General features: G+C 42.3%; 3 protein-coding genes across 3 annotated transcripts in view; 1 reads left to right on the top strand and 2 right to left on the bottom strand.

Moving 5' to 3' along the window:
• hsd17b12b (hydroxysteroid (17-beta) dehydrogenase 12b) overlaps positions 1–14,341 on the bottom strand; it is a 24,953-nt gene extending 10,612 nt beyond the window's left edge. The window contains exons 1-6 of the mRNA XM_008295543.1: positions 14,021–14,341; positions 4,468–4,514; positions 2,796–2,871; positions 2,060–2,167; positions 1,705–1,769; positions 249–293 (exon numbers count right to left, since the gene is read on the bottom strand). Of these exons, the coding sequence (XP_008293765.1) occupies positions 249–293; positions 1,705–1,769; positions 2,060–2,167; positions 2,796–2,871; positions 4,468–4,514; positions 14,021–14,198 (519 nt within the window). The 5' untranslated portion in view covers positions 14,199–14,341. The remainder of the gene's footprint in view (positions 1–248; positions 294–1,704; positions 1,770–2,059; positions 2,168–2,795; positions 2,872–4,467; positions 4,515–14,020) is intronic.
• A 17,206-nt stretch (positions 14,342–31,547) lies between these two features.
• Positions 31,548–49,800, bottom strand: LOC103367508 (tetratricopeptide repeat protein 17-like). The gene is made up of 25 exons (XM_008295542.1): positions 49,630–49,800; positions 48,954–49,043; positions 48,596–48,765; positions 48,328–48,439; positions 46,540–46,671; positions 46,031–46,140; positions 45,792–45,939; positions 43,686–43,825; positions 43,038–43,198; positions 42,451–42,572; positions 42,166–42,318; positions 41,397–41,512; positions 41,094–41,250; positions 40,853–40,924; positions 40,434–40,658; positions 39,258–39,477; positions 36,566–36,685; positions 35,940–36,235; positions 35,032–35,179; positions 34,818–34,938; positions 34,421–34,580; positions 33,915–33,998; positions 33,091–33,210; positions 32,644–32,787; positions 31,548–32,546 (listed from the first exon to the last, which is right to left on the bottom strand). The coding sequence occupies exons 1-25, from the start codon at positions 49,798–49,800 to the stop codon at positions 32,415–32,417; spliced, it is 3,624 nt and encodes a 1,207-aa protein (XP_008293764.1). The 3' UTR covers positions 31,548–32,414.
• A 115-nt stretch (positions 49,801–49,915) lies between these two features.
• On the top strand, positions 49,916–59,425 carry LOC103367507 (TNF receptor-associated factor 6-like). The gene is made up of 8 exons (XM_008295541.1): positions 49,916–49,966; positions 51,817–52,133; positions 52,366–52,516; positions 53,105–53,263; positions 54,085–54,156; positions 54,437–54,514; positions 54,637–54,963; positions 56,570–59,425. The coding sequence occupies exons 1-8, from the start codon at positions 49,943–49,945 to the stop codon at positions 57,173–57,175; spliced, it is 1,734 nt and encodes a 577-aa protein (XP_008293763.1). The 5' UTR covers positions 49,916–49,942; the 3' UTR covers positions 57,176–59,425.
• The last annotated feature ends 2,028 nt before the right edge of the window (positions 59,426–61,453 follow it).

Here is a 61,453-nt window from a genome sequence, read left to right as displayed (position 1 = left end):
ACAACACCCTCTGTTACCTGAACAGCTCCTGCAGTTTGGCATTTTGTATTCGTTTGAACTTTTTGAAAGGAGGACCGGTGGAAACCACGGCAGATCTTTTGCTCACAGGACTGTAGTTACAGCTAAAGGTGTCGCCGCTAAATATCACCTTGGGAGCGGAAATACATTTTTTACTATTTGGAGTCTTGTTAATCTGTGGGGGGAAAAAAATAAAAAAAGTCTCATTATATGAAGGCTGCAGCACTCACCTGGCACACCGATGTTATGTTGATGTTGACCATGGTGTCGATGAACTGCGACAAGGAGAAGAACAGCAGCGTTAGTATGACTTTTGCATTTGTGCATCTACTTGTAAATATTACTGTAAGTACTCCTGATCAGGGTGTGCAAGCATGCATTTGTACTGAATGAATACAGCTGATTTACATGCAGAACTCAGTTTGAAACTCTCTCGTAGTTTTAGCGAACGCAGACCAACCAGAGCTTCAACTCCTGCCAACACAATGAAATTCTGCTGTTTTTGAACACTGCAGTTACGATAATGGGGGACAAGGACACCAAACTTCAGTGGTACAGGAATAAAACCCAGCTCCTCGTGGCTTTTAAGAAGCCTCTCGCCGACAATTCAGACAATTCAAACTCCACAGGTGCTTTAATAGAAGTGAATATGCAATCGCTGTCCAGCTCCGTTACCGAGTTCCCTCTCGTCCACGTTTTTCCAGCACGTCTTTGCAGCCTTTTACCAGAAACACCAGCTACATCTGTCCACAGCCTCCCCAACATCTGCTGCGGCAGCTGAGGCTTACCTGACAGCACTAATGCAGTTCAGCCACTTCATTTCCTGAACTTGATGTGAAGCTGATAAACCAATTACAAGCACAGTTTATTTTCTAAAGCATTTTGATTCTTCCCATATTTCATTTATTTAGTCTGATTTATTTGTGTACATTTGACTTTTTTGTTGGCGGCTTGCAGCCTGTTGCATCAGACGTTTTAAAGGAAGACGCAGCCGCAGTCTGTTGAGTAAACCAGCGTTTCATTTAAAAAGAGAAAGAATGGCTTTTGTGCTTCTTGTTTCCTTAGCGTGTGTGTGACCTGACACACTAATCACTGAGAAACGAATATAATTTTATCAATTTTAAACTTAAAGCACAGGTACTCTGGATGACGACTCGCTCGGTTTGGATAATAGAAATTATATTCGGAAAGGCCGAAAGGTTCTGTTCGTCTTCGAGCAACGGTTTGGAGGTCGAGGAGGAAAACGCAGACACGTTCTTTCATAAATGAAAAAAAAATTAAACTCGATAGATATCGCCGCGTAATAGACTTTCCTGACTTCGTGACTTACAAAGCCGAACGACTTCATGAATTACACTTTCAGGGTCCTTTCTTCCATTCAAGAGGCAGAAAAAGTGATCTGAGTGCAAAGCAGTCCACTTATATTGATCCAGTCTGTAGTGGAGCCGCATTGATCCAACCTGGACCGCTGTCGAACACAAGCGAACTGAGCTAATGCATTAAACAGCAGCGCGGAATTTAGACGTTCACGGATGTCGAAACGGGCGAACGGGGGCGGAATGAAATGTGGCGCGAAGCACTCCGCGATCGCTGCTCAGTTCAATTTGTATAACCTTGTTAAATGCCTGATATGAATGCGTGTTGTGCTCGGAAACATCACAAAAATCATAAAAAGTTTGAACTCACCGAGTCCAGATTGGGGACGTTGAGGAAGAATTCAGGGTAAGAATAAGATATTCCAACATTGTTCACTGTTAAAATAGAGAAATAAAAGCTCTGTGAGATTTAAAGTGTTGAGAAAGCAGTTAATTTAAAGATTTAATTCAACATATACAACAAAAAAAAGCAGCGTGTCATTCCCGTATTCGGTCTTAGGAGGGCAGCAAAGGGCTAATAAATTAACCTTTATGCATACATGAAAAACTTGCATCTATCACAGTGGATTATGCAGCATCCCTGCTGCCTGCAGGCCTTTATTCAGATTGATTTTGCCATCTCATGTGAGCGACTAATTAAATTCGATGAAAAACGGCAGCCGTACCCAGTACTCCGATCTCCAGTCCTGCCAGTCCATCTTCAATCTTGGAGTAGATGTCCACGGCGCTGAAGTCTGCCGCGATGGTTTTGGTCTCGACGCCACATTTGCTGGCTGAGGACACAGACGTGAGTTTTAATTAAGTGCATGCGAGCAGCAGTGGAAGGAAGATTCGTCGACAACTACGTTACTATGAAATCGTCACGGGGAGAGGGAAAGAGGAGAGCAGAGGAAAAATTATTAAACGCTGAAATAATCATCAATGAGGAAATCCCTCCCTTAAGAGGAGGCTTTCATTTAATTGGACAGATTCACTTTCTGCTCCAGCAGGAGGCTTTACTGCCTCATAACCCAAAGCATAAGAGTCCTGCTGAATCTCCACTCAATAAAGGATCACTTGTGCAAAACTCATAATTCAGCGCGATATCGTTCGGTCGTTGGGCTATCATACAGTCCAATAGGACGGCGACGTTTCAGGTTCAGGATAAATGAGGCCGTATAGCTGCACGGGCCATTTACACTCCACTGCAGTCCGGCGCCTGTCATATTTAACACATGAACTATATTAGTCTTGCGCCTGTGGACCCCAGACAGTGTTGATTTCCCTCGACTCGGAGACGGCGGATCACTTAGACTGATGGATTAAACAGAGTAATATGCAGCTACATCCTGTAACTCACGCGGATGTTGCATGTTGGAAATAATACACGGGAATAAAACAAGTGCGCGGCGCGTATCTCACCGATCGACTTGGACACGTCGTCCAGCTTCTCCTGAGAGCGGCTGATCAGCACGATGGAGAAGCCTCGGCGGGCGAGCTGCAAACAAACACAAAAAAACAACACGTCAACAACGGCAGGCGCAGCGACGCAAGTCATTAGTCTGGTCTGTAGTGATTATCAACCTGTGATTGGTCTGAAATCTTACTGAAATAACTTTTACATTGAACAAGTTGTTACCCTCAGAAACCCAAAATGTGCCAACGGGTTTGAACGGCATGTTATATTAGAAGAAATAACTAAATAAAAATGTTTAAAAAGCCAAAATTATACCATTTATCAAAGCCAAAATCTGGAAAAACAGAAAAAATATTGGATTTTCCATCTTTAGTTTATTAAAATTGTCATAATTTGTCCAAATTACTTCATTCTGCATGTGTCATTTTAAAAAATTGCCAAAAATAAACCGTTTACAAAAGCCAGAATTTGTAAAAAAACTAAAAGTTCTGCACTCTTTGGCGCAACTAAGAGACTATGAGTGACTCAGCTACGAATTACAATCAGTAGACTAAAACTCTGGGATTTTTAACTGAACTCCAGAGAGGCGACAATTATAGAAACAAATTTAAAAATCTAGGAGTAAAGTAGTGAAATACTAGAATATTGGTGAACAGTATTTTCATTCTACTTGTTTTCAGACATCATTTTAGGTTCTGATTTTTGTTATTTATTAGTTTTTTCCCATTTTATGTGCTATTCTTTCTTGTTTTTGCAGTTGCAACACTGTTGGCATGTTTGAAATAAATCAAATAAATAAACCGTATGCAGAGCAATATTTTTTTTTCCCAGTTTTGGCAACACCTGCGACCATCTTGCAAAAATGTTGGACTCACTGAAGCCATTTTTACAATTTTTTGTAAAATAAAAAAAATAGAAATTCAACTTTTTTTCCTCATTTTTAATGATTTATGGCATTATGATTGTGTTATACTGCACACCAGACATGTTCTCTACGTTTCCATACAGGTGTAGACTTAAAAAAATGAGACAGCAGTGAGGAAAAAAAAATGTGACAGGATTGAAAAACACTCTGAGGGTTCAGCAGGGCTACGATTTCGCTTGTGAGATCTGAGCTTATTCACAGAAGCTTGAAAACAGAGCGAGAACATTAATGTGTTTGGAGATTCAAAGATTCAAAGAGTTCAGTTCTGTCACTGGAAATGGAATTCTACTAATTTTTACATTTGATTTTAATCCTGTAATTCAAGATCCAAACATCTCTTTTTCCTTTTTAATCAGCGTCTGACATCGGTACCAACAGCTACACAGCTCTGTCAGCCCCTACTGGTCAGATTTCTTTTTTCACATCTCTACAAACTCCAGTGGGTCAACAAAAAAATGGACCGTTATTCTTTCTTGTGTAACCATTAACAAACATTTTTTGGTATTATCTTGTCAGCCTAGGACTCTAAAATTAAACACGTCGGCGTGGATCTTAACACATCACCTCAGAAAGCTCAGTTCACAGGCAGGAAGTGAAATGTCAACCACAAAGAAAGAACATTAACCTGCAAGTAACGACCTGAACGTAGAACCGCTTCAAACAGAAATTACAGGAATAAATCAAACGTAGAATTACAGCCACAGAACTCTATTTTCCAGCACACCTTTATGACATTTCCAGGATAATCTCACCTCCTCTGCGTACGCCTTCCCGATCCCATCTGTGGCTCCTGTCACAACTGCAAAAAAAAAAAGTTAGAGGCTGAATTGGCAGGAGAAAAAAAAAGTATATCCTATTCTACATGAAATATAAAAACTAAGAATTTAATAAGTGCATGGGTTCTTTCCATAAATCTCAATTGGGCGAATTAAAACCGAGGAAAGGAAATTTCACAGGCCCGGTGCACTTTTATATTTGTAGTTTAGAACCATTAGAATTGATCCACACACCAGTAAGGAGAATTAATGCAGATATAAATGAGGTGCATCATCGACCAAATTAACACAATATTAACAGCTTAACGTCTCCGGGCTGCGTCTTTACCCTCGGACATAACAAACAGTAAGAAACACAGAGGACACAGACGCTCTCACACGCTGAATATTGAGCGTTTAGTGACTGAAAACTGCAGATTTTAGAGTTTGGAGGCAGAATTTTGCTCCCAATTAGCCACAAGAGCATCAGTGAGGCTGATGTCTGGTGATGAGACCTGCCTGGATTACGTCGTTAAGATCAGGGCTTGACATCAGCCAGGCCAGTTCTCAGGTGGGAGAACCATTCCTTAACAAACCTGGTTTTGTGCACAGTGTTGCTGCCATGTTGAAATCCTTCCTCAAACTACTGCCACATACATTCACTCAGAAGGTGTAAAGTGGAACCAAAAGAGGTCTTCTGCAGTGATGCCATTATTTTCCCATTAATACTTTAACTGATTACCAATTATTTCAACTGATGAGGCACCAGACAAAGGACACGCATGTCAGACAATGTACAGCAGATCAGCTGTAGTACCGGATTCCTCCACCAGGTGGAGACTCTTACTGTAGCTTTAAATACTGTTTTGAATTCTAATCCTACAAACTTTCATATCTGTTTTGTCCCTGTATTTTTTTTTATCTGCATATCCAGTTTAATCTATGTTTAAAATATGACTGCAGATTATTTATATTTCATACTGTAGCAACCAGAGGAAGCGTCACTCAGACAACAGGTAGGTTTGTGTTAATAGAGGCAACGGGCGCCATGATAAAGTTTTACGTGATGGTTAATAACTACCAGCCAGAACCTGCAATCTCACCATGAGCTGATGCGTTCCTGTAAAACATGCCAGTTATCAGAAACAGATTTTCCAGCGAAAAAAAATAAATCCACTTTAAGTCGTCCTCAAATGTGTTCATCCCCTTCCATTAAAGAAAAGGCAAAATTCACAATAGTCACTAAAATAACTAGAAACTGAAATAAGTAATAATAAATAAAAATTTTCTAAATTAGAATTTAGTGAAATAAGACATTGCTTTTGAATTGTGGGTGAAAAGAATAATTAAAAAAAACCAAAAACTTCCCAGACAAATTAGAGCACTTTGCTGATGAGCAGTGAAATCAGAATACCTGTCAACAGGTGCAGAAGTCTGACTGAGAGTTACAGGAAACACCTGATGGCAGTGATTGGCTCAAAGAGTTGTTCAGCTAAATACTAGTTTACGGGTCCATCATGCTTGTTTTTAAAAAAAAATTTTTATATATATTTCTGTCGAACAACAATTCAAAAGCAACGTCGTGATTTTCATTAAATTTTTATTTATTGTTACTTTTGTCAATTTCACCTTATTTCAGTGACTGAAGCTGCTTTTTTTCTTCTGGTACGAATAAATTCGAGGACGACTGCACCAGTTGTGCACATTTTGCATCCCTAATCCTGATGACAGGACTTAATCACGTGATAATGTTAAAGCAAAATAAAAGTCAAACGTAAGAATTTGCAGCGTTCTGCATCATGAAAGACGTTAGTTAGGACTTGGGGAACAGCGATTGACAATTCTCACTCTCGTGTTTCATAGACAAAATGATGAACCGATAATGAAAATAATCATTAGCTGCAGCTCTAATTAAACAAATACCTGTCATGGCTCTTCACCTGGCCGTCTGAAGAACCATTTAAGAACCCCTATGTTCTGAGATTAGGTGCAATCACACCATTCAGCAGCAGAGGTTTCTTTACGGAGCCTTTTTATACCAATAAACGCACTTTATTGGAGCCGAGGAGCCTTTTAAGGATGATTAAAAACCTCAGACCTAATTACACAAAACTACCAATGCAGGTGTATCCACAGACCTTCACCTGGATGTTCACGTGTTCAGATAAACGAGGAATCGCATTAATTTACAGCTGGAGCTCAGCGTCAAACCACACCTTCACAATAAAAGCCTGCCGCAACCTTAAATGTCCTCTGTCAGCTCGACGAGCAGGAGCTGGAGAGAAATGTTTCAGCAGAAGAAGAATGTTTGCAAACGAGAGGACAGCGGCGTGTTGCTTCTCCCGCCGCAGATTCATGAGTAAAGATTTCTTTTTCTTCTCCCTTTATCCTCCTTGGTGTGAAATCAAGATGAATATGGAACACCGGGGGGAAACTAAATTGCCAAAGCGGTGCAGAAAAAACCTGAGATGAGCAGACAAAGAGTGCCACCTGCAGGAACTTTATCACCACAGACAATCTCCCGGTGAAGATGTCAGGACTGTTTGACTGGCAGAATAAAACACACCGACGATGGGCAAAAAAAAAGCAAAGTGAGATGAATTAAGTCTGAAGGTTAAAGAGCCGGACGCGAGCGCGGACGGACGAGAGCCGAGGTGGACGGAGAGCAGCTGAGGTGACTGAGGAGGACAAAGCGAGGGAGGGAAAAGTGAGGTCCTCTCCGTCATCGGTGGCAGTCGAGCGAGCAGATGCCCTGGAACTGCCTGGCACAAACAGCAGCAGCAGCAGCAGCAGCAGGGGCCTATTTTTAGCAATCCCCCGTCTTTCGGAAGGAACTATTCATCACACCTCTGGCTAAATATAACAGAAAGTGGACGGGGAGCGGCATGAAAAGTCAGAGCGTTACAATATGCCCCTGTGCAAACGGCACGGCCCCGCGTACAGAGGAACACTTTGCATGACTTTCAGAAACCTGCTCGGTTTTGGTTAATTCTCGTTTTTCTTGCATTGTGGTTTACTCGTAGGAGCAAAGTGCACTTAAGATGGGAGCACTGGTGAGGTCAAACCACATCCGTGTGGCCGGGTGCAGCGAGCAGCGCCGCCTCTAGGGTCTGCTAGCAGGGCTTTCAGACACTCGGGCTCATTAAATACTACATGCATGGTGAACCGACATCAGTGCAGCCGCCGTTCACAGCGAGCTTCACCACCTGAGACGAAAAATACAACATCCATCCATCATCTATACACCGCTTAAGGGTGGTGGGGGGCTGGAGTCTATCCCAGCTGACTCAGGGTGAAGGCAGGTTCACCTGGACAGGTAACCAGTCTATCACAGGGCTACACTTAGAGACAGACAACCAAGCACACTCACATTCACACCTACGGACAATTTACAATCACCAATTAACCTCGGCATGTTTTTGGACTGTGGGAGGAAGCCGGAGAACCCGGAGAGAACCCACGCTGCACGGGGAGAACATGCAAACTCCACGCAGAAAGATTCCGGTGCCCCCACCGGGACGCGAACCGGCAACCTTCTTGCTGCGAGGCAACAGTGCTACCAACTGCACCACCCTGCAGCCTCAAAAATACAACATTACTGATTTAAAAAAAAAAAAAAAAGCGTCATTTAGATTTTTTGTATTCTGAAAAGTTTCATCCATTTGTTTTTTTTATTTGCTGAAAAATACTGAGTTAAAGAAGATCCATCGGCGGCGGACGCCTGTGGCAAACTTTCTTTGCGATCAATTACTTAAACCAGCTTTTAAAACGAACTTCAGATTGTTTTCGGACAGAATTTAAAACCTTATTAGATGCAATAACACGGAACAGCAATTTATAACAAAACGCGACGCTCCCGCTCTGGAGAGTGATTAATATCGTCAGCGCAGGGGATGTTTTTTAAAAATGTGCATAAAACTAAAGTTCACACCTGACTGTTGCTTTTATTCATGAAACGCTGCCGCCGCAGTGTCTCATACAAATATCCCTGCAGAGATAATGAAGTTTATTTTCGGCAAATATTTTGTTATCTTGACGCTACTATTCACTCCCTCATCCATCTATCTGCCCTTCGCTGTGCCCGGCTCCCCTTTGTGTGATTTTCTTGAGTGCAGATGATGCCGAGATGCCAAGCGTCCTCCAGGGCTGCAGCAGAGCCAAACAGAAGGGAGTGGAGGAGGAGGAGGAGGAGAGGGGGGAAAAAAAGAGGAGAGAAAATGACAAACACGAACATGGGGGATCCTGGGGGCAACTAAAAATAGCACAGCGGAGAGGAGGAGAGAGTGCCGGAGAGTCTGCAGGCACAATGATGAGGGAAATATAGGCTGGGTTATTTTTAGTTGTTTTAAGAATGAACTGTTTTGCAGTCGGAACAGTGAAAAAAAAAAAAGGAAAAGATTTTACAGCTGAGTGCATGTTCCCTTCACTCAAATAAAACAGCGTCTATTTTAGGAACTGCTGTCTCCTGCAAATCTGGGTTAGACCGGCGAGGTGTTCTGATGATGGCGCTACTATGAGCCGCCATTTGGGTTTTTACAGCCGACGCCGTTTAATTGCTGCAAACGTTTGAAGAATCGGGACGACATCAGCTCTTTGCTTAACGTCTGCACCTAAAAGTCGACGTAATGACATCTTCACCAGTAAATCCGGCACATAAACTCACTTTATTCTGAGCGGAGGTATCAAAGTGGACGATTATCACGTCCGATATTTAGCATTTTTCCAATAATTGGTATCTTTATTTATTAGTTTTTGAACCGATTCACTAAAATATGCCTCTTTAGCTGTCTGCAGTCTGCACGCTGTGGTTTCAAGCGACGTTCTCTTTTAATTAAACTTCTGTAAAACACAACTTTACAAATTTTGCACTGGAGTTTTTTATTATTCTCAATTTTGACACCTGGATTTTCATGTTTAGTGCAAATGTTTATTGCTTCCAAAAATGCTAATAATTAGCATCGACCATGAAAAAACACATCGAGCACCATCGCTGACTGGTCAATAATCGGCAATTGTTTAGATACTCAATTGAATAATTAATAAAAAATAAGTAAAACTGTCAAAACCCCCTGTGCTAACACCTCTGCAAATGTGACAATCTGCTGCTTGTTGCTCCTTTTCTGTATCACAGAATATTTTGGACTGTTGTTCAGACAAAACGGGACATTTTGGACTCTGGGAATTCTTTATTTGGGAATGTTTCTCCATTTTCAACAGACTTCTTGTTGCACAATATGAGCATCTTCATCAGTTCCAGCCTTAATGGCATGTAACCCTGCAACAGGAACATCTAAATCAGTCCAAAAAATTAATATTATAGCAAAGTTACACTCATCGAGCAGCTCGGGTAGGCAGCTTGTTTTGGAATCACCAGACAAAAATTACGTCCTCATCTTTGGATATTGTGGAATTCAAATACGCTGAGAGGAAACTAGCTTTCTGTACCTCCTCCAGGTTCCACTTTCAGGTTTCAGAAACCTGAAAACTACCAACAAAGACCAATCTGAGTCCACAGACTGACAACCTGCAGGAGGAAGTCGATATATGTTTAAATTCTAGCCTTTGTTTTCTCATTTCCAAGATGTCTGCCAACTCCAGATCTAATCAGGAGCGTAATGCATAAAATCCTGCAGCTAGAGGTCAGGAGCTTCAGTTAATAATCACATAAAACATCAGAACCGGCGGGAAAACACTGTGATTTCAGTGTCTTTGAAGGCAAACGTTGGTGCCAGATGGGCTGGTTTGAGTATTTATGAAACTGCTGCTGAACATTCAGCGAGCGACGGTTCAGAGAGGTCGCAGCAGGACGAGCGGGAAGGTGACTAACGGTGACTAACTATGCACAACATGTCCGAACCTTGAATCACCTGGACTACAACAGCAGAAGACCACGTCGGGTTCCACTGCTGTCAGCCAAGAACAGAAATCGGAGGCTGCGACTGGGCACCGGACAACCAAAACAGTTAAAGACTGGGGAAAAACTGATGAATCTCACAGATGGCGGGGTCGCAATTTGGCATGGCGAGCATGAATCCGTGGACCCAACCTGCCTTATGTCAACAGCCCCGGCTGCTGCTGGTGCTGGTGTAATGGTGTGAGGAATGTTGTCTTGGCACACTTCGGGCCCCTTAATACCAAATCAATCATAGTTGGAACGCCGCAGCCAATTTCAGGATTGCTGCTGACCATGTGCATCCCTTTATGGCCGCCATTTACCCGCGTTCTAACGGCCGCTTCCAGCAGAGACGACGCGCCACGTCACGGAGCGGAAAGTCACCTCGGAGCGGCTTCGCGAACACGATAATGAGCCGCTCTCCTTCTGTGGCCTCGTCGGCCCACGGATCTGCGACCGAACACCTTTGAGATGCAGCTGAATGAGCAATTCGCATAAATGTGCAGCTGATAAATGGAGCAGAATATGAAATTAATGTTTCCAACATCTGGTGAAAGCTGTGACGCACAACGCTGAGGCTCCGCCCACAAAAAGTACATTAGTCCTGATAAACTATTAACTCCAGCGTGGGCGTCAGAAGGCAACAAAAAATGAATAATCAGCTGCAACTTACTTCTTAGCCACATTATTTTCCTATGAGGTCAATTTTTAACAACCCAGCTATGTTTCATTGCAACACAACAGAGCAGACGTGCTAATAAGTGAGCCTTTGTCTCAGTTTGGTTTGGATGCCACCACAATGGCTCTCTGTAACACCACCACAGCCGCTCTTTCTCCTCTTTCTCCTCCTCCCGAACGCACGAACACAGCAGCAGTGAATTGTGGGCGCCGCTGAACCAGAACGGCGAGGACCCTGCGTCTCATGCGAACCTTATTTATGAATGGCTCTGCTCCGGTTACATAATCAGGCCATCCGCTCAATCAAGTCCACTTCAGCGACACAAAGTTTGTGAATGAAAGTAGCAGCCGAGGCTCACGGGCTCCTTCGCCTCATTGCATATTCTGAATCATTTTGCATGTGTAATCCAAAAATATAGGAAGAAAAAAAACAGCCTCTCTGATACGTTTCCATTTTTAGCCGTGCACAGACAGATCAAAGCCGACTCGAGCTCCTCTAAACATTCGGCTTCCTCCTGCAGACTGATGCGACTGCACAGGTTGAAGCAGGCGGCTCCGAGTTTACAATTACATTAAAAATAACTTGTTATAGCGCCGAACCTAGACTGATGAAACAACAACAGACCGAGGAGTGAAGTAAATAGATAAATACATGTTTAAAAGACCATCAGGACAGAGCATGAAAAACACACTCATAATTTGCTTCCACTTGGAGATTTCCACTGATCAGGTGCAAAATAACCGCATCTGCACCAACATTTCTTACTTTCTTCTGAACCCTGACGGCGTTTGAGCTCTTCTGCTTGAACGAACGATTCCTCAGAGAGCTTCTAATACCTGCAGTTTCACAGCTTTTACGTGAAGATGTGAACTTTAGACGGCGGCATTGACACAATCCCGGCAGTCTGCTCAAATTTCAAGGTTCAGTCGGAGAGCAGGCCGGACAGATGGACAGCGTTCAGTCTGATTTGATAATCCCCTCCAGCCATAATCCAATCACAAGAATTACGACGGCTAGCAACCGATGACAAAAAGGCTGACTGGTCCTTGCGTTTCTGCTGCAGAGACGTTACAACGTGAAACCAGTGTGTGTTGTGAGGCGATCTGGGAGGACTGGGAACTGTGGTAAACGTTAAACAGTCCACGGGTTGTTCTCTGTGTGATGACTGTCTGCTTGTAATAAACACTCCACTGAAATAGGTGCCGCTTTGCAGAGAATTCTACCTTTATGAAGTCACTAAGGTTGAGATTCTTGAAAATATGTGACTCCAGGTTAAAAGCAGTGCTGGACTGGACTATACGATGTCAAAAGGTGTTTTTAGTTTTTGTCTATTTCCATATTTGAGCAGTTCAGAACACCTTAACTACTAATTCTGCACTTTAAAATCTTCTTATTAATAATGCTTTTAAATTATAGAAGCATCTGATATGGAACTATTCCATAAATGACAAAATTTACTACAGAAACATTGCGTAGTTTGTCCTCGTTGCTCAATGTTCTGTTTATCTGCAGCTGATAATCTGAAACAGTGAAGTAAGACTCGTCGGGACGTACGACCATGAAATCCGAAGGCTGAATGAGATATTTACAGCTGTTTAGCGCAGACGTTTATTTGCCGCAGATAATTTAACACTAGAACAAAGTACCATTGCCAAATTTAGATAAAAACCAAGGTTGCTTAAAGCTGAGTGGCTGCACACATGACCCAGCAGTGACGTGGGATGTGGTCTGAGATGCAGCAGAATATAAGTTTCAGCCAGAAGAGGTCAGTGAACGGAGCTTTTAGGAGGCTGGTAGTCAGTTACTCATTCACAGCAACACAAGAAAAAATCCCGATGTGCATATGAACAACAAAAAAAAGCTAAATATATGACATGTTATTAATACAAAAAATTAAAGAATTAGTAGTAAGAGTAGAGGAGAAGAGTGCCAGTACCATTATTTTATTTATCAGGTAATTCTTCAATCGTTTTTATTCTAGGAAATGTGAGAAGTTGGTGGAAAACAGACGGTTTTGTTTGTTTGTTTATCCACACAGCATCCAAACCCCCCAAAACATGTCACATACCATCCTACATAATACAGAAAATCTTCATATTTGAGAAGCAGCAACAAAAACTTGGCACGTGCAGTTAATTAACTAATCATTAAAACACTAATTAGAAACTGTGGGTTCTTATTATAAATGCTCAGTTTTTACTGAGTGTTAAAAATGCAGTTTTACTCGCTGAGCACCTGAAAGCAGGAACACAGAACTTAAACCCTAAACCTTTTTTTTTTTTTTTTTTTTTTTAAATCTTGGAACAATTCAGGTTTTTATTATCATAAGATTTTATTTCCAATCGTTCTTAATTATTTAATCAACTTGTTTAAAAGCCTAAATACTCAAATTTATGACCATTATTATTATTTACTAGCTTTGCCTTTAAGTGTTTTTAATGTCCGACTTTTTTATTGTGTGTGCCCAGTTTTTTTAATTTCCTTTCTCTGTACCTCAGTGTACTTTGAGTGTAAATAAAGGATAAATGAATTAAATGAATAAAAAACACTGAAACATGATGAGAACTTTATATTTGATGTTGTCTTGTGACTTCTGTGGATATAAGACAGAAATTTTTTTATTTTTCTTGAATTTAGTCAAAACAACCTGTATTTCCAGAATGAATGACTACACAGATACAACCACAGGACGGAGACATTTCCTTTATTTTATCTGTATTAAGACGCTTTGTTTTCAAGCTCAAAACGTAGATTGTTATAACTACTGAGAACTGACTCCAAATATCATTTTTTGTCATTTTATATTAAGACTCTATATGGTATCATATTTTTATCTTGAATTTTTATCAGTGGGGATGTCTTTTATTTAGTTTGAAGCTTAGTTTTAGTGGGTTCAAATGTGTTTTTTAATAAATAAAAGGGGGTAAAAAAATAAAAAAAAACAGCCTAAACAGCAGTGTCCACATGCAGTGTCTCACCTGCCCACTGTCCCAGCCTGGTGGGGGACACCAGCCGCCCGTTGCCCAGAACCCACACCCTGATCCCGGACAGCAGCCGGCACACGGAGCACACGGACAGCCAGGCCGCGGTCAGAGCACCGAGGCACAGCAGCGGCGTCTCCACGGCCCGGAACACGGCTTCTCCGCTGGACGACATAGCTGCAGCGGGCACACCTGAGTCTGCTCTCTGCGGGTCTTGTGGCGGCTGGACTTCTGGTCCGAGTGTCGACGAGCTGACAGCGGATCAAAGTGCACAGACATGCGTCAGGAACAATCCGGGATGTCTCCTGCGTCCGACACTTCCGCATCAGCGTTTGGCGGCCTGTGATTGGTCCGTTTTCTTCTTCGCTTTTTGTTTTTAATGTGGAACGAGCGCGCTGCTGCCACCTACTGTTGGAGGCTGTTTACGTCACCACCGCAACCTGCAATCAATCCAGTATTATAACGATCGAAATATATGTAATATGGCTTTTTCTGAGCTGTTATGTTTTTTTAAGTTTAAGAAATATATAATAATATATTACACAATAGTCCAATTTTAACTTGTGAGGCTTTAAAATGGTTTAAAGGTTTATTTTTCTGTTTGTATGACCTTGTGTAATTGCAAATCAGTTCTTCTTTGCTGCTTTTAATTCTGTTGAATGTTCTGTATTTATATTCACCCCAGTATCTAATCAGCTTTGTAAGATTTAAATTCTGCCTCTCATTTCCTATCTATCTGTTTTGCTGTCCTCAGTTAACATATCTTCAATATGTATTTTCGCAAATGCCTACACTAACATTTCTCTGCACCTTTTAACAGTCCACACTGGAGACTGGAGCTTTCCACATTTGCTGTGTTGCTTTTATATTTGTGATAAGCGCCCATATATTTTCCACAAGTGTCCAACAATTTTACCTGGATTGAAATCCAGTTCATCAGACACTATATATACATATATACAGTATAAATTCCTAGAAATGAATGGAAGTTTCTTTTAAATTTCTCCTAATATTTTATATTTGCTATCGACAGTCTGTGCGTGCTCATCAGTCCACCATGCAACTGCATCACCAAGTCTGCAGGGTGTGTATTTAATTGTGTTTCACCTTTTTTTTTTTGCGTTACAGTGTAAAACATGCAGCCATATTTCTGCACAAATGGGCGACAAATTAATGGAAATAACACATCAGGTGTCTTTATAAGATGCTGGCTCGCTATGTGCCACCAAAACAGCTTCAGTTCAAATTTGCATTGATTGTTTAAGTCTCTGAAACTCCACTGGAGGAGTTAACACCTTTCTTCTAAAAGATAATTCCTCCTTTGGTGTTTAGATGATGGTAAACTAGATTATCTATAATGTTGGTCCAGAATTGCACATGATTCTAAACATTTTCACACCCATTAAATCACTGAGCGCCTACGGGTGGATGCATCGTCGTCCCAGGGTTGAAATATTTCATTTTAAATTAAAGTTTTTCATTCAGAACAACATTCCAGTGACTTGAAGTGACTTTTCCCTCCAAACAGATGCACACCATGGCAGTAAAATCCCCCCCTTCAGCGTCACGGAGCCACCAGATGCCCTCACTATCGGGTTAAAGGTTTCCAGCTGTGCAAAATAATACTTTCCAAACTGTTCATTGATCATTGATGGTGTATTGATTGCTACAGACTGTCTTTTGCATCACAGTGATATGAGGAGTTTTCAAATGTTTTATAGACTTTGAATAATTATCCTTGGAGTGTATTTTTGTTATGAATGTTTTCTTTTCATTTGAAATACCTTGTTGTAAAATGCAACAGCAATTTAAAATGTCATCCTTTGAGATTATTGATGTAATTTTATCTTTTCTTCCTGCTACTGCCATGGCAGCTTCTCTTACACTCAGGTTTGATTTTACACTCGTACTTTGTTTCTGTTGATTGTGTAATTCTACTTCTGAAAATGCGACCATCTATTTAACTATTAATCTTGTTTTTCTTCGTGTTATTCACATTCATGCTGGTTTTAATGGAAACGTTCTACGCTGTGCAGGACACATATCGTACGAAATACATTTTTTGGTTTTGCAATCGTGTGTATTCCTGAAACATACTTACAGTGTGACGAGAACGCCGCAAACACAACACACTGGGAATTTGTGAGGATTATTTAAAATTCGTAGGAGTGTTTTTGTGTTCCCAGATGGATCCGAAAACAGCTCTGTGTTGGAATTTTTGCATCCTGTGATGTAAAACGTTGGTATAACTTCAGTTTTTCCCCCTAATACATGGATAATAGGTGCTTAGTATTGAATGTATGTTTTTTTTCATCCATCATTTTATTTCTTTTTGTTCATAGAAGACATAATTAAATCCAACTTAGGATCCACACACACACACATGCACACACACTCACATACGGAGAACACGATTCAGCCAAGTGGAGCAGACAGCAGTGGTCCATAATGTGAGTGTGAGTGTTACATAAGAGCATTGCATCTAAAAATAGAAATGCAGCAATTGTAAACAGGAGTCTAAACTGTTGGCTCTGAGCTTTCAAAGGAACCTGAATGAACTTTAGATTAAAGCGCCTGCTCGGACGTGAATGGACCAGCAGCTGATCGTGAACCACGAGAGCCTGCAGGCGAACACAGTGGGCCTCGAGTCCATGTGAGCCGAGCGTGAATGAGGCGGAGGGACGGTCCGAACTGTTGCACTGATGAATAATCCTGGGACAAGAAAAAAAAACGTTGCCTGAAATATCTGCATTAAAAGCATACAGATGTTTGTTTTTGTGATCACAAAAACGTGGAGCACTAAAAGCAGTAATTCAGCAGCACGTCTCTCATCATGATGATTGTTGTTTTTGTGTTTTATTTTGGTGAATGAACCTCGTTGAGAAAGAGAGTTGAAAAGAATCACATCTGTGCACAAAACACACACACGTGAACGTGCACAAAAATTCCTCCACATTCATCCAGCAAATGTTATATATTTATAATAACTTATATATTAATCTCTGCTTTTTATGTTTTTTTTTTGCAGAAAAACAAACTTTATTCAGCATCTTCTTTACGTCTGTTCGATTCACTTCACACACACACAAAAGAAAGACTCAGTACGTCATCTTTGCAGGCTTTTATTAATATTTATTTCCATGCGCTATTTTACAGCAAAAAGCATCACAAAGCTGATAAGTAGTTCTTTAAAACGTGACACTCCCGGCGCTGCTGCACTAAAATTACACACAAGGAAAATCAATGAGGACACACGACATAAGATTTGCTTTTATTAGATCAGAGCTGCTTTTTAAACGGATAAAAGCGTCATTAATATTGAAACACGCAGCACCTTCTGAAAGAAAACGCACAGTTAGCGGCACATAAACTGGATGTTCATTCATAATCTGAGCAAATGGAGCAAACGTGGGATTAACACTGAGATTCTGTGAAACATTAAACACATTTGAGCAAAAATAAAAGGGCATAAAATAACTAAAAAGTGAGACAACATAGAAAATTAAGTGAAAATAATTGCAGAAATTGATGGACGAAGGAGCAGCATAAGGAAAGAAATTTAAAGTATAAAAGAAAAGGTAACACACACACACACACACACACATCTTCATCTCACGACAACAACAAAGACGCAGACGGACTCCGAGCACACAAACTGTGTCTGACTTTAAAATGGGAGAAAAAAAAAAAAAGAACACACATCAGTTTTTCAGCAGCAAATTGGAGGTTGAACTAAACATTCAGAGGAGTTTTATATTTTAATAAATCTGCTTTTGGAGCCTTCAGCAGTCGATTCAGCACTTCAACATTCATCCATTCATTCATTCATTCATTCAGCCTCTAATTTCACTCCAGAGATCATCAACAGACTCTTTCCTAAGAAAAAAAAAGAAGCATTTAATGTACGTTTGGCTGCTTTCTAGTGGTTGATAATTTCATGGAAAACAAACAAACACAGGAGCCGAACATGTGGCGTTCTGGTGCTTGGTGACGTCTCAAGATCTCGACAAATAAATGCACACCAATGGCACATGCACGCACAGTTAGACACAAATAATAAGAAGAATCGTGTTGTCCTGCTTCACACACATGAACTCCAACATCCACAAACCTGCACTTCAGTCACAGAACTCTTGAAATAAAGATTTAAACATGACAGTGAAACTATTGTCAAAGCAAAAAAAAAAAAAAAAGACAAATGACAGAGTTAGAGAAAAGCCTCAGTATATTTAGAAACATTACTTCCATGTAATTTCTTTGTCTCCGTCCAAACAAATCATCCTTTGATTTACAGTCCAAGGACGAGTATGTCTACAGTGACGCATGTAGAAAGAAAAACACACACAAGACGTCTTTGAATCTAAACACATTTCTGAATGTATAATTTTAGTTTACCTCCGATTCCTTTAAAATAAGAATCGTGTTGGTTAAAGACCTTTTTCCTTTTTCCGTCCTCACAAAGCAGACAGCTACAGAAACACTCATGTGGTTGTTCTTACGTCTCCTTTAAGCAGGTGAACTGACTGAAAAGATGCACAGGAGGGGGAATTACAGGGAGAAGGAGGTTTGGACGTGTCCCACAGCTGCTGGACCAGAGCTAAAGGCGGCTTTTCTACCTGTTCGTCAGGCAGGTTTAAGATAAACGCAGGTCACGTTTCAAAAAGAAGCCGTCAGCTATCACCTCAGGTTGTAAAGAATCTCCAGGTCTGATCGTCTACGTCACTGTGCCACAATCTAAAGGACAGAATCGATTCATGGCTGATGTTCACATGACAGCGTGGGAGGATTAAAGGTGGAAATGATTCTGAACGTTCTGATGTTGTGACACTTTCTCCTTGTTTCAGTGAATCAGCTGACGTGATATCTGCTCTTTCTACTTGTTATGGAATTATCATACCATGTTTGGATCGATATAAAATAAAAAAAGAGGAAGAAGGGTGAAGAAACACAGAGTTTACCTACAACTAGGTCTCAGGGTGACACACCAGGCGTCAGCTTGCGTCACATCTACGCCGTGTGAGCACGTGAGCAGCTGCTGGTGCTAAATGTGATGAACAACTACACGTACTTTCCTTTCTACAGGTTTTCCCACTCGTTCCGTGGCGTCCACCCGCTGACCTCGCCGTGGTTCGGCCACCGCCGCGTCTCCGTGGAAAACCTGTGAGTTCAGGAGGCACAGACAGGAAAAAAAAAAAAACACAAGTGGAAACAAGATGAGAAAGCAGAAGCAAACGTATGATCATAATAGAGACGGCATTGTTTTGTTGCTACGTCGTGCCTTCAGGAGGACCTGAACGTGGCGGTGCTTGGTGAGTGTGATGGAGAAAATATAAAGAGGAGGAAATACAAAACACAAAACATTATGAACGTCCATATTTTGTGTGAAAACAAACAGGAATTCTTCACTTTCCAGCTTGCAACAGCTTCACAAACGCAAGAAAAGAGTGAAAATGTGTATTTTTAACAATATAAACAATTCAAATTCAACAAAGCTGAGCACACGTGAGCTCTCTCTTGTGCTTAAATCATCTGTAGCTCATAATTTTCTATCAGGCGTCTGTGCAGAAATCTCAAAACCCCGATTTGAGGCTGCACATTTGAGTGTGTTTTAAAAGAAAAAGGTGAAATCTGTGGCGTTGATGAACAAACTCACTGCAACATGTTCTAGAACAGCGAGTTTTATGACAGGAATTCCCCAGAACTGATTGAGTTTCTTCTCCCTGACACGAGTCTGTGGAATATTCAGTGTACGTCACTGATGTTTACTCAGCAGATGTACAAAGAATCACAAGAATCAAGACGATGGACGCTGAAATTTTAGTTGCATTTTGCAAAAAAACAAACAAAAAAAAACAACTACATACATACTGAATTACAGCAGATAAAGAGGAGTTGCATGTTGACATGTAAACATCAAACTGTGTGTTAGTGATGTAATCCTGCTGCAGAATAACTGAATAATCAATACAAAACTATTCAGCAGATAGTAACTAATACATGTGTCATCAGAAAGCCTTCACGTGTCTATTTATAGCACAACAATGTGCATAATATTAATGCACATCACAACCTGAGCGATCCACCACTGCTGAATGAGTGAACTCTGCCATGTGTGAGGCTGCACATGTGTGTTCACTCGTTCCCTTCACGATGCATCGCAGCTGGAGATGCTTAATGATGAATATTTAAACCCATTTAAACGCGTTACATCACGCTGCTGCCATTCAGCACCCTCCTGCGTGCGTGTTGACAGTCACCCTTGCACACTTTGTGGGTGCACACCTCGGATGGAACAGCGCTTCTCAGACCGAACGTCGTTTTTGATCCTCCACAAATGCTTTTTGGGGTAAGGGCTTCCCAGATTCATGTATGCACAGCAAGCCCAGACCGCAAAAAGATTCGTGACGGACAAGCTCCCCAAATCCACTCCGCTCCACGACTTCCTCGGGGGGTCTTCATCCTCAAAGTGTTTTCACGTTTCGTTGAAAGAAATGACGCTCAGGAGGGTGTTTCTGTTTTTGGTTTGTTGCACAGGCTGCCTGGAGATGTAGCTAACCAAGAGTGAAACGCACAGGATTTTGGCATTGCTTTGCAGCAACACGCAGCCTTGTTATTAAAAAGAGCGGCGGTGAGGAGAGGCGGCATCTCATCGCCGTTACAGACTTCAACACGCAGCAGAGGGATGGACGCGATCTGATTGGACGGGACGAGCCGTCGTCTACCAATAGCGACGCGAAGGAAAAGAGCACCTAAGCAGGAGGCCGAAGCACCTGACAGCTTCATGACATCCACCGTGGACACCAGTGACTCCGAATTAACCCACGGCAGCTGAAAAGCACCCGAGAATGGCGCCGTGATTCGGTGCGTTTTTTGTTTCGTTTTAAATTTCCATTTGGATACATTTTTACGCACGGCCAAATTACGCGTCGGAGACAGTTTCATTATTAATAAAGTTCTTTTTCTTTCTTTCTGTATTTGCAAAGGGTTAATTTGGCTCCAAACCTCCAGCTGCCGAAGCAAAAGGGGGCCCCACCCTCGCTCCGTTTTCATTGGGCCGTCCAGCCTCTCATTGGCTGGACGCGTCTCCCAGCCGGTCACGATTCCCCCCATCTGTCTCGAGCGCACCGGAGCCAGACGCCACTGACGCAGCACGCGCCTTACTCACTTTTAGCAGTCACGACTCGAGACTCGTCGTGCAACAAAAGGAGGAGAGAGAAAAAACAATAAAAATCTGCAAACAAGAAGAAGCACCGAGTTGTAAAAAAAAAAAAAAAAAAAAAAAGGTACACGAGCAGCTGAATGTGCTGCTCGTCCTTCACGGAAAAAAAAATTAAATAAAAATGTGAGGCTTTGTGCTGCAGATTCTGAAATCCTGTTTCTAGTGCAATCAAACTTAGCAGAAATGCCCACAGTGGGGTCGTAAGAAATAAGAAAAGAGCATCTGTGAAAGACTTCAGCACCACAACAGGAGGACAGCTCCTCCTTCGCTCCACATCAACCACCTTCAGCTGCACAAACCATCCAACAACCTCCCAACAACCATCAGCCAGCGGCGAGGAACCAGAACAATCCACCCTTTTTTATTCAGGGTGATCCCCGTGTAGCTGCACCGGTCCCTCCAAGCATGGTGCACAAAAACACCCAGCACAAATCCACACTAAACACTCATGACATCGCGGTTTTCTTTTTTTTCTTTCTTTCCTTCTTTCTTTCTCTCTGCAGCTACATGTTGGATAAAAACACACATTTTACAGCAAAGAGCAGAAACAGGTGCAGCTGGAGGAAGCTTGGACTCACCGTTTGTGGCAGCGGAGCCTCCTTTTTTCAAAAAAATACAATAAAATAAAAAACACGCAAAGTGGCACAAAAAAGAGGCTCTTTCTCGTATAAAATCTGCTCCGGCTTGCCGCTTTTCTTCACTGTACTCTTGAATGGTGTGCCTTTTATAGGAGTGATGCCCCCTATCTATTTCTGGATCACGATCCAACCCCGTTTCTATTTTTAGCGCCGCGCGTGATGAAAAAAGAAAAGCTCGCAGAGGTTCCTTGGAGGAATTTCGAGCGTGCGGCGTTTGAGAACCGGCTCCCGCCTCTCCCCTTCCTCTCTCTCTCTCTCCCTCTCTCCCTCTCTCTCTCTCTAATGCGCGTGCACGTCAGCATCTCCCTTTTTAAATAACGATACTGTGGAAAAAAGAAAAAAAAAAGGTGCACGGTGATTTTTTATTTTTTTTTAAACGGAGCGATGAAAGTGTGCAGAATTGGGCTTTTTATTAATTCATGATTTGCTGCTGTGGGCGCACGGTGCCACGCACACACGCACACACATACGCGCGCCCCCACCCCTTGTCAAAATGTAAAAAAGTGTACAAACGCTCCAACTAGAGTATAATTCTACACCTCGTTGGCACATGATGTTATTTTTACGCGGGTCTGATTGTTGCTTCTTCTTTTTTTTTTTACCCCCAAAAAAAAAAAAAAAGCAAATGGAAAAATAAAACCGACTTCCTTCTCCTGCGGGCTGCGTCAGTCACCAGGCATTGACGTCAGGTGGAGAATCTCCCACTTTGAAGGTGGAAGCAGGAGCCTCCGTTGCCTATAATTTGACTTTAAAAAAAAAAAAAAAACCGAACCCACAGAAAACCCAATGAAACCTGGTTGGGGATGTAAAACCCAGAGAGCCTTCTCCAAACTGGACAGGCCGTCGTTCTGCTGCTGTTTCGTGTCTTTGGGAGTAAAATGGTCACCATGAGACCAAAGCAGCGCCCATTTTACGCCCTTTTTCACTCACATTTCATTGCAAAACCGGTGCGTAAAGACGACTTTGGGTTTGGGTTCGAGCAGAACCACCGGCGGCCCTCTCGGCGTGCTGCTGCGGAGCTGCACAGAGAGGTGGAAGGCTGCAGCGGTCGGGCTCAGTCCTGCAGACTCCCCCTGCACAGGGCAGAATGCTGAAACGCGTAGTAACGGAGCGGCGCTTGGCCGACCGATGATGCTATTTTTAACTCCCATACTCAACATGCCTGGCGCTGCGGGTTTCTCTGCTCAAGGTAGCTTACTACTGTACGAGAGGCAAAATATAAACACAGGACAGCTTCCAGGCGCAGAGAAACGGCGCTGGATGTGGTTTCCCTGCACGAGAAACACAAGAGGAGAGAGAAATAATCCTCCTGGAATGATCACACGAGTCTGGTTTTGTCCTCATCAGTGCATCTCTTTAAGAATGAGCCACTGTGTCATTCATTAAAGCTGCAACCTGTAGGATTTCCACGGCGTTGCATTTACATGTTCTCTGTCTTTAATTGATATATTTGGTATATTTAGTCCATGCAGATGTGTGTTGTCATGAAAACACACAACCAGGCCCGTTGTGAGCACATAATCCAGACACACCACGTCCACCGTGTGGTCCTTGAGGAGACAATGAGCAGCAGATAGAAACAAACCCACCCAGCCACCATTTTGATCATAAATAACCAACTGAATGATATTTTTACTGGTTCCAGCGTCTGAAATGTGAAGATATTCTGCTTTTATTCATACAGATTGCAGAAGTGTAACGTGCATTTTACTTTATTTGTAGCCTAAATGATCCATCAGTTGAGGAAACCATCAGCAGATTCACATAAATGTAAAATAAACGTCAGCTGCAGCCTCGTGTTAGCTGATAGGACACAGAGAACCAAACGGTCTCACACTGCAGACCAGGTTTGAGCACCTGAAAGGCTAATTGAGAGACATGTCCAGGAAAACCAGGCAGATTTAAGAAGTTTAAGGTTACTGATATCGTAGCACGTCCTCCCGTGTTGTTCTTATTTTCTGGATTCATAGAAGTTTTTCCTGGAAGACACCAACTTTGCGTTCTAACAGGCTTCTAACCAGAACCGGTCACACCACTGCTGTTCCAGCTTCTGTAAACTGGCTCCCAGTTCGTTCTAAAACAGATTTTACTATTTCACTGATTACTTTTGAAGCCCTTCATGGCCTCTGTCTCAGCTGCTTCTCTGACTTTTAGAGCTGTATGCTCCAGTCTGCACTTTGAGATCCTCAGGCAGACGTCCTCCGTCTATTCCGGGGCCTAAAATTGACCAAATGTTTGCAGTCGTGTCTCTTTTCAGTCTCTTCTTAAAGAATAGAGGTCTAATTTTCCTTTCAGCTCCTTTTTCCTTTGTTCTTCCACACTTTTTATTAACCACGTTGCTCCAAATTCTGATGATTTGAAGACTTGTCGGTGGTATTTTGGTGGTATATGTGGTACAAATTTGACAGGCGTCCTATAAATTAAGATTATATTGTGACTAATTGTTATTTTCCACTAGACGTGATGCTTGGATTACTGGGTCTTGCTGCACTGACTCTGATTCCATGAACACACTGCAGCACAGTGATGAGCAGGTCTGTGATCCAGAAGGATGCTGCAAGGCCTCCTGTATGAACACCTGAGATCACCGACTCCTTGCAGCTCTCGAACCGATAACCGACGGTTTACACACAAGTTCAGCTGGTTAGTGCAGCACATAAATATCCAAAAGAACACTCTGTAGCTGCCATTATGCATTTATCTGTTGATTATTTTCTCCATTAGTTTGGTCTGTTGTTTCTCTGAAAAGGATGAAAAATGTTCATCTGAAGCTCAAGACGTCGCCAAACATCTTATTTTGTCCACAAACCAGAAATATTCAAGGTACTGTTATGAAGAAGTAAAGAAACCAGAAAATATTAACATTTAAGAGGCTAGAATCAGAGAATTTGGCAGTTTTTGTCTCAAAAAATGACTCAAATCGATCAGTGACGTATCAAATTATTGGTGCTGATTGATTAAATAGTTGACAATGAACTGATTGATCACTGCAGCGCTGCTCCACACGTACAGCGTTCAACAGCAAATCAACTGAAACTAACTTCTGTGTGTAAAGGAACATGAGTTCCTCTGTTGTTCTAAATGAAGGGAATCAAACTTTGCTTCACTTAGACATGAGCTGCTGTTCTTTTAATTTAAATGAAAGACCCGATAAACTGAACAAGGCGATGGCGAGATTTATTTTCTATATCTGATGCAGTATTTGACTTTAAAGTCAGATATAAATATAAGCAGGTGTAGTAATCATTTCCATATAAAGCAGGTGCACGGTGCTGTTTAATGGTTTAGGTATACTCACCTTTATAAAGCATTTCTGCTGTTTGTCACTGATCTGTAGCTTCAGAGCAGCATGTTGAGGAAAGAGTTGGATGTCTGTGCAGACTCTCAGTCGTCCATTTTAGATTGACTTTTACCTCTCATCCATGAGGCTCCCTCAGGTCTGAATGAGGACGTCTTCAAGAGACGTCCAGCTGCTTCCTGCTGAAGCTCCTCAGGAGGAGGACTGATGGGACGTCTGAGGAGCTGTCCGTGGTCCTGAGGGAAGAGCAACCCGGTCAACAGCAACACGAGGGTCGGCCAGTGTCAGGTCAGGAAACAGGCTCAGATTTGGGACCAAAATCTAAGTTGTGCCAAAAATATTGTGGCAGGATTTTGAGAATTTTAATTTCAATTAGTCAAAATAGTTTTTAAAACTAGAATTTGACTCGTGATACTTGCCTCACATCAACTTCTGCTGATGTTAGAGCCTCGAAAGTTGGAAAAATGTCGACCAAAGATGGTGTTTTAGTGGGAAATATTACTGCATCTATATATGTCAAAATCAGAAAGGATTTATTGACAAGGAGGTTTTCACACACAAGGAATCTGACGTGGTGTTTTAGTGCGCAACAATAAACAGCAACAGAAAGATTAAACTGTGTTTCCAGCTGTATGTATGAAGTCAAATAGCATTTACAGGAGCTTTCTAGACCCTAAATATTCCCCTTTGTTGGAAATGTTGCACCTTTTTTTTTTTCCATTTTCAAGAGCCAATAATTAAAAAATAAATGTTAAAAAAAGGCTTGTGTTGGAGCCATTCTGCTGGGAACAGTTCTGCCTACGTCCTCACCAACCTGAACAGCTGTGGAAGTTACATTAGTGGAGATATTGAATGTTTAAAATCACTTAAGGGTAAAAAAATTCCAAAATAAATTCCTAGCTGAAAACACAAGTTTCTTAAAATTCACCAAAAAACACCAGAGCTTAGTTTTGGGTTGCAAATAACAATGAAGTCTGAACACAGTCTGAGATGATGGAGCAACACGACCGTCTGAAAAGCCACAGACGGACCCAGGACTCAGAACTATGGGCTTAAAAATGGCAGAAAAGTTCATGTGATCCATGAGCTCGCTGCAGCAAGAAGAAAAAACAAAAACAAGATAGTGTTCAGTTTAGGACACTTTAGAAGAAATATTTGCTAACTCCAGCTTCTTACTTGTGATGGTTTTCATCCAGACTGGAAAACTGAAACACACATTTCTCTGTTTTCAGACTAAATGATTAATTAATGGAGAAAAGCATCAACAAATGAACCTACAATAACAAAAAAACAAGTTAGCTGCAGCCCTGTTAGCTTACCTGAGTAAGACACAGGGTATCTTAATAAAAGCTCAAAGTCAAATTAAACAGGACAAAGAGACGTTGGTGTTGATGGCAGTAAACTTATTGCCCCCATAAGGCCAGAACCTTCCTATCACACTGAAGTTGTGGGGAAGTCACCCAGCAAAGCCGTGGTGGGAGAACACAATGCGTAGTGAACTAGTGCACCACTCAGATGAATTCTGAACACAACGGGGACATGGTGGAGAGGATAGTGTTCTTACTGCCACACCGGTGTTCTATTCTGGGGCTTTGAGATGTTGGGATGCACGTCTTGAACCTCAAACACAAACACCCAGAGACCGTCTCTTCATTCTGTATACGGGATTAGATTTCACTATGACGTACATGCAGACTCACAACACATAGATTCTACAGGTAAAATATCAACTTAAAATAATATTCCTATTGCCTGTGTGTTTAAAAAGTAGTCTGCAAGTTATAAATACGCTCAACTGGCTCTTGTTTTACACCTTTTGTTTAATTATTATACTTAACAGAAAGAGGACTGTGATGTCATTTAAATAACAAATGATGCAAAACTGCATGAACTCACAATAACAGCATCATTTCTGTAATGAACAGTCGTGTTTGCTCTGATGTAGAATTAAAAACTAACTGTTTAGATGGACTAGATTAAAAACACAGGCCTCACGGCAGTAAGTCAATGCAGCAAAAGTCAGTAAAGACATTCAAACCTAATGTTTTTTCAGTATTTTATGCGTGAACCTTTATTTTTTAAGCCAGACTCAACATTTCTTAGCATGGAGGAAACCACATTTCTTGAGTTTTTTTTTTTTTTTGCTAATGCTGTTTGCTGGAGGGGTTGTGTTGCTTTAAAATACCCAAAAGGTGGAGTTCAATTTGCTCTTCTTGTGCGATTTTGTTCTTTGGATGGTTCTCATGCTGGAGGGTTCCTCTTCTTCCAGCTTCTGCAGACTGGGAGTGATCTTGTCAGACAGCATGCATCGATAAACGTCATCTCCTCGACACTTTCTTCACTCATGCAGCCCCATACAATCATACTGCCACCTCCGTGCTTCACAGTCCTGGTCAGGTTCACACCAAACACATTTATCTTGGTCTCATTGGGTCTCAGCGTTCATCAGACTTCTGTTCATGTCCTTCAACGTGTTTTATCTTGTGGTCTTGTTTTGAACAAACAGCAAGGCTTTTTCAAAAATGTGGTTAACGACATCCGTAGAAGCTGACATAATGGAATGATCTTCACACAAATTCATTTCTCCGTTGATAACCTCTGTGCCAAGTCTGAAGCTTTTCACAGCTGGACTGTCAAAGTACTGTGGCACCGTTGTATCAGGACGACCACTGCAGCCCTGATTAGTTTCACTATGACTCGTTCTTTACCTCCTGATTACTGCTGCAGCCGTGTTTCGTTGATTTTTAGTTGCTCACCGATCTTCCTGGATCCATTTCCACCTTTGAGGAAGTCTCGTCCAGTTCTTCAGGTAGATGCAGACATGCTGATAGGAGCAGCTCAGAGGTCCAAATCTGAAAACACCGTCGTCGTGCAGCTACACCGATCAGAAATCACTGTTTAGTCTCAGTGATCATCGGTGTGTTCACTTGTTTTTTTTGTTGGGGCCTGAATGTTCAGTAAAGTTCTTGATTCTGATTGTTCATAAGACTAAATGCTGCTCTTGTCACCTTAGAAATACTGCAACTATTAGGAGCTGATGCAATTTTCTAATTAAAATTACACTGGAAATGAAATTTTCTCTCCCCAGTTATTGGTCGAATCAATAAGCTGCATTTCCCCCCTAAATGTTTTTAGAAAAATCCACATATGGTACAAATTCTGTCCTGAATCAGGGTGGGTATTTCTGTTTAGTCCCATCAGATGATAAACACAACAACAAACGTACAGAAGAAACATTCAGATGAAACGGCGTTCTTCCCTCGTGTGTCGTAATCTTGAACCACTCTTGAAAGTCTCTGTGCCTTTAAAATAGTCATCTCCTTTCATGTCCGTGTAGGAAATTCACTATTATTATGTAATATCTTGCAGCAACATCCATTCAGTGTTACTATATTGGGCCGTGGCGAGCCAAATATATCCACATACTGTGAGAGCTGCGGTAACAATCTTCAACGTTGGAAATGGGCATCAAAAGTTTAGCAGCGGAACAAATGTCCCGCTTGTCCGAGTGTTTCAAAATCAAAAAAACTACTTTTTGGCATCTGTTTAGCAACAAGTTTGGGCCAAAAAAATTGAAATAAAAGTCCTGAATGTATTAGAGCAAAACTGCATCAGTACAAACATCACTTTTAAGAGCACGTTGCTGCACAATTTTCCTTTTTTAAGATCAAAATCTCAGTTTATTACCAACATGCAATTGAAATATAAGATTACAGCAGCTCTACATTAATGTTGTAGCTCAGCGGTGCAACACATGCATGCTATAAGTTCAGATACAGCGGATGGAAAATCAATATTTAACACAGATGAGCGTACTCCACCACCACTTTATCGTGTCTTAGCGCTTGCTTTGAATGAAGTGCGTTATTCAGACGCGTAACAAGGTGCGTGCAAGTTCATGTTTGGCTAATGCAGTCATAAAATTAGCTGCCGCAGCTGCAGCAGACTTGACAAAGGACTCCCAGCGAGTATACTATCACTCTGAAAACGCTCAATGGGAACGGAGCATCACACACACCCATTCAATGCAGTGTCTCTGTGGTGTGCCAACTCACATGCCTATTACATAACAGGGCTCCTACTCCCAGGCCTGACGCCCCTGACAAATCCATGCACGCTTTGCTGCACATGAGCTATTTATACACTGCACCCAAGACAGGGCTGGTCAAAAATACCACTCCAGTCAATTATTCATTGAGAAACATTCCAAAACAGAGCAGGGGAATGGGTTTGGCTGCACAGGAATAGACGGAGGAGAGGGCTGGAGGAGGGGGGGAGCGAACAATAAATAACATCCATTAGCAATGCAGCAGCTCGTTTGTCCTCAGCGGCGCCGAATCCGAAGGAGATGGGCGGGAAATGCGTAGCCGCGAATTTGCCCTCTCATGTGTTGTGCTCGTATTTATAGGAGTGTGTGCATACACTCCAGCTCCTCTGCAACCATCTTGTTCCTTTACAGGAGGCTAAAAATAGCCGGCTGCACTGTGCTTGGGCCATTTTTAGATCTTGTAATTTAAAGGGAGTAGAAAAAAAAAAAAAGAAGAAAAAAAATGCTGTTTCACATGGATACTATGCGGATGAACCTTCTTGCATGAATGGATGCGTCGTTCCTTCTTTGTTCTAAGATGCTCTGTGCTGCAGCGACAAAATTATACGAGAATAAACAGCTTTGAATTGCTAGAATTTAATTGGTGCCACTCGTATGCATTGCTTTACGTGTGTGTTTTGTTTTATGAAGCTCTACAAGCCAAATTATTATCAAGTTCAGGGTTTCAAAACTGCAAAATTATTCTTTTGCTTCTGACTTAGAATAGCAAACGTTAGCCGTTAGCTCCTCCAATGCACACGACGGTTATTTCCTTCGGTACCGAGAGACGCTCCACAGCTAAAATGTGATTCGACAAATATTTAGCGAGTTTTGGCAAATGATTATTCATTGAAGTCATTTTAAAGCCAAAAAAATCGGTCAGATGTGAATATTTCCGATGACAAATGCTTTAGCTAAAGACAACCGGCGCCTTTTTGGTTCGAGACGACGCTTTCTCAGCTCAAACTAAACTGGATCAGACGTAAAACGTCTTCAAGAAACAAAAAACAAGTCCAGCTGTTGGTGTTTTGACTGTTGGTCAGACTAAAAAAACAAATCCTACCTTGTGCTTCACACGTTTGCTTCTTTCTTGCCGCTGTTGCCAAAGAGCTTCCTTGAAGGGAATCCTGGATTTGTTGGGTTTAATCCTGGATTTGTTGGGTTTAATCCTGGATTCGTTGGGCTTCCCTCTGTAGGGTTTCACCTTATTATGTGAATAATGGATCAATTTTTTTACTATTTTCTAACATTTTATCAACCAAACAAGCAATCCTTGTAACCGAAAGCAACAATTACAGACACTGATATTAAAACAATAGATGATTCAAATGATTCAAGAAGAGAAATTCTTTTTTTTTTGTTTGTTTTTTGTTGATATCATGCTGACCTGAATCATTCATTATATTTCAGTTAAATGCAATAAAACCCACTTGTTAAAATCTGTCCTACTTTTAAAGAAACCGACACTGTGCGACTGCAACGTGCATCACTTTATGTGCAAAGCAGAAAATGCATTTACTCAAAGATTTGTGAATTATTACGATGCTGGTTTTTGTATTCAGCGTTAGAGTGAAGGTGCTCGTCAACCTAACTGGTCTACAAAGGATCTACAAAAAGACACTAAAAGAATTTAGATGTAATGTGACAGAGAGCTTTTTCTAACAGCTGGATGTATTTCATAGACAATAAGGTGCCCTTTAAAGAAAACAATGATGTGGATTATTCCAGAAATGCTGCTGGAAACAGAAATTATCTCACCGAGTCGTATGTAAATGAATTGAAAATGATCTTGTAGGATTATGACACAAATCCAACTAAAACATTATTACAAGCATTTACAGCCACAGTGTAAATGGTTCCTGTTGAAAATACTTCGCTGGAACGACAAAATATTAAGTATTTAAATGTTTTGGACGCGATAACAGAGCTACAGCTTAGGATTGTTCATGACTAATCTAATGACGTGTGGCTGCTGCTCCTAAATATCTGAAATATTACAACCTGTGATGAATGTTTTTGAATCTACATTTAACAGGATCCACTACACAGAGAGATGCTGTAGGAGCTGGTAGAAGTGTTAGAAAGTCAGACAGTGCCACCACTAGGCCAGTTTTAAAAATGTTCACCTGGAAAATAAAATGCACGGAAAGAATTTTAAATGTGGAACGCATGTATGGCTGTTAACAGTGAAATATGAGAATGCCTAAAGTTTAATTTAATCTTCCAAACACTTCGCTTTTATGTCCCAAAAACACAGAAAGAAGTGATGCAGAGAAACAAACTGAAATCCACACACTGCCTTTAATACTGTACATTTAATACAGATTCCACTTTGGAGATTTATTTATTGATTTTTCTTTATAGATGGTCAATGATAAATCCTTTTTCTTGCCTGATGATTTCCATAAGTTAAGAAGCAAATGTAATAGCATATTTTTCATTTTTCTCTCTCTTTTTGTATTTAAATTAGCTTGGCGCAAAAACAAAAAAAAATCAAACAGTTTGTAGGTCCCATATAAATAGGAATGATATAGAAACAACAAAAAAAAAAAAGTGCAATATCTGAGAATTCCCATCCATTTTAAGAAGCAGAAATACGTGGTTCAATTTGAACTCATTTAACCTCCGAGTTGAGAAGCACATTCCTTAAAGTCCAGTAAACACCGTAGAGCGTCCAGTTCAATTAAAACGGTCCAATTAAGTTAAAAGTGGCGCCAGCTCCTTGAGATCGATACGCCGCCTCATACCAAAACGCTAAAATGTCCTTAAGAATGACAGCTTTACCGCCAATTACCTTAAATTTCAATCCAAATATTGCGTTAGAATTAGCAGGAGCTTGAGAGCGTTCCTTTTCCGTTCCCTTTTTGCAAGTTAAGCAAACCTTGAGGAAAAAAAATAAAAATAAAAAATAAAAAATTGGGTTTGACCGTCATCACTTCCTGCATTTTACACACAAGTTCCCGGGCGAGATTATCTACAGCTGTCACCTAATTCTTGGGTTTGGGTTAGACCTCAAAGAAATAATATAAAAAGATTCGACTAGATAGGAATCTTGATGCCTCACCACGTTTCTTACACGTTCGCCTCGTGTGGTTCTGATATGAGTGTGTGTCTGAGTGTTTATCTGACGTGTTCTCTGGCCGATGGGTTCAGGGCTGACGGCGCTCCCTCTTGGTGAGCAGGTAACACTGGATGGTTCTCAGGCGATCCTTGGCGGGGGCGAACTCTGGCTGCAGCTTCAAGGTGGACTCGTACCAGCGCATGGCTTTCTCAAACTCCTCCTGTTGACAAAAAAATAAAAATAATAAAAGACTTCCTTCACTTTCTGAGCAGTCGGCCAGCAGGAGAGAACACACACGGGGGAGTGTTTGGTTGTACCATTGCGATGTAGACGTTGGCGAGGGTAAAGTGGTTCACGACAAAGTGCGGGGCGATCTCCACGGCCATACGGGCCACCGTGAGGGCGTCCTCCCATAACCGAGCGTTCTGGAAGATGTTGGCCAGGCTGATGAGCGGCACATCCTGGTTGGAGATTCAGGAGGAAATAAAAACGACACGGATTAGTTTTTTCTTTTTTTTTAAGTTATTTTTTTGGCCTTTGTGCCTTTACCGGATAGTGTTCGTGAGAGAGAGAGACAGGAAAGTAGGGGAGAAGACATGTGGGAAAGGGTCATGAGCGGGATTCAAACTCATGACCTCCACATTGGGATTGTAGCCCTGCACATGGGATGCCAGCTCAACCAGGTGAGCTACAGTGGCGCCCCACGGATTAGTTTTGAAGTTTGAAACCTAACCAGATGTGTTAACTGCTCTGGTGTGACGTGCCTTCATGTGATGGGGGGCGTAGTTGAGCGCCTGTCGCAGGCAGTCGATGGCTCTCTTGCCTTGACCTTTCACCCTCCAGTACAGAGCAGCCATGCTGGATAACACCCAGGACGTCTGATTCTGCAGGTTTACAGATTAGGGAAGAGAGGAGGAAAAAAAAAAAAGAGGCATAAGTGAAATGTAATGAGCAGAGTGTTACTAGTGTTGTAGTCAGGTGTGAAAACAGCTGCCTCTTATGACACTTTATTCACAAAATGATGTGTTACAGACAACTACTGCAGTAAAACAGCAGAGAAGTGGCTCGTTGTAGCTTCAAGTTGGGGAAAATCCAATGCAAACATATTCTACATCACAATTAGAAGAGCAGACCACGAGATCAGGGTTTGGCCGGCCGATGCTACATCAGCACACATGAAACTGAGCCGTCTGTCGTGTCAAAGAGACGTACAATAGTTTTAATGTGCTGCTGCCTTTACTCCTCGTCCTCACAGGGGGAAACCAGGTGTTTAATGTGATCATTGGGGGAAACTCTTTATTTCATGAAGCTCAGACGAGACAAACTGAACCAACAGAAGTGAACGAGTTAGTGAGTGAAACCGAATGGGCTCCGAATAGCTCCGGAAAGACAGCAGGATTGTTTTCTGACCATTTCAAACATGTGCTGTACATAAACATTATCTTACTGTAGCATGTTAACAGCTTTCAGGATGAAACAACTAAAAAAAAAAATTGACTCCAGGCTGTAAATATTCTCTGATGAAGATATTTGCTGTTATATTCGAGATGATCCAAACATTTCTCTTCAACGGTCTTGAATCACTCACCTTCTCCAGGACTTTAGCAATACGTGTGCCCACCTGCTCGAAGGACTGAGGGGAGAACTTATCTTTGCCGAGGTTCTGCAGGACCTGTGGGTTTTGACAAAAGGAGACACTATTAACTAAAAGGTGTGGCTTCTCTGATAAGCTAATAGCACTATTATGATAGTCAATTAAACGATGATCTCGCTCTGTCCTTGGGCGTGCATTCTCTACATCTGTTCCACGTTCTTCAATCAACCCATGACCATCTAGTCCAGTTGTTTGGGTGTTTTTGTGTTGCCTAGTTTGAGTTCTTACTTCTACAATTCAACAGGCAAGTTGCATAAATTCTGTTCTTTATGGAACTCAAACTCCTTTGAATGAGAGTACTGGAATTTGCACATTAGTTCAGATGTGAATCTGCGTATTTTCTATGTGTGTGTGTGTGTGTTGCAGCCCTGTTACAGGAACCCCACGTTTTCAGGCTCACACCGTTTGCATTTTAAATCCTCGTAACTCGCCGCTCCTACCTCGCGCAGCTGGCTCTCCCCGGTGTAGTGGATGGCGGCGCGGTTGGCCACCCCAGCCAGGTGGTCCAGGGTGTGCATACTGGCAGCTAGGTTGGCGTTGCATAAAGGTTCGGCCGCTGGCTCCTGGAGCGGAGTGGCAAAGTCTATGTGCTCTGTGATGCTGGAGAGAAGCAGTGAAGTGGGATGTAAAAATTACACATAAAAGACTGGAAAAAACTGTCTGCACTGAACTTTGGTTGTTGACATTTTCCAGAACTACAGTAGAAATGATGCAGCGACGTTTTCTTTTTTAATTTGTTGTTTTTTCTTGCAAGCGTCCGAGATGTAGCAACGACACACACAGACCCTCTGTTAAACTCTCTGTAGCTTGGATTTAGGACATATAACACAGCCTTACTCAATGTTCTTGGCAGAAACAGCCAACCACGTGCTCGCTACAGTGGTGAGGTCCACCCTCCGAGTCCGCTGGCACTCCTCCGGCCCGGGCCAACCGAGACTTGTGTAGTCTCTCCAGCGACCTGCCCAAAAAAAACCACAAAGACATTTAATTTAATCAGTTGCTTTTTCTCTGTTCACGCTGTCAGGAAATACACTGCAGGTGTGTGTGGTACCTGAAGGACCGGGCGACGGGATGGTCGGACCGCTGATCTCCAACACAGAGTGGCCTGCAGGCAGCGACTCCCCGTTCTGGCCGTCATCAGAGACGCTTTCTGACCCGTCCACCTTCGCCTTCCTGACCCGCTTCACCTGGAAGGTGATCTGAGGACCGACAACGAAAAGCACTCAGATCAAATACACTGTGAACAGTTTGGTCCCAATCAGCCCCACCCATCCACTGAACCCTCTGAACAGATTTTGGGTGCTTTCTGCTCAATTTTTAATCACTGTGGGCTCATTTTTCTTGGCAATATAAATTCCTACACGTCTACAGAAACAGCACAACCAGGACCACAAAGGCTACACAATTCTTTTATGTAGCATAACAAAGCTTTAATGCTATAAATCATTAAAAAACTGAATATCTTGGATTATTTCTGTTCCAAAAATTGGAAAAATCTGGACAACATTGACAAAGTCCCTCCAGATAATCTAAATACTAGGTGATCAAATTATTTCATTTTTCTGCCGTCATTTTTAATTGGTCTCTCTACTTGTGGACTACAAGTTATGTGTGAACACAGCCTGCAGTTCAGCCAAAAAGTCCCTGAATTTCTGTCACTCAACTGCTGGTAGTTGGTGACGGCTGTTTGGTCATGCCAAGGAGTAGAATTTTTACTTTTTTACAGATTCTGGATTAAAAATCAGTTTATTCTCAGCAAATTTGTAAATGAGACGTGTAGAATGAAGTAATTTTGATAAAATATCACAGCTTTAAGTAGGTAAGAACCACCAAAAAGTTGTAAATAGGATAGTTCTTTCTGTTTTTACAGCTTCTTGCTATGATATATGATGTAATTTTGGCGCCAGAAGGTTCAGAGGGTTAAACTCTGTTATATAAAGGTGGAGCTTCCTCACTCACCCACTCTGCTCCCTCGTCATCCTCACAGTTTCCGAAACACGGCCCGCTGCCGGCTCGGGCCCCCATGACCCGGTCGTTCTTCAGCACCCGGATGCCCCTCAGGTCCCCTCGTTTCCCTCCGACGTCCAGCGCTCCCTCGAACGCTCCCATCAGGTCCTCCTTCAGCTGCCACTCCTCCTCCTTCTCCACTCCTCCTTCTCCGAACGAAGCCGTCATCTTTGGCGTTCCCGAGGCAGACGGAGACGCCTGCTGCTGTCCGGCCGCCTCGCCTGAGCCGTTGCTGTCCAGGATCACCTCTGCGGGGCAACGGGTATGAAAGGAGCGAATTAGAGCGATGCTGAGCTACAGGAGCAAAAACACACCACCTAGCGGCTGCACACTGTCAGAGAAGAAACTGATGCAGTTCATTGTTAGTTATATTTTGTCAGTGAACTTTAGGAAATAAATCTTTACAGGAGACCACTGAGTTAATAAAGTACATTCAACTCCAGACACCTTGATGAAAGTATTGGAATTGAAGTGAACATGAATTCCTGAATGATTTCTTTGGACCTTACAGTCATTGCTACAGTGCTGAGAAAATCACTTCTTGACTGTTTGAGTGCGTCACTAATTCAGATTCTTACTCTCAAAGAGCAAGGTGTCCTCCATGGCGGAAAGCGCTGGAGCGTCCTGCTTCTCCTCGCTGCCCTCCCATTCCTCCAGCTGTATGCCCAGGTCCTCCTCGGCCATGCAGGCGGCACCGTCTGGATCAACACAAAGTTACCTTCACTTACTCCTACAAACCGTCACACACTAGAACCATCAATAGATTGAAAAAAGAGAACAATTACATTATGTAAAAATCGCACTGTTGTGAATAATTAAAACATATATATATATATATTTTATCTTCATTATGACATTTTTGTGAATCGAGAAATATTTTGCACGTTAGTCAACTTATTGAACAAAATTGTGAAAAAGCAAACCGCACTTTCTCCACTTATGTAAGTCATTGTGCTCATCATGTTGCTGCAGATGAGTTAACAGAGAAGTTAGGATTGTAAAGTTAAAGTCGCCGTTATAGAGGCTGAGTTGACGCTGAGATGCTCCTCCTGAATGACGCGCTGGTGAATCGAAGAGACAAAAACTTGCCGTTAAACACTTTGTCGTCTTGTTTGCTTTTGTCACAATTAATTCTGAACGTGTTTCTTAACAAATTACAAACAAATATTTACAGATCCAGCGACTACTGCAGCAACCTGCGATCAAAACACTTAACCTTCCAGGTGGAATACCTGACGAGACAATTATTAGCTCTCATTTACTGACCTGAGCACTAATTATTTAATGCACGTTACGCACTAATAATCCCTCTTTGCCTTAAAGTAGTTTCACCGTAAAACCCCGCCTGTCTAGATTATCATGAATGAAACTAAAGCACGACAGATTCTGCATTTTCTCTCTGGAAACGACTCCAGAACAGAAACGGATGCATTTCATATTTCGATGCGCAGCAGCCGTGTTTGTTTTCTGAAACAATCGAATCAGTCCTTCTGGCTTCGACGTCTCTGCACTCTGCTGACTCCATTGACTGTCTCAGTTTACTCTGGCAAAGCTCAGATTTGTTTTCAACTTGAGAAACTTGCGCTATTGTTGCATCTCTCTTTGTTGCACTGGTAGATTGGTACACTGATTATAACAGCTTGACAAGGTAAAGCTGTGGAATTTTTGTGTGATGTCACTTTCTATTTGATGTTAACGCAGGTCCTTCCTTGGTAGCTGTTTATTTATCTGGTGTGCGCTCAAGTGTTTGCATGTAAGAAACAAACCCAACACGAGGAGCCACAGGAAGCAATAAGTAGACAGTGGTGGTATTAATGCAACTTGTTTTCCTGCAGCAACAGCCCAAACAGGATCAAGAATGTGGGCGCAGCTGCAGCCATCACAGAATTAAATATGATAAAAGTTTATTTTTTTTGGTATATTTCAACCTTTACCCAAACTCAAGGTGGGTGGGTGTGTGTGTGTTTTGTAAGTGCTCGTGACCTCATGTACTCGGTGTACTTTATGGGAGCAATATTTAGCTTTAGAGAGTAAAAATATAGTCCCGTCTAAATTTGGCATCAGCTATTTTCTGCAGCTTAAATTATTGAGTGGCAAAATTTCTCCACTTCAAAGCACTTTTCTCTTCACTCCCACTCATATGAATAAAGGAAAGGTGCAGTTTTTCTGTTCGCAGCAGATACAACTCAGGTTTTTTTTGTTGGTTTTTTTTCTTTTACAGCAGCTCTTGCAGCTTCAAGGGACAAGGTGCGGGATTTGTCGGTGTGAGGCCCACGGCGAACTTTCAGTTTAATCCAGCCTAACTGGTAGAGCTGGGAAATACAGAAAAATATATTTGCAAGCTTTGAAGAGTTTGCTTTAAAGGCGACTTAAAAAAAAAAACATTTTCTGTTTTTTCTATTTCTAATAAATGCCATAGCTGTACATGTCCAAATGTATATTCATCATGCCTTGTACATTGTCTTCATTATATCTTTGTTTTTAGTCTTATTGTGCTTCCTATTGAAAGCGGTGCTATTGTGCTTCCTCCATGCCTCACCTGTGTGTAGCTGCTGTAACAGGTAGCTTTCACCACTTAGGGATCAATAAAGTTTATCTTATCTTATCGTATTTGTTGAGTAATACACACATTCTTACATTAAACAATTGTGGAGATGTTTAGTCATGTTTTAAACAAAATTAAGCAAAAATACGCACATTTGAGGCGACAGATTCTACCTAAGCGACTGCTTTACACTGTAGTGTGTTACACTAAAGTCATGAAGGCAAATGAAAATAGGAAACACAACACTTATATTGTGCTTTTTTTTTAACCTTAGGAAGGTTCTACGAAGCGATTTTCGATGTGTATCTCATTCACTCACTAACACTAATGATGGCACAGTTGCCATGCAAGATGCTCGTCTGAAATCAGGAGATTGAGTACATTATTATATATAAACTGCAATACGAAACAAATATGAGCCAAGGTTTAGTTCCTACAGTCTGTCAACCTGTGTGACACACAGCTCAGATTTAGATGAAGCTTCAGGGACTGATGTTTACGACTGTTTTGTCTATTTTTGTGAAGAGATTAACCATTAATGACGCCTACATTTAATAAAACTGTAGACACTTTGGGTACTCCTGCAGCTTTAAACCTGCACAATTTTGCAGTTTCTAGTTCAGCTGAAGCCTACAGCATAATTTGAGTTTGCTTTTAAAAGGAAAAATATATAAATGCATACACAAATACAGCAAAATGATCCTGTGTGTGTTTGGTTTACTCACCTGGGCAGGGCTGTCGGTGTGACAGATTGTAAAGGAAGGGGTAGAACTGGAGACAACGCAGCAGAGGGAGGCTGGCGCGACATTGTTCGCAGCCGGCAAAGGAGGCGAAGGAAGAGGAGGAGGAAAGGGCCGTCACCAGGATGTGGCGGAACGAGGCCAGAGCACCTGTCACATTGCCCTGGGCCAACTGCACGCTCACCAGGCTGAGCAGGGTGTGAGGCTGGGGGAGGAAGACAAAGCAAAGCCACACAGGGTAGCATTAGCTGATGGGTAGCATATGTGAGCTTTAGCAGACACGTGTACATCCCACACAGATAAACAGACAAAACTGCATTTTTCTAAACATTTCAGCAGCTTGTGGTGAATAAGATAAATCATTTATTATTATATATACGCTCTACCGAGTTATCACACAATTCTACCTGTGGTTCCTGGGTTGGTGCATCATCAGCATTCACTGCATGCACACACCCCTTTTTACCTCGACAACTCCCCGTTTTGTTCGAGGCTTGATTTAACAAGATGTTGGAAATGTTCCTTATCGATTTTAGTCCATGCTGACTCGATAGCATCTTGCAGATCCTGCACATTTTTATTTTTTTTTTTTGGGCACGCACGCTCGTGCTTTAAATTTTCCCAAGGTAGTCCTTGTGGGGAATCTGTAGGCCACGGGAGAAGGCTGAATTCATATGTTCCTGGAAGCACCTACAGATGATGAATGCTTCTGTGACACAGCGCAATATACTGCTGGACTGAGAGAGTGTACAGTATGTGGCCATTAAAAAACTGCATTTAGTCAGCAGAGTTTGTGCATGACGTGGCATTAAAATGTTGCTTAACTGGTACTATCTAAACGAGTGTGGCTTCTAATGACTCTGGACCTTTAATTTAGTCTAATACTGTGTGGCATGATGGGAGAATGTTTGTCATTTAACCTCATGTACAAGTTTATATTTTATGCTAACACACAGAAAAAGCATGAGGAGCGTAAGATGACTCCACTGGCCTTATTAGGGTTTATTTGATCCAGGTACATCACTATTAATATTGGTAACAACTTTTGGGCCTTGGCTGTTCCAAGGAGCTACTTGTTTGTAAGTTTAGAGCACAGGTAACCACAAGTTTTCAACCCTTGAATGCTGAGGCCCTGCAGGTTTTCTATCAATGTGCGTTTACCTCTGAGGCGTTGAGCGCCAGTGCGTGCTCCAGCAGCGTTTGTGCGTTGGTGGTCAAGCCGTAGTGCAGCAGCAGGTTAGCAGCGTTGGTGAGGGGCAAGTGGCGATGGGAAGGCGGAGTCAAGCTCAACGCCTGGCGCAGGAACTGCAGGGCGCGGCTGCCGTTGCCTTTGGCCCTCCAGAATAAAGCTGCCTCGTTGTAGACCTGCCAGCGCGGTATAGAGTCCTGTGTAGGCAAACAAACTACTGTTAGCTCTTAAAACAAATTAAGATAGAAAGAGATGTCATCAAATCTGAGATGCATGAAATCTAATCTATCACTGGCTTAGTAAAGGGTAATTCACTCTCTACAGATTTAGACATTCAAGCGTTTTTCCACCAGGTAATAAGATTTATTAGAAAAGTGAGGATCTCTCTTACTTGTTTCACAGCCTGAGCTATTCTCTGGCCAATTTGCTCCAGAGTCCATCCTCCGCTGCGTAACTGCAGAATCTGTAAACACACACACACACGATTTCATATTCTTCTGCACAAACACAGACATGCAGAGTGAAAGTATGTTTACGGCTGCAAACAGACTGCATGTGTAATAGGTTCACAGTCCTAATTTTACTATGCAAGTATCTCTGTGAGACGCATAAACAAACGGGCAGACAGATACCTCGGAGGCAAACGGATCTGGCAGCTCCTTTTCTTCCAGGGGCCAGTCTAGTGAGGCCGGCAGGAGGGCTGGATACGGTTGGGGGACGGGACTACAGTCTGGTAAAGCTGCTGCCGGAGAAGGAGAGCTGCTGCCGTAGAGGAGAGCTGCCACTGGGCTGAGTAAACACAATTAGAGACATTTCACAAGTCATTTTTATGCTGTAGGTGTTGATGTACAGCTCTGGAAGCGCACGAGTTAGGGATCATTCTGAGGAACGTCAAGCGGGTCATAGCTATGCTGCTACGACATGTACCCACTGACCTGAGGCCCTGTGTTTCAGCTGGAAGGTAGTAAGTCGGCAGCAGGTGAGCAGGGGGGACACTTGGATATTCACGGGCACAGTCGTCCCTCTGAGGCCACAACATCCTCTGAATGTCCTGAAGCAAAAACACAGGGTTCTCCAAAACTACACCACGGTCTAATGTCCTGGTTATCATGAGCAAAACAAACGTTTCAGATGGACTAATTACATCTTCCAGGCATTTGTGATCTTTCAATTACAACATAGCTTTGGAAATAATTATTAGTTTCCTGCATCTTCCTTTGTGGCTCTCGGTGAAGTCATGCTGCATTTTCATCTTAAGGTCGCAACTGTTTTGGTGTTTCTAAGCCGGTTAGCGACGGCTCTCTCGCTGTGTTCTTCTTCATACAGACGGCTGGCTACTTGTCATCTCGTAAATCTCTTCTTTTAGGCGTTGTTGATTGATAATCTGTTGACTTCACATAAAGTTTTCAGCCATCTACAGTTTCCCTACATCATGCTTTATACAAAAATTAAAGCAAGTATTGAATTATGAGAACACTTTATGTCTTTTAGAGGATGCTGTAATTGTTCAACTCCTACGATAAATCAAAACTCTCAACGCTAAAGGCCTGTTGTGACGACTGTTAAATAAAATAACAGATTGTCTAATAATTATTTACAAAGATGTAGTTATAACTACTCAAATGATGTGCTTGTTGTTGATTTTTTTTGGGACTCTGCACACATTTATTTGAAAGATCAGCATTTCTGGTTTTGGTTTCCTGCCTGTGTGTAATCCTGGTGGCCGCCCCAGAGGGCAGCAGCAGGGTCCTGGTCCCCGGACACAGAGGGATGGAGTTGGGGGTTCGCCGCTGTCTGGTTTGAGTTGCGCTCCGACACTAGCGCCACGCTGGATGCCACCGACACCTCCTCTCCAAACTATGAACAGAGTGAGAAGGTCACGGGAAATACAACAAAGTGAAAGTAAATAAAAACCCTTGATTGAACAAACGTGTCCTAATACTTGACTGGTACTGTATTGTCCTACACTGTAACACCCCAAAGACTCACTTGAACGTAGTGGACGTGTTCGAACAGATCGCCCCGGTGGTAGCGCACGGGCAGGTCAAAGGGGCAGTAGAGGCTGCGCTGCTGCTGCTGCTGCTGACCCAGCCGACACATCTGATGGTTCCCTGAAACATATACGACACACGGCACTCAGCTGCTGCTCTACGCTGCAGATTCGACCAATATGCACGGAGATTAAAGCAGGTATAACGTGACAACACATCTTTTCCAACACCTCGCGCTGTAAACTTGCTGACTCATGAGTTCCGTACAGTCACACTTATCTGTGCTCCGCAGCGTTGCTACTTCTGCTTTGTGAGGCCAACACATAAACTCTGTCCTCCTCAGGATTGATACACATCACTTCACTTTCTATTTCATAATAATGAAAAAAAAAAGCTTTTCTCTAGTATCACAACAAGTCGCCAAATTATTTCCTGAGCAGCAAAAGCAATTAACTTCAGTTATGAATTTAATATACTGTATAAACAACCCAGAAAGAAAGACGTAATCAACTGAACTAAGGGATTACACTACTTGCACAATTGTTCCATCATGTTCTGGTCTAGTTACTGTGCATGGCAACCCACCAAGTTGGGCTTCTTTGGCCATCTGGGTTTCGTGGATAATGTTGCGCAGGATTTGCTCTTCCTGCAGCAGCTTGTGTTTGTCCAGTGCCTCCTGCTGGCGAAGGTAGTGGTCGTGCTGCTTCTGGTACTCCTTCAGCTCATTCAGCGTCCGCTGCAGGGATCTATAAATACGGGGAAATGAGGAAGGGAAATAAAGGACAGTTGGCAGACATGCATAGCAGGGTATCTGCAAAAAAAAAAAAAATCCTCTCTGTGCTGTGTCAGCTCTGGCTAGTTTTCTTTTGGGTCTAAGTGGAGTGACTGTGATAAATAAAAAACCTGTACCTCTCAATACGGTTTCATGAAATCCTAAACCAACCGATCATTGTTTAGAACAGTTCCAGGTATTCTAAACTGATTATCAGCTTACAAGCCCATTTGTGCAGAAAAAGAAAGAGAAAACAGAATGGAATAAGCGTATACTGCTGAGCTCAGAGTTATTGTTTGTGTCTCTCAGTTGGCTACAAGACACACTGCTTGGAAATGTCTTGATACGACAGCGACTCTCCTACCTTTATGTAATTTTTTGATTTTGTGTGCAGTATTCGGTAACTCAGTGGAAAAAAAAAACCTGAAAAGTGTGTGTGTGTGTTTCGAGTGCTTGCCTACCTGTGCTGGGCTTCCAGGCGCTGCTCCAGCTTTTGCTGACAGAGCACTGCGTGTTTCCTCCTCAGGGCCTGCTCAAAGCCTGGCTGGGCCTGCAGTGCCTGCTCGTAGCAGAGGACCGAGTGGTTGTATTCCCCAAGCATCTGCTCGGACGGCAACAGAAGAGGAGGAACAAAGACCACGGATACAGCAGAGGTCAAACTCTCATTTGTTTCAAGTAGAAATCAAGCTGTGACAACAACAAAACAATAAACAGACTAAAAATATGTACAAAGTAGTACACATTGGCATAAAGCTCCGGGGACTCCGATAGAAGCGCTAAATAAAAATGAGTTTGGTAAAATGCTGGAGATTTAATTAAGTCCCCTGGCAACTATTATCATTCTTTTACAGGTCTTGGCTGTTAACAGACTTTCCTTAAATATTGACCAGTAAGAAAAGACACTGCTGACGGCCGAATTCTGTCTCTCCCTGAAACTGCACATTTTGAGATAGCACAAAAAAAAAAAAATCGATAAAGGTGCCACAAGGGTAGATACACATCATTTTCTTCCGTCTCAACTGTAGATACAGCAGCAAAAAGTTGTATCCAGTGTTTCCCCCACACAGCCTTGACTTGGGAGGGTTGTCCAGGTATATTTACACCAGTTATTATTTTTATTTTTCACTCGTCCAAGGCAACAACTCCAGTGTTTACTATGGACTGACCACCACATATTGTTTTCCTATTTTTTCACCATTCAAAATGAGCAAAAATGATTTCATAGTAGAGCTGCAGCCCACTGTCACTGTCTGTCTCTTTCACAAACATATTGACAATTAAACGGATCTGCTGTAACAGTCTCTCCTCTTCGTGCACACTCATAATCAAAACATGTGCGGGAGGAAGGATTATTTTTGGCTTTCCCCCGTAGAAAACATGCCTGGCTGAACTCCTGAACAGGCTCAAACTGGACTGTTAGTTTCATAAACACTCCTGCATAAATTGGCTAAAACCTGAAGCTTTCAAGTTGACCCTGATAAACTATATCCTCTTAAAACAATATTGTCAATCTGAGAGAGCCAACGCTTTAATTAATTTATCAGCAAGCATGTAAAGGAGCTTTGTGCCACTCTTTCAGATCTGTGGCTCACTTCATTATCGTTCTGCTACGGGGGAAAAACACGAGGATACAGCGATGGTGGGTCCTCAAAATAGTGAAATGTTTTGCTGGAACATTTGCACGTATGGAGCCAAAAACTCATAAACTTACTGGAAAAAAAAAATCTAGCAGCGCAGCTTAACTGCACGATGCAAATTTCCTACAAAACCTGGAATTGTTAGTGCACTAGGTTGCTAGCCTGTGGCTCCTTGTTGTTTCCTGAAGTCAGGTGGATTTTGAAAACGGGAAGGAGAATGGAGATACGATAACCTGACATCCGGTGGATCAGACTGAGGAAGTAACAACTGTGGTACTGATAAGGTGTTTGCTCTCATAGCTGCCAGTTAGTCTTTACTTTCCAGACTGACTCTTTAGTTATGAGTTGAGGCAGAGAAAAACTATTTCAACATCTCATGAAGCAGGCCTTTATGTTTTCCTTGGACAGCAAACACCTGCGTGACATTTGGATTATTGTTATACTAACATTTGGGCTTGTCTATAGACTCTGATCACCCCAGTTGGCACGCACTTCACAGCGGCTGCCTGGCAGCATTACTTCCTTATATAGGGCATTTGCATCATTTAATAATTAATTAAGAATGCATGTGTGTTGCTTGTGCAAATGCCTACCACACCCTATCAGCGAGTGCCACGGAAAGAAGCAGATTCTTTTTATGGCAGTTGCTGAATTTGTATGCACGAACAAGTAGACAGCAAAAAAGAGAAAATTAAATCATTCATCCAAAGCATGCTGCTCTACCACTGAATAATTTCACTACCAAACTGTTCCATGATCGACCACCAAAGTCTGAAAACTATTCAGCTTACGTACATCTATTTTTAGAGTATACTGTACGGCTAAATTCAGGAAACAATAGGTCGTGATGGAACACTAAACGACTGACTAGATGTAAAGCCTGAGGTTTAAATAGTTTTACCGCAGTGGACCGACTTCTCTTCAACTTACAGCATAAATGTTGCCTAAGGTGTAGTGGCTGGTGAAGAGATCTGAGGTAAGGTCGAGGGCAGCGTGGGCGAGAATCGCAGCATCTGCTGAGAAATGGGCGCGGTGCAGGATGTTGGCCATGTTGACCAGGGCTACATCCTTATGCGGCCTGCAAGAACACACAAACACACCTGTGAGCGGTCTCACGCAGCAAAAACAGGACATTAGTGCAGAAGCCTCCTGACCGGCCTTGACCGTACCTTGGGGAGAAATGTAGGGCGCGCACCACACAGTCCACCGCCCTCTGAGGCTCGTTCTTCATACGCCAGTAAAAGGACGCCATGTTGTACAGCACCCAGGACGACGAGTTCTGGAAGCATAAAGTCATTTTTTTTTGTAAATGTCTTCGAAGGACTAACTGCTAACTATTAGGCATCTGTGGAACGCAGTTTTGCTGGAATGGCACTGAATCTCAGTCACAGGTTTCTTAGGGTTCACTGGCTGATCGTCTGAATGTGTCTGGGCTTGTACTGACAGCGACTGTTCCTTCCACATTTCAGTGTCATAAACCTGTGCAGTTTTTAAAAGATGGCTTTTTAGCTGCACAAATTTCTGATGCGGTCCAAGAGCCAGATAAATACGTGCACACACGCGTATATATACTCATGTATGTACTTAAAAACCCAAAATTCTGTCCGGCATTAGCAAATGTTTTGATTGTTCATTCCATATGAGACATGGCTATTTGTACATTTCAGAGAGCCCTTACCCTCAGTAAGCCTTGATGGATGCGATGGCCCACTTCGTCGACACTGCGACCCAGCTTATGAGACAATGAACTAAAAATGGGATCCTCCTTCGAAAGAATTGGAGAGGTCAAGTTTGCCCTCTCCTGCACACCCTAGAACAGACAAAACATAGGAGTTAACCGCACGGAATTACAGCATGCGAACACAAAAAGCTAAGTACTGTGTCGTGTACGTAAAAAGCAGCACGCCCCTTGGCAAACTGAAATTGTGCAGGATTTCACAAGTACACAAACAGCACATCAACTTCCACAGCACATACTTTCTCTGTCGCTGTATACAAACAAATACGATGCGCCAGTGACCACCCACACTGAACCAACCTCAAAGAAATGTAGTGAAGGTATCTGGGCATCCCAAAAATATCAGCTTTATTCATTGTTTCTTGGCCCCTAAAACAACAATTCCTTTTAATCTTTACCCAAGGGCCCTGTTTCTAAAATTGTTGTTGGACTAGAATTGAACCCTTAAGATAAAAGCTGTTCTCGAGATGCAGAAACACAGATTACAGCCGCTTGCATATCTCCATAGGGACAATTTTTATTGCCAAATATGGCCACTGAATGTATATGTCTAGATATATGTCTAGATATCTAGCTCAAAGGGAAATTCATCTTTAAATATCATATAATACATAAGGTCAATAAACTGCAAAAAAAAAACAACAAGAAAACAACCACATTCTAAGCTATTCAGGATAAATGTATTGACAAGCAGCTGATTACACTCTGGGTCTTTAGACTGCATTTTCCATCAAGCTCTTGGGGTCATTACTGAAGATAATTACAACACTTGCTTTACTTGCTCTCCAGTGAGTAGCTGATGCTTCAGTAGCCATGTAACCAAACTGATCTAGACGCAGCTGCCTTCGTTTTTATTCAGCTAATTAACAGGAAAAATCTGCAAAGGCGCAAAGAAATGATGACATATCCATACCGTGCAACCAGCCTTGAGAATCAACGTATACATGCTTAGAAATGCATTAACTGTGAGCCCATATTCATTTCCCAATGAATCTGTAAACAGAGCTGCTGCAGAAAAGCATGCCAAACTAAACCATATACGTCTAACGGTGTACCTATATCTGATGAATAAAGCTCATGTAAAGAAGAACTGTAGAAGTGTTCGGTAGTTTGTCTAAACACAGAATTAAGGCCAATTCATGATTATTGCATCCACGTACCGATGTGAACATAAGACCCCCCGTGGATGTTTTTTTAAACGCTACAGCAGCTTGTTACAGATCAGGCTGCAACACAGTGCAAATAACCATCCCTAAGATGTGCTGAAATGCCGTGCAAAAGCCTGCAGCTGGAGTTTGTTGCCCTCCCATCCCAAAGATCAGTGGACACGTAGCGCAGGAATTCTGGAGAATTTGGAACTTCTCACTCTGTGTGGGCACCATTGCATAAATCAAAGCACCTCCAAAGCAATTCAATTACAATTCTTTAAAAGGCAAATTCTAAAAGTGTGAATAACCGCGAATGTCCTTGCACAGCCTCTGCTTAAAACAAGCATTCATTTTGTGCGTTTGCAATCAGAAGCAGAAATGCTTTATGCACACAGTCCACGCAGATCCAGATGGACTCACGCACATTACAGAATTTACATCACGCTCATGGACTCATGCAAAGCACACCTCTACCTCTTAATTACACAGATTTATGCTATCAATTCCAACAAAACTTTCACTAGGTGACAAAAAAAGGAACACTCATGATCCATCTCATTCATTATTAGCCTCTACTCACCCTGAGATGCTGGAAAGCGTGGATACTATAAGGTAGCTCAAACACTTTGGCACAGTCAGGCTTTTCTAGATCTGGAGGCAGAGCAGAGCGGGAATCCACGTAGTCTTCAGGGCTGCAGGGAGGAGAAAAATTGCTTTAACGTGACAATTTCATCATAAATCTGCACACAAACCGTACCTCTGTGATGTAGCTGAGAGACTACAGCATGTATTCTAACAAAAATACACGAGCAAAACATAAAGGCTGGCATGTTTTATTCACAGCCTACCTGATGTCTTTGCTTTCCAAGGAGATATAAGTGCCGTCGTACAGATCCAGGTCTCCCAGGGGAACCTTCGCCATTACGCAGTCTGCATCCTCTTTGTAGTGTCTCTGCTCCAGACCTGTATCTCTGTCCTCATTTTCCTCAATATGAATCTTCTGGGCCACTAGCTGCTTCTGCTCAACAGTTAGCAAAGACAGAAAAAGAGTGAGGACCGCTGAACATAACAATTTGACGCCTGACAGAAAATGCAACAAGGAGTCATAAATACTGCAGACACGGGATGGGTTTTCTTGACACAAAAATAAGACACTGGCACCTCTCGTTTGTCCTGATTCAAACAAAACAAGCTCAATGTACCCACCTCCAGCTTCTTGAGGTAGTTAACACGAGTCTCTTGCCTCATGAAGATTACAACATCGTGTGGATGTTTCAGATTCAAAGGCGAGTCCACCTGAAACGAAAACAGTGCGATAATGACTGACACACTTATCAGTCGCCCTCAATGCAAAACACAGATCCGAGCAGTCGATTAATCAACAGACATGACAGGATCTTACAGCTCTATCTACCCAACTCTTTCTGTCAGATGTGCCAGCTTCTCCAGTCAAACCCTGACACATGTACATTTTCTCTCAAACAGACCAGCAGTCTGTTGGCAGTTGGCACCAACCATGACTGACGTTAAATCTGGCATATTTACAGGCGAATTTTAAGGCAGATGCTCGCATAGACGTGAAATAATTTGGTCATCTTGATCTCGACCTGTCAAACATACAGATAAGGTAACGTTAAGTTAACTACTTTGATTATGCTAGGTGGTTTAGCCAAACAAAATAAAATTTAATGCTGACAGTAGTTTCTCCTTGTGCGCAACGTAACCGAAGCAGGCAAAACGAGCCTTGTCGAGCTCAAATAAATACCCCAACCACGTTAGCAAACAGCGAAACGTAAACGTTGATGCCAAGAAAAAAAACGTTAGCTTCCCAAGCTAGCCACCTAACGTACGCGTTAGCAGGTCAATGAGCTAACTGTCATACTTGTTGTTGGATCTTCCCGTCCTCCGTGACAACCCAGTGGGTCGTAGCTCCGCCGGAGTCCACTATGAGTATGCAGAGAAGGATGAAAAGCTTCCCCTGAAACGCCGCTTTTCGTGAACAGTTGACACGGCAGGGCAAAGACTCAGGACAGATTTTCCTGAGGTCCGCCATTTTTTTCTGTCTCCGTTCGGCTCGGCGGTAGTGACGCACTCCGACCGGAAGGCGGCGCTGTGGCCGCGCAGCGACGCGACAGCCGAACTTCGATGACGTTTGGGAAGGAAAAAAAAAACAGGAAACGTTACAGAAACGAAAAATGGGGGACGCTTTCAAGGCAAAGGTGGGTATTTTACGAGAATTATATTTGCTTTCACAATCTCGGACACAGTCAAAGCTGCTTTTCTTGGTGAGGACGGGTGTGTTTTACCTGCCGCTTTGGTCAGTATCTTTCTTTTTAACAGATTTTCAGAGCAAGTCAGGCTCGATGTTAGTCATGACTGCTCTCATCCAGTGACAACATTACAACACTTGTGAATGCAGAAAGTTAGCTAGCTGCAGTTCACCTGATCTGAAATCACTTTTATGGCTTGTCAGTGTTAGCTGAAGTTACACTTTAATCAGAACCTCTACGAGTCATGTGAATTACGAAAGGTTAGAAGTTTACAAGTTGGTGTGATGCTAGCTTTTAGGTGGAGTTAACAATGCTAATGGCTAATAGACTGAACTGCTTTAGATTAGAATCATTTATGCTGTACTCAGAAGTAGTAAAAGTGAAGTAAATTGTGAAATGAGCAGTATGAATGTGCTAAAATGTGTAGAATATCCATTATGTGAATGATATAATGTTGTTGAATACTAGCTGCAGTGTTTTGATGAAGTCAAGTCACTTATTTCTATAGTAGTTTTTAAAACCAGCAGCAGTTGAGCCGAATTATCAATAAAATAAAGGTTAAAATCCTACAAGGTTTTTTTTTAGTAATTGAATTTTAATATTACAGTTACGAATATGACAGGATAAGCCTTTAATTATTCCACAAGCTGGGAAATTTATCAGTGCTACAGCAGTAAATGGGATAGGGCAGAAATGTGGAAATATCAGTAGAAAAATAAACAAGAAATATACAAAAGTACTGTGATATTGTCCTCCGTATGTAGGAATTTAGATGTTCCACAGATTCTCTACAATTCACATACAATGTAAATGTGTTTGTACGTATATATCATTTCTTTTTTTTTTCTTATTTTTACTATTATTGTTAATATTTTTAATAATAAGGAGGCGTCTTGGCCAGAAATTCCACTTTAGCTGTACTGCCATTGAGGTGGTAGGCGTGGGCTTTGGTGATCTCGCAAAACAAAAGTAAAAATTCAAAAAACCTCAGCATCACGAAACCTGTCCCTGCTGAGACATGAGACAGACACAAATGAATCTAGTCAAACAGCCAGAACCTTTATGACTAAAACTGGGTGTTGTCACCATATAGCTACTTTTAAGTCTCATTTTAAGCAAAAGTACCACACATCCCTAAGTTCCTGGTTAGGAAGATTTACTGTATTTTTTTGTCTTACACCATGTAAAACCTAATGTTTTCAGGTCCTTGGCTGTTGCACAGACATAGAAGGCCTTTTAAAGACATCACCTTGGACTGTAGGAAATTCTGACTGACATTTTTAAGGCTTTTCTGTTTAGAAACACCAAAGGATGAATTAATTATTTGACAAATGAATTGGCCGATTAAGATACAGGTGTAAAACATTTCTACCCGAGTGCTATCATAAACCAGTTATTTACCACTACTTATTACTTTGCTATTTGATTTAGAAAACAAGGGAGGAAGTTGAAAAGAGGTTCAGTTGATGGGAGGAAGTTCAACGTGTTGTTACTGGGATGAGAAGAGATCTATAAAGTCCTTCGTCCTTTTTTAGTGGAGCCTTGTCGTGTCAGTTTCAGAAAGAGATGGTGGATTTTGATCTGTCATTTTTTTCCAGCTGTTTCCTTAAACTTTAGGATGTTCCCCATACCGGCAAGATGAGTCACACTGTACTGCTGATTCACATGAAAGCACTTATAGGTGTCTTGAAAATGTAAGGCCTTACTGTTGAGTTATTAAAAGGAAGTAAGACAGGAAATAACTGCTAAATCTTATTTGAAACCTAGTAAATCAAACGCTTTTTTTGTTGCCTCTACAGATGGCTTGCTTTGAAAGCAATAAGAGCAGTTTGGAGGAGGACAGCTGTGAAGGAGCAGTAGGCGGAGAGCTGTCCGGCTGTGCCCTGGCGATGATTGGTGAATCCCTCCTCAGCCCTTCAGAGAGCCCCGGCACCTTCATCAGCAGCTCCTCCACGAGCCTTCAGGCCGCCGCCCCCCTTCAGGGCTACGACGTGGAGTTTGACCCGCCGCTGGAGAGTAAATACGAGTGCCCTATCTGTCTCATGGCCTTGAGGAACGCCATCCAGACACGCTGTGGCCACCGGTTCTGCAAGAGCTGCATTGAGAAGTCCATTCGGTAAGCTGTCGTGCACGCAGGTTACTAATACATTTGTTGCTGGTGCATTCTTGAAGGAGTGTAGCTTCTCGATTAGCAACATCTGTAAAGTCACTGCGTCATAATAAATCCCCTCTGTGATGCAACATTTCACTGACACTAGTTTCACTGCTCAAATGGAAAGCACCACGTGTCAGCTGACTGTCTCGATGCTCGGCCTAAAATGAGCGCTGTTCTTTCTCTTCCAAAACAGTGACACAGGACAGAGGTGCCCTGTGGACAACGAAATGCTGTCAGAAGATCAACTGTTTCCCGATAACTTTGCCAAAAGGGAGATTCTGTCGCTAACCGTTCGCTGTCCCAACTCTGGCTGCGCCGACAAAATGGAGCTCCGACATTTAGAGGTTAGAATTTTAAGAGTGTGACAGACGGCTCCGGTTTTGAATGCAGCCCCAACAGGAACGTGGAAGCAGAAAACCTGACAGGCCAGTGTTGGAAAAGTATCCTCAGTTTGTGCATTTTAAATTCACATCATTGCAATCCCTTAGATGTGTTAATTACAACCTATAAACCCCTAAACTAACTGTAGTTACTGTGCTGTTCACCACCAACCTCTGACAACACGGAGAAAATTTTCAGCAGCTTAAATGCAGAGAATGAAAAAAATTAACTTCCCCAATTAAAAGACGTCAAAAGAAAACCAGCGACAATTAAGACACTGGCAGCTTACCTCGCCTCCTCAGGCACTTCCTTCTGACTGTTCCAACATTTCCCACACTGTTGGCTCTTAATCAACAGCCAGTGTGAACTTGTCATCGCCTCGATAGCTCCGGTGGACCTGGAGAGGTTGGTGGGTAAGGGTTTTTTGTAGAATCTCACAAAGTCACTGGGATACGTGAAGAAGAAATCAGGCATTGCTGTGGCTATCTTGTTACGTTATGTGTCAAGATCTGCATTGAATGCATTGTTTTAATATGTTGTCTTCCTTCCAGAGTCATTTGGAACAGTGTCAGTTCGCCACGGCGCCTTGCCCACAGTGCCAGCAGTCGGTGAGAAAGAGCCACCTAGAGGAACACACAACTGTGGAGTGCCAAAGAAGACCTGTGTCGTGCCCAGATTGTGTGGCGTGTTTTGTTTATGAGGAGAGAGAGGTACTGTTTTTTTTCCCCCCTCACTTACGTAACTACCTTCTTGCATTTTCCAGAATAGTTCCCAAAGCAAACTTGCGTAACCGTGTTGTGTATATCAGTGCGGATTAGTCTCCTAACAATGTGCACTAAAAACAAAAAAAAAAAGCGGCTTGCAAATGGTGTTCTTTTCTGACTCGGAGAAAAAGTTAAAAGACGTCTATTGTTATCGTTAGAAAAGGGTTCAATTAAGCCAGTCATGCACAAAAGGTTTCTGACAAATTCTCCAGCACTGAGTTAGGCCAAAGTCTGGTCAGATGTGGCTTTAAAGGACGATGATCAAACAGCATAGCCGGGCACACTGACATTCCTTTGACCAGCGACTATAAAAGTCCACCTTAAAATGCAGCTTTATTCAAATGGCACAAAGCCACAGATGACAAGAGAAAGATGAGAACGGGCCACCGGCCTGCTGGATGCTGCGTGTCATTCAGGGCCGTAGACGGGTGTTTGAATGTCCACAGCTCCACCGTTTGTCGTATCAGACACACGATACTCTAGATGTCCAGCGATGCAATCCTGTGCCTTGAAACATCCACTGACTTCTCCAGGCCCTTCAGAAAGACTTGGACAAAAAGCAAAAGCAGCGTAAACATCCTCCCTCGCTCTCTGTGCTGCTCATGTGTGGTTCATTACTGACTTGACCCACTATTATTTTCATACCTGGATGTACAACGATGTCTATGCAGCTTACTCCTCCATGTTAAAGAGAATGTGCAGGATTTAATAAAACGTGACATGCTGCGTTTGAATTCTTGTTCAATATAGTTTTGTTGCTTTTCCAGCTTCATGAGCAGCAGTGTCCCTTTGCCAGCGTGAAGTGCCAGTACTGTGAGATGGACTTCATCAGAGACCAGGTGGGAAATCAAGCTGTTTTTTTTATCGCTATGAATTGGTAATCAATTAAGCTAACTTCTGTCCACAAGAACTTCTCTTTTGTTGAAACAATGGGGAACCGTTCCACACTCAGCGGCATTGTTAGTGAAGGCACGCACCATTTCGGCAATAGCAGGCGCAAACACATTGGTGCTTTCATGTTTGTATTTTGTCTGAAGTAAGGAGTAACTTCAGGTTTGTCCACAATTATATAGTAATAGTTACTTTTTTATGTGTTTTTTTATTTTATTTTCCTTCCAGATGGAATCTCACTGTGATTCAGATTGCCCTAAAGCTCCCATCGCCTGCAACTTCAGCATCTTTGGATGTAAAGAAAGGGTAAGTGAACAGGCTCAGATTTTCTTTCGCATTGTTAAAAGAACATTTCCTGATAACTCGGTTTGTTAGCCTGTGAGCCGGGTCGACCAGGCGTCGTTAAACAACAGCTTTCCCTTCTGCAGATGCAGCGCCACAACCTGGCTCAGCACATGCAGGAGTTCACGCAGATGCACATGCGCTACATGGCAGAGTTTCTGCGCGGCCTCAGCCTCAACGGCGCCACGCCCAAATCGCTGTTGCCGATCGGGATGTCCGTTTCCTCCGACGATCAGGGAGCGTCGGCAGCGTCGGCGTCGGCGTGCAGTGGACCGAGAGGAGCCGCCAGCTGCAGCAGCAACTGCGCTCCTTGTCAGCCCAGCGAGGAGATGCAGCGGCTCAGAGAGATGGACGGACGGCTGGTGAGGCAGGATCACCAGCTGCGTGAGCTCATCATCTTGAAAGAAACACAAGTAAGTGTGTTAAAGGACTGATATGTAGTATGTTAATATGTATTTGCAGCCACATTTTCCTGCTGTTATAATAATATATAAATGGATTTATCATATCAAAGCAGATCATTTTCTCAAGAAGCAGTGATCACATGTGGACCTAAATTCTCATATTGTTATTTTAGTATTCAGTTTTATTTGTAAAATTTGTTAAAAAACATAAAGGACACGTAACACTTGTAGAAAAACAAACTGTAGCTCAACAGAGCAACAGTTTTCTCCCCTCTGAGGCCTCTTCTACAAAGCAGGTTAAACATACCCAGGATATATTTATCTGGTTTCACTAAACCCAACAACCACAGTCACACGAAGCTGGTTATAAACGTAGTAAGTTCACTCAGGGGTTTCTGAATCTGCTTATGAGTACGTGCTTAGAAAAGGGCCAAACTATGATCCTGAACTAATATGAGGAATTTACAAAATAAAAAGCTGATAAATGTAAGCAGGACGGAAAGCTGGCAAAAAAAAACAACAAACAAAACAACGACAGACTGTGTAAAGTTATCAGGTTTATTTAAATCACCACCAAATTATTAGGACACAAGTAGATCTGACTGGAATTACAGCTATATTCTGTTACATTAAGGTGTTTAAATGTTTTTTTTTGTATATATTCTGGCGTGTAAGACTCCTTTAAACATCTTCTTTCAGCTGCACCCCTGGTGGACCTGTGAGCAAGTAGAAAATTAACATAAAAACATAATTTAAAGTCGACTAAAAGTGTGTACAACTTTATATATGTCTCACAAGAAGAACAATCCTAAAGCAATATGAGGACTTTAAAACATAATAAAGGCAAAGAACGGCACAACAGCCAAAATACAGACTGTGTGATTGTGTAATTAATAGGTGCATTAATGTCTAGTTGTGCATAAGTTGCTTCGATGTTGGGTTTCAAGGTTGTATAACACAATTACAGCTGTAGTCTCTTTATGCTACTTTTTAAAAAAATGCAAATTATGTAAAGAATGAATAATCAAGTAATAAAAATGAAAGTTATCCCTGGCGATGTGGAGAATGAATTTAGTGTTTAAAGCCTTTTTTCTTGAACCTGCAACCTTGACGCTGGTAAGCGGATGTGCAAGCAAGTACAGAACAAATACAGAAAGATAATTCAGATCAATAAGTGGGCTCATTGCAAATCTTCTACGGTCGCCAAGCAGGCTGTAAGGCTTTAGAGTCCTAATCGGTGTCTGTTTTAGGATTATATCGCTCTACAAAGGCACACAGAAAAATGAGAGAGCTTTGAAATCACTTGCAGCTCTGACCTTCCCCTCTCTACTCTCTGAGCTCCGGTGGATGCTCGAGGAATGTCGGTGCTGTTTTCCGAGAGAATTGATTGATCAGCAGGCGGCGTTTTAATACGTCTCGATCTGTTATCTCGTACATAATCTGCTGCTCGTCGGCCTGAAAGCTGAAGCTGCCTCACTAACATCAGATCCTGCTTCGTTGTGCAGGCCTCCCGTATCCGGATTTTTGTTTTTGTTGGCAGCGTCTTTCCTCCAGCTATTTCACAGTGTGTTCTGTAAGCCAAACTTTTGAAATTGCTGTCGTGTTTGTTCCACAGGCAGGCCAGCTTGCAGAGCTCAGGCGCAGGGTTTCCATGCTGGAGGAAACAGTGAAGGAGCTGGAGGCTCAGCAGTGTCACGGCATCTTCATCTGGCGCCTCAGAGGGTTCTCTGCCCACCTGAGGAACCAAGAAGCGGGCCTTCCGGTGGTCGAGCACAGCCCCGGCTTCTACACGGGCCATCCGGGCTACAAGCTGTGCCTGCGCTTGCACCTGCAGACCCCCAACGCCCCCCGCTGCTCCAACTACATCTCCCTCTTCGTCCACACCATGCAAGGCGCTTTCGACGGGCAGCTGACCTGGCCGTTTCAAGGGACCATCCGGCTCACCATCCTGGACCAGGGCCCCGAGGGTCAGCATCACATGGAGGTGATGGAGACTAAGCCCGACCTGCAGGCGTTCCAGAAACCCACCATCCAGCGCAACCCCAAAGGCTTCGGCTACGTCACCTTCATGCACCTGCATCAGCTGAGTCAGAGGGCTTTCGTTAAGGACGACACGCTGCTTATCCGCTGCGAGGTGACGCCGCGTTTTGACAGCGTGGTTCACCGCGAGGGTCAAACGGTGCAGCGCAGAGGACCCGAGGCGTCCGTTTCAAGAGACTAAAGTCTAAATCATTTCTCCGGAATCCTCATCAGGCGAAAATACATGAAATGTTAAGAGAAAAATGTGTGCTCCCGTTCATTCACGGTGAGACAGCGCCGCTACTTCCACATATCTGGCCTCCTCCAGAGCTGTGCTGTTTCTCCTCTCTTCACTGTCCTCAGTGCCTTAACCGAACGGCAGCGTTTAGGTACGGATTATTCTCTCTTTCCTCTCGAGGTGAATGAACAGAATCGAAAGAACTTCCTCGTTTAGAAAACCCAAAGTGGATTATTTGTGTTGATTAACCTGAACTGCATTGAGAAGGTATTTAAGAAAGACTTCCTTTGTTCTTAAACCTGCTTTTGCTGTAATGATTTTTTTTTAAAGTTTTATTTCCTTGTCAGGGTTTCAGGAATTCACCTTGTATCAGACGAGGAGCGAATTATTGTCCTGAGTGAAATACAAGCAGGTACAAACATTTAAGCAATCAGCGAGGCCCCGTTCATTTTGGAGGAGGAAAACTGACGATAGCAATCATTTAAAGTTTGACAATGGTAGTATTTATTCGTTTTCCAACTGTAAGATCTCAGTTTGTTTTAATAGATATATATATTTACAGCTTTGGAAATAATTATTGTCTGACTGAGCCGTGTTCTCTGCGGTTCCTGGGGTGAGTTAGGCTGCTTTTTATTTTTCTTTTAAGGATGTAATGATTGGTCGCTTCACTGATTCCTGTGCTTGTTCAAAAATCACCGTCTTCTCGTCGTCTTCTATTCGACATTTAGTGATAATTTAGTTTGAATGTGCAGCTCGAAACAACTCAAATTTTAACGGATGAAATATGTACAGTTTTAATATATCACACTGAATTATTATAAATCCTTTTTATGTCTTGAAGCAGCAATTATTCACCCAACAAAAAAATCAACGTTAGAAGCAAGTTGTAAAGACAATCGGTGGTTTAATGATTATTTCCAAAGCTGTACAGCACAACGCTCTCAATGAATGTTGGATTTATGTCGTCGCCGACGCAGTACCAGCGATCACGAAAGCCTCGCATGTTCAAAACGTGTAAATAGTCAGTGTTTAATCAGCTCAGCAGACTTAACATCACTACAAGACTTTGCTCTCTTGTCGTGGTCGTAGGAGACAGCGCTGAATGTTGACGGTACCCCGAGGAGTTTTTGTCCACTGGTGGCGCTATTTAGCAGTGTTGTTGTTTTTTAAAAAAAAATCTCATTATCTAGGAGCAGAGAGACAGAGATTAACAGAAGATGAAAAGTGCAAACGAGCCAAAAAGCCACAGTTGATCCGTTCCATATGGAATCACCAAAAAGGAAACTGCTGGATACCAAAGTGCTTCAAAACACAGAATTATTTTCACAGTCAAAATATGAGATGATGGTAAAAAACAAACATCAGGAGGAGTTTGTAGTTTTTATCCTGTGGAGAGTTTCATTGGGCGAGTGCAATGGCACCAGGAAGCCTCAGGAGCTTCTTGTCTGTGCCAGGTGAGCAACTTTCATGAGAATCAGCTGCAAACTGGAGAATGTGCATCAAAAACGAGATGAACTTCTCTGGTTTCACTGCGTTACACTGGACGTGAAGCAGTCTGTAAATATTACGGCTAAAGCTGTAGAGGGGTAGCTGCTTTGGAAAGAATGCGAGTTTGCACGTTTGTCGGACCTCAAGGATTCACACGGTTTGTTTTGTTGGGAAACACTGACTGCAACAGTTTGCACAAAAACTCCACGGGGTGCCTCTTAGGAAAGGTCATTGTGATGAGTAGCAAAACTCAGCGTGCTGTTCGTATTCAGTGTTTCATACCTCTGACTGTACCGCTCGTACGGCATCACTCTGGCAAATTTAGCCCCCTTAAAAAAAACCACATCCTTGTAGACACGGAGGATGTTCTGCTAACCAGGTTTACAACCGCTGATTTGTTTTTTTTTTTTAATGATCACCGAGTGGCTTTTGTATTTTTTGTGCCTTTCAGACAAGTTCCTGCTAAATGTGACTCATATTTTTAAAACGTGAATCAAGCGTTGCCGCTGAATGTCTAAGCACCATGCTGCCTGTTAAGCCTTCATGTGCGTTTCTTAGTCTTCCTTTGCTTCCTGTTTAACGTCGTCTGATGATGTCACACTGTGTGCACAGTTAATGCTAATGAACGGGTTGTTGTTGTTGTTGTTGTTGTTTGTAGCGTCTGATTTATCACCAATAAAAACAGGCTGGAGTTGAATCCACTCAAACTCAGCCGCCGTAGCGCAACGTTTAGCGTCTTCTGTTTTTATGACAGTAAAAATGAAAAGTGAAACAACCTGCTAAAAACAAATGAATGCAGCTTTATTCATTTAAATTATATCCCAACATATTCTATCGTTAGCTGTCTGTGTGCTTGTTATTCGTCGATGTAAGGGAGTTTCTTGTTGGCTCCGTATCCTGGGTGACCTGCTTTGTCTTCCTCCCCTTCCTGTTTGGCTTCTGTCGGACTCTGAAGTGCGTCCGAGCTGCCGCCCGCCCTGGAGCCCGTCAGAGACACTGAAATTTCACGCCGTGTTAATATTAAATCAGACACACGTGCAGCAGCAGCAGCAGAAGCGTGCAATCTCCATATTTTTGTCTCTGGTCGTGTAATTATCGGTGTTTTTGACTCACTCGGAGCTCGCGGAGCTTCTTTCCCACATTTGAGCGTGCTCTGAGCGAAGCACTCCGCCATCCAGGACAGCACCTCTCCGCAGTACCTCACCTGGACACAGAAATAACCCACAGGTTATGCAAATGGGCTGTCGGATTACTTATTATTATTTTTAGCTTGAACTTGATGAAGTTCACCTGAGCTTCCATGGCCGCCACTCGCTTCTCTTGGTCCTTGAATCCACCAATAATCTTCAGCAGGCTCTGAACCCTTGATCACAAACAGAATAATATATATTTTTTTTATAATTTGGGGCATAAGAGCTGTAAAACAAGCTACAGGCTGGTTCTGGGCACAGTGTGCACAGTGAGAATGTTGCTAATTGTGATCACAATCTGATTAAATACGCCAAAATCGCAGAATAATCACTTGGAAGAGGTGCTCTTGAGCCTCTCCTCGCTGCTCTCCCAGTGCTGGCGCTCCAGTTTCGCCAGGTAGTTCTCTTTCTGCACCGTCTCCCACGTTATCAGCCTCTGGTCCAGGCCCGCCGGCAGCTCCCTCTCTGGCAACACACACACACACACACACACACTCAATTAACCTAACAGGCAATTTCCATGGAGAGAGGAGGTGAGGGAGCGAGATAAGCTCGCTGTGTGTTTGCCTGTATTCCATTTCATTCTAATTTAGCCAGACGAGCCGCGGGGAACTGTTTCAGTATCTGCTTGAAATGGAACAGAATGGCTTAATAATCCCGAATGAAATAGGAAGCTTCAGACCGAGATGCTCCTGCTTGGACTCGGGCCGTTTGACCAGGCTGAGGAGGACCTGCGACAGGTGGCTGATGATGATGAAGGGCGGAGCCAGCGCCGGGCGGCTGTGGTACTCCACGATCAGGTTGTACCGCTGGAACTTCCAGAAGATGTCCGTGTTGCCCTGCACCACCTGGAAGGTGTAGCTGCAGATAGGAGGGGGAAAGAGAAGGAAATGAAATCAGTTTGTCTCTTTGGTTTTTACAGTGTACAAAGAAAACTCAACTCATTACACTGTAAAAAAAACCATATCCTGTTTAAAAAAAAAAAAAAAAAAGTCTGGTCTAGTCTGATGCTAGAAAATGTTCAAAAATACTGTAATGTTCAAAAGCCACAAAAAAAACAGCAAATATCTGTAAAATGATGATATTTCTGGTTGATTTAAATACAATAAAACAGTGATTTTATGCTCACGTGTTGTGAACAGTTCACAATAACGTTAGACTTTTTTTCCATAGATTTTTTGTAAATAAAAAATATATATTTACCATTTTCATGCCTTGATATGCATTTTTTTTAAATTTCAAATGATGTAAAAAAAAAAATGATATTTTCAATTTGAATACAGTAAAGAAAATATAAAAGAATAATTTGCCATTTGTAATAATACAAACTTTTGATGTGGATGTTATTTACAGCCTGTTTTTTATTTTTTAATATTTAATATGTACATTTCTTTCTGCAATTTTATTGATTATCTGTAACAGTTAAAAAAAACCTTGAACATTATACCACTTTCCAATCCTTAATATACATTTTTATTTTTTTATTTCAAGTAATGAAAAATTTATGTAAGATAATGATATTTTTGCAAATTTAAATGCAGGTTTAAAAAATAGTCTAATTAAA

Source organism: Stegastes partitus, unplaced genomic scaffold (genome assembly GCF_000690725.1).
Source record: "Stegastes partitus isolate 25-593 unplaced genomic scaffold, Stegastes_partitus-1.0.2 Scaffold1057, whole genome shotgun sequence".
NCBI classification, from domain to species: domain Eukaryota; kingdom Metazoa; phylum Chordata; class Actinopteri; family Pomacentridae; genus Stegastes; species Stegastes partitus.
The sequence above is the reverse complement of the archived record's forward strand: the minus strand, read 5'-3'. Positions and strand labels throughout refer to the sequence as shown.

Bases quoted from the DNA above. Each gene is read 5' to 3' on its own strand.
- LOC103367507 (XM_008295541.1), top strand. From the start codon at position 49,943: ATGGGGGACGCTTTCAAGGCAAAG. The intron at 49,967-51,816 runs GTGGGTATTTTA...TTGCCTCTACAG, and splicing joins GGGACGCTTTCAAGGCAAAG to ATGGCTTGCTTTGAAAGCAA. The intron at 54,157-54,436 runs GTGGGAAATCAA...TTTTCCTTCCAG, and splicing joins TGGACTTCATCAGAGACCAG to ATGGAATCTCACTGTGATTC.
- LOC103367508 (XM_008295542.1), bottom strand. From the start codon at position 49,800: ATGGCGGACCTCAGGAAAATCTGTCCTGAGTCTTTGCCCTGCCGTGTC. The intron at 48,766-48,953 runs GTGGGTACATTG...ACTGTTGAGCAG, and splicing joins ACTACCTCAAGAAGCTGGAG to AAGCAGCTAGTGGCCCAGAA. The intron at 40,925-41,093 runs GTATCTGTCTGC...GTGTGTTTACAG, and splicing joins CAGATCCGTTTGCCTCCGAG to ATTCTGCAGTTACGCAGCGG.